The 72,089-nt window shown below is 40.0% G+C and overlaps 4 protein-coding genes across 6 annotated transcripts in view; 2 read left to right on the top strand and 2 right to left on the bottom strand.

Annotated features, from left to right (window-relative positions):
• Nucleotides 1-2,728, top strand: part of LOC5499672 (neurogenic locus Notch protein) — a 6,906-nt gene extending 4,178 nt beyond the window's left edge. The window contains exons 7-11 of one of the 2 annotated variants that reach the window (XM_048722979.1): nt 396-518; nt 822-944; nt 1,360-1,482; nt 1,829-1,951; nt 2,023-2,728. In XM_048722979.1, coding sequence (XP_048578936.1) covers nt 396-518; nt 822-944; nt 1,360-1,482; nt 1,829-1,951; nt 2,023-2,639 — 1,109 coding nt within the window. In that variant the 3' untranslated portion in view covers nt 2,640-2,728. The remainder of the gene's footprint in view (nt 1-395; nt 519-821; nt 945-1,359; nt 1,483-1,828; nt 1,952-2,022) is intronic. The other variant, XM_048722980.1, reaches the window with a different exon arrangement.
• Nucleotides 2,729-16,259: 13,531 nt separating this feature from the next.
• LOC5499900 (neurogenic locus notch homolog protein 2) lies at nt 16,260-26,159 on the top strand. The gene is made up of 5 exons (XM_001621395.3): nt 16,260-16,707; nt 24,064-24,323; nt 25,027-25,141; nt 25,631-25,750; nt 26,026-26,159. The coding sequence occupies exons 1-5, from the start codon at nt 16,260-16,262 to the stop codon at nt 26,157-26,159; spliced, it is 1,077 nt and encodes a 358-aa protein (XP_001621445.3).
• Nucleotides 26,160-30,622: 4,463 nt separating this feature from the next.
• On the bottom strand, nt 30,623-66,178 carry LOC5506091 (two pore channel protein 2). Of its 2 annotated transcripts, XM_048722977.1 has the most exons (27): nt 65,751-66,178; nt 65,549-65,607; nt 64,583-64,659; nt 63,229-63,294; nt 62,345-62,456; nt 61,651-61,767; nt 61,280-61,348; nt 56,549-56,586; nt 54,505-54,577; nt 52,474-52,500; nt 51,811-51,937; nt 51,454-51,519; nt 50,256-50,320; nt 49,572-49,669; nt 48,692-48,773; nt 47,535-47,741; nt 47,330-47,386; nt 46,791-46,832; nt 45,533-45,681; nt 44,646-44,748; nt 40,207-40,278; nt 35,654-35,739; nt 35,117-35,189; nt 34,127-34,209; nt 33,127-33,277; nt 32,423-32,579; nt 30,623-31,693 (listed from the first exon to the last, which is right to left on the bottom strand). In XM_048722977.1, the coding sequence occupies exons 1-26, from the start codon at nt 65,803-65,805 to the stop codon at nt 32,448-32,450; spliced, it is 2,286 nt and encodes a 761-aa protein (XP_048578934.1). In that variant the 5' UTR covers nt 65,806-66,178; the 3' UTR covers nt 30,623-31,693; nt 32,423-32,447. The 2 variants fall into 2 exon arrangements, with proteins under 2 accessions (XP_048578934.1, XP_048578933.1); XM_048722976.1 differs by having other exon boundaries at nt 30,623-32,579.
• LOC125560703 lies at nt 56,907-61,074 on the bottom strand. The gene has a single exon (XM_048722975.1). The coding sequence runs from the start codon at nt 59,928-59,930 to the stop codon at nt 57,141-57,143; it is 2,790 nt and encodes a 929-aa protein (XP_048578932.1). The 5' UTR covers nt 59,931-61,074; the 3' UTR covers nt 56,907-57,140.
• Nucleotides 66,179-72,089: the final 5,911 nt, after the last annotated feature.

The following is a 72,089-nucleotide window of genomic DNA, read 5'->3' as shown; positions in this document are numbered from 1 at the left end:
ACCCAAAATAGGGAGTAATGATTTTTTGCATGCTGGCGATTATTGTCTGTAATTTTGATGGTCATAGCCTGAGCCGTTCTTGAAAAACGGAGGAGCACCCCCCCCCGTGAAGTAAAAAATGAATCATTCGTATATTATCTCAAAATTGAGCTTCCGTGCAGTGAGTCTGACTGCACTATTCATACTTTGCTTAAAACAGTTTTTATCCACGACCACATGCGTCTTTGCAGTGGCATTTTTAACCATTGAATTTATCACGCCAATCATGAGGTTTTGTTTTTGGATATTCATTTGTCATTTTATTTCTAAAAACAGTAATAAAGGAAAGACTGACTCACTCCCTAACATTTCCCATGAAGATGTGTCGGGTGCTACCACTTATTGTATTTTCACAGATATTGACGAATGCGCGAAGGGTTTACACGGTTGCCATGCTAACGCTACATGTGATAATATCGCTGGCTCGTACACTTGCAAATGTAGCCATGGATTCACCGGTGATGGATTCAACTGCACGGGTAAAATATGTTTAAGTAATAATGAATCATTTAGGATATAATCTCAAAATTGAGGTCCGCGCAATTCGTCTGACTGCACTATACATATTTTGCTCTAAACATCTTTTAAGCACGACAACATGCGTCTTTGCAACAGTATTTTTAGCTGTAGAATTTATCACTTCAATTATGAGGTTATGTTTATGGATAATAGTTTGTCATTATATTACAATAAAATTAACAACAACAAAGGAAATATTGATTAACTTCCTAACTTTTCCCATGAAGATGTGTCGGGTACTACCACTTATTGTATTTTCACAGATATTGACGAATGCGCGAAGGGTTTACACGGTTGCCATGCTAACGCTACATGTGATAACATCGCTGGCTCGTACACTTGCAAATGTAGCCATGGATTCACCGGTGATGGATTCAACTGCACGGGTAAAATATGTTTAAGTAATAAGAATCATTAGGATATTATCTCAAAATTGAGGTTCGCGGAATGCATCTGGTCTGTGCAGTGGTATTTTTAACAATTGAATTTAGCACACGCCAATTATCAGGCCTGTAGCCAGAATTAAAAAAAAATACCTAGGCAAAGCTAGAAGCTGGATGATAAATCCAACAAAAGCAGGTGTTTTATCTCATACTTTTCACACTAAACATCAAAATTTTACCAAGGCGAGTGTCTCACTTGCCTCATTCTGGCTACGGCACTGATTATGAGGTTGTGTTTTTGGATTATAATTTGTCATTTTATTACAACAAAAAATTAACAACAATAAAGGAAAGACTGACTAAATTCCTAACATTTCCCATTAAGATGTGTCGGGTACTACTTATTGTATTTTCACAGATATTGACGAATGCGCTAGGGGTTTACACAGTTGCCATACCAACGCTACCTGTGATAACATCGCTGGCTCGTACACATGCAAATGCAGTCCTGGATTCACCGGTGATGGATTTAACTGCACGGGTAAAATATGCTTAAGTAAAAATAAATCATATTAGGATATTAACTCAAAATTGAGCTTGCGTCTGACCTGCACTATACACACTTTGCTCAAAACAGTTTTTAATCACGACGCCATTCATCAAATCACTTTTAGTGCTGCCAGAATCTTATATTGATAACCCAGAATATCAATAGAAACAGAAATATTGTGTAGACGTCTTTTTTAATTAACTGCGTTTCGTTGAGACCGTATTTGAACGCTTCATACCTTTGTACATAGACTCAGTTTATCTAAGATCCAAATCTTCCAGTTGATACCTCATCAGATGCTTATTACAAAACCTTACGTCATTCTGTCTGGTTTTAGATATTGATGAATGCGGTGGAGGGTCCCATGGTTGCCATAGAAACGCTCTCTGTATCAACACACCGGGTTCGTTCATCTGCAGGTGTAAAAATGGTTACCTTGAAAACGGATCAAACTGCATCGGTATGTCTACCTGCCTGTCTGCCTTTTCGTCTGTCTGTGTTAAGCCTGACTTCTGAACATTGTCATTTCAGCGGCCTCTTCGTGCAGCGCCATCAAAAGCGCCTCTCCCAAGTCCTCCAGCGGCACGTACACCATCGACCCTGACGGTCCGGGGGGTCAACCAGCGTTCAAAGTGTACTGCAACATGACTGCTAATGGAGGGGTGGGGGTGACGGTGATCAGTCATGATAGCGAGTCCCGTACCTATGTCCAGAATGGCCTCTCGCCTCCCGGATCATACTCCCGTCACGTTAGTTACTATAATGCAACCTGGGATCAACTGAAAAACCTCACAGATGTCTCCACCCACTGCGAGCAGTACATACAGTGGGATTGCTACGAGACGATGTTCATTGCACATGGTTACGCATGGTGGGTGTCACGTAACAATGCCAAGATGACGTACTGGGGAGGTGCTACTCCCGGGAGTAACAAGTGCGCATGTGGGATGACGTCATCGTGTGCTAGCCCGTCTAATGGATGTAACTGCGACAGCAATGACATGACATGGCGCAGTGACGGAGGTCTGCTGACGGACAAGACGGCTCTGCCCGTACGCGAGATGAGGTTCGGCGATTTTGACAGCTCATACGAGGAAGGATATCACACCCTTGGCAAGCTTAAGTGCTATGGGATATCGCAGGCTTAGAGAGCGGTGTAATCGGCTAATCTTGTGCTCATTACACAAACTAGCCTACTTGTAGGCTTTGATAGTTTTTCCGGCACGAAAACCACACGGCTGCCATCTTGATAAACGTGCTCCGCAGGGGGAGGGGGAGAAAAAATGCGCGGGGAAGGGGGAGGGGGAGAGGGGGAAAAGAACGCCTACAGGATGTCTCGCCTTTTTCGTTTATAAATTTCAAACTTCGTCCGTATAATGACGAAGCGAGTTGGCTTATGACCTCCCATCACTCATCACTCCATAGCTTTATCACATTCGCGCTTTCAGTGCTGATTAAACGTAGCGATCACCGAGGAAGCGATCCAAAAAGCTCTAAACATTCTTCGTTCAAAAGGCAAATCCGTTATTTTAAGACGAGCATAGCATTCATTTGCGAATTCAACCGAACCAAGTAGATATTACTTATATTGACCGAGCGCGAGGTCCGTACTAAGAAATCTCAGCCCGCAGGCTTTTTGTACAGACCGACGCCGCAGGCCGAAGACAAAGATGTGATGGCTGTGTTCCCGAAAGGGTTCTGTAGAAGCATGATTTTTACCGTTTCTGAGATTGAATCTCGAGAGAAACATCGCACAAACTCTCCCGTTTTAAGTAATATGCTCACTAAGAGCAGACTAGTGGTATTCTTGAAGATTTAGGAACAGCCGGCGTTTATCTACTGTTCGGCTACGGTTCGTTATTTCTATTCTTGTTTGTGAGTGCGACTTTTAATTCGAAATAAAACGTATGTGTTTTTCTAATAATCGTTCCGCGCGGCTTGCAGACCCGCTCCGTTAAGTTTGTTGCACAAAGCACAGAAACCCAAATCCCTCACCAACACCCGGCGAGGGATTTCTTGTCGTAATATTATTGTGTTCTTGCAGACTCTGTATAAGTTTTACCACGACGGCCTCGGCAAAGCGTACAACAGTCGTTTGCAAGTAATTCATCATTCTTAGGTGTTATTTTTACGTTTTAGGGGAGGTTTTAGCTACATCTTGCATTATTTACCTTTGTGCAGCGCTAAGATTTTAGCTCTATCTACGTGAGTTTGTTTTTTTTTGAATTCGAGAATCAAATCTGATAATCGACAACGATTATGTGACATGTTTTTTAGCTGTCAACTTTCTGTCACGTGTTATATTGGGGGCGTTGAACGAAAAAGGCGAGACATCCTGTAGGCGTTCTTTTCCCCCTCTCCCCCTCCCCCGCGCATTTTTTGTCCCCCTCCCCCTGCGGAGCGCGTTATCCAAGATGGCGGCCGTATGGTTTTTGTGCCGGAAAAACTATCAAAGCCTACAAGAAGGCTAGAGACAAACAACAAACTGAGTGTGATCGATAAGCACCCATGCGGCCAATTATGGATTTGTTAGCGACTACTTTAATCTTATTCACCATCTATTCTTCACCATTTTTTCTTTGTTAATGTTTATTTATTTGAGCTTGTTGGTTTGATACCAACCCAGTTTTGGCACCCAAACCTGAACATCTCTTTATCAGAGGCCGTTTTTTGTTTGGTTCATAGTTAGGTTTCATGTCAATGAGTTTTATTATATGCCAACAACCACTTCCGGTAGAATGGCGCACGCTGATTGGCTGTTGAGCGGTCCGGATCCTGCTGTAACGACCGCGGTCGTTACAAAAAAATTCCGGACTGACGACTCACTCGAGAAAATCAACAACAAGGTTGTTCTTTTTTCTACACGGTAATAGCAATTTGTTGTCGCTTTTGTGCAACGGTGAGTGTTAATATTTATATTCAGACAGTGAGTTTTATTATGTAAATGTAAGCTTACTTAATTTTTTTTCCTCAATATAATTTCAACTTTGTTTACCTTTACAGCTGCATCTGACAGTTTCGCTGATGTTCGCGATGAACATTCAGTGAAATCCAGTTCGTATTTCCACACAATGCTTTTAATAATCACAAAATGGAGAACTTCTAATAAAGACATCCTCTGAATTTTTACCAGCAATTTTGTGAGATAACTTAGTCCAAATTGATCGTCGCTTTCCACTCGAATTGATCTTTGATATTTTCTTTCACATGTATTCTCCACAGACAGTAAGATATATTCACTAAAATACTTCTCTTGAATAAAGATACATTATGCAGGTAAATTCCTCGAGTGATTTGCCTTTATTCCCCGTATAAAGAGAAGATTTGCTACCTTTTTTATCGCAAATAAAATTTCAGCAAACTTGAAATTGTCGCGCGCGTTGCGATCATTATGGCGGGAAATTGTCATAATACAGGGAGTTTGAAGACGATTTTCCGTAAAGCCAACTAATCTAAATAAAATAACATAAAAGAAATGATGTTTTCATGTGGAGGTCGGTTAAATCGGCGTAAAAAGAAATTTTCGATGTTCATTTTACAAATCGACTCGGGGATTTCGGTTATTTCGAGCTTTGGGGTTGAGCACTTGTGGCTTGTAAACCAGTCCTTCTTTCACTTCAGCCATATAATAAATAACTTATTAACCTCGCTTGCTCGGTTAATATAAGAAGTATCTACTTGGTTCGGTTGAATTCGCAAATGTTGCATGAGGTATCTCTAACGCATGCTTAAAAAATGACGAAGAATAGGGAGCCATATGCAAGGAGCACTGACTGTATGGGGTCGAAAATAAGAACTAGGCGAACGAACCGCTCTTAATGATTTGAGGCCTCATCCCGATAATGCAATATTTAGCGTTGGCCTTCTCTGTGCTCACCTTTTAAAAAGGATGATTAAAAACCAGGGTTATAATCAGGTATTTTAGAGGTCTTATTTATTGCATTTGTTACATTTAGTACTTTGTTCAACAATCAGAATCTTTATTGTAATGAAGCGTTACCAGTCTTGAAGTTGATTAACTGATTGATGTGATATATTTCTGCATGTCTTTAATGATTATAAACATTGTATACAGCATTAAATAAACGCTTTATGGGTTATTTTTTTGTTTGTGTTATTCGCCTATTCGCCAAGGAGAAACGTCTTAGAGAAATGATCACGACAATGTATTTTTTCTTAGAAATCTCTGTGTTTCGCTATACACCCGTCTTAAGATGGTGAAAATGTGAGCAATTCATTTAAATTTTATGCAAAGCTTACAACAGGGTCTGGATGGAGGGGGGGGGTCTGCATGTCGGTAGTCAGTTAAAATTTCCATAATTTGCCGGTAGTCGGTAAGGTATATCTGTCTTTGTCGGTAGTCGGTGAATCTAAGCTAGTATTCGCTTCTGTATTAGATTTCACGTACAAACAAGATTAAACATTATTTAGGATTGATTAGTATTTATATTATTGGTAATAAATTAAAATTATTGGTTAATAATTGACTGAAAAGTTTATGCAACGGGAAATACATACTGCAGATTCTGAAATGGCCGAATTTAAGTAGATTGACGATGGAAGTAAAGAGTAAAAATACCGGAAATAATAAAATGTGGGTAGTCGGCAAATATTTTTTTGTCGCCTGTCACCAGTTTTTTTTTCATGTTTTGTCGGTAGTCAGTTACTTTTAAAGCCGCGTTTGTCGCTAGTCGGTTAACCCCATCCAGACCCTGTTTCAAAGTTATAGTATTACACACTCTGTACTTACATGGAAAACGTGACAATGCATAAAGCCAAAATCATATGTTCAAAATGGTCTCAAGCGTTGGCAACAAAGCTAAAGAACGTTATTCCTTCAGTTCTTAAGAAAAAATCACGCAATAACTATTCAGCACTCGTATACACAGTCAGTCGCGTTCACAAGGGGGGTACGCAAGGTGCGCGCACCCCCCCCCCCCCCCCCCTTGGCGGCCAAAAAGTGGGTCATTTCTTATTAAGGAATCTTCAAATACTATGCTTTCTCCATTTGATAACTATGACTGCGCACTCCCTCTTGTCCAATCCTGGGTACGCGCCTGCACAGTCAATGATTGATGGAGAACCGTTGACTGGGTTCTCTTAAAAAGGGGATTTGTTGTTCATATTTATATTACTGTGTTTTACCAAAATTCCGAAACTGTTTCCATTCATCCTTTACTCTCTCATTGTTATCACTAGACGGGGCAAATAGATAACTTTCTTCTCTAAAACCCGCACGTGTGAGGGCGATGAAAAAGCAGGTGGTAATTTATAGTGTGCCGTTCTCTCGTATTGGTTTAGCAAATGTCACACCGCAAGCTTCCCTGGGTGCCAGAGCCTCTAGACTTCTCTCGTCCAGTGAGGCTCGGCCGAAATGCCGCGACATTTTGACTAAGGGTCACTGGAAGAGAAAGGTCTGGAGACTCTGTTACCCAGGGTACCCGTAAGTCGACGCAAGGGTTCGATTTTTAGAGCAGGCTGCTGCTTAAAGGCCTAGCATTCGTACAAAAGTCGGTAAAAAGGTAAGAGGTTTTTTTTATCTTGGAATTCAGCTATTTGTTTTCACCAAACAGCTAATAGGTCGATTATATTTTCAGTTGACAAAATCGATGAGTTTACAAAGGGGGGAAATCGACACGATACGTGACATGCATTGGAGCAAGTGGACGTAAAACTGAAATGAAAGTAGAACCGGAAAAGATAAGAAGCCGTTTTGACTGTGTATATCAGGAGCATCGTTACTTCATTGTTTAGCTAAACGGTTTTAAAAACTTTATTTATTTAAAGTGTTTCTGAAGCGAAAATCGTGTCAGGCTGTTCTTAGGCTTATTATAAAATTCAATCTTCGCTTAATATCATAAAAGAAAAATCAAAATAAAAGATTATGAGGAACATGATGCAATTATTCTTCAAATAGTGGAAAAAATGGTGCAGCATCGTTCAAATTTATGGAACATTTTTGAAATTTGGCACAGTGATAGAGAATCTCGCACTGAGCAATATGGATATGGACCCACCCCCAAAAATGTATACTTACAGTTTTATAGAGGTGGAATCTATTTCCCTTACCTCCTCAATAAAACCAGTACTTTTCATGCTACGGTCACGAAACTTATTCCAGTGATGGATATTAACACATGCTATTGTTTAATAAAAAATAAATAAACTACACTCCCTTGATAATTACAGTTTTAGGGGTGGAATAAACTATTTCCCTTAATCAGCATTAAAACCAATACTATTTATTCTACAACTTTCAAACTCCACATAATTGTAGTACTCTTCATTCGAGATATGGACCCACGCCCAGATGTGAGAAATTTTAACTTCAATCTTGTGTAGGGGGGCAATGGCATAATGGTTTTATTTAAAAAAAACATCCTACTGCTAATAGTATAGATACAAGAGAAGAAATGATTTGCATACTATACTATGAAAAGTTGAGGGCGAGGGTCGACATGATGGATTATATAGTCTTTTTTCACCCAGCATATGACAGCAAGCAAAGCTATGGTGAACTAGCAAGGTAAGGCTAGGTAACTCTCTATAGCCTTCTTTCTCCATCTAAGGTGTACCTTGGGGTGGACCGCTGTGGTCCCCTAATCTCTGAGATTTTGTATGAAAACATAAAAAAGGACATTGGATCTCCATGAAATCCTTATACTAGCCACCCTGGAAACACTTGATCCCCCTAGTTGTAGCCCTAAGTGGAAAAACAAACTTCTTTGTGTAGTCACCTGGGTAGATGCACATTCCAGTTCTAAATCTAAAGGTGAAATATAATAAATATAGTTTGATTTAGCAGCATGGCTATAGCTTAGAACAAGGGGGAGAAAACTCCCCCCCACCCCCGCCTGTTCAGCCAAATGGACATACATGAAAACATGTGCCCCCCCCAACACCACAAAATACTAGGAATCAATGATGCTTCATGACTATCATCCAAATACTATGAAAATCGAACTCAGTTTGAGTTGATATCGTTCGAGTTACCAGGGCTCCTATCTTTCAAATAAAAACAATGGAATTGCACGTTTTTCATAGGATGGCTGTATTGATATTAGATAATTTATGGTAGAAGACAAGGGTCTATTTGGTATCATCAGATTGTATGGTTTCTGTCAGTGCATGTACGTAAAAAGTCCTCTCTTTTGTACCCTACATAAATTTAACCCCAGAGTAACAACAGAACACACAACAATTTGTATTAATACTCTGCTTCTGACAGGATATAGAATAAAATCAAAACACTCCTAGGAATATTTAACCCCCTCGCTTCTAATTTCACAATGATTACGCTGGGCTTCATCAGTTCAATGAAGTCATGAATTTTTCGCCCTATCAGCATGATTTGCTATTTCAATGGCCCAGAGCGCTTCGAGGGGATTATTATTTTGGTGTGATCGGTTCCCACCTTGCCTAAATATGTTCGTGTAGGTTCCACTCTACAGCGGATTATTTCAATCGACCAAAGAACATTGTAAACAGCCCTTCAGCTCAGATTTATATAATTATCCAAACAATCTTTACCTAGAATTGATAGTCATGTAAGGACCTTCTACTAGAGATAATTCATAAAGCTTAATTGAATACGAATTATAAGAAGAACAACAAGTAAATGGCTTGAGAACGATGACGCGACTCCAACGAGCGCACGTGTAAGCGATCAAAACAGAACAAAACAAGACAAATAGCTTCCCATTTTCTCGACGACTTTGCCTTCTTGATAGGCTATTTCTCTATAAAAACCCTTTCACAGTTCGAACTCCACATTGCTTTTAGATTCGCTATCGGTTTTTTGTGCCTAGCTACAAGAATTTCAACTTTGCGTAACTCGTTGGCTCCGACGTAGCAGCTTGTTCAAAAGGTGCGAAAGGTGCAAAATTCTGATTTCCTCGACGATTTTTACACGAGATAAGTCTATTTGCACTGTGTCATTTTAGGGGTGGAAGGAACATTGACAAGTCAAAGTTGTTAGGCCGTGATTTTTGCAGCTTTTGTGGCCTCGGGAATCCGCAAAGTAAACTTCATACGGGATTGTCATGTGGCCATTACCGTCGCCTTCTTTTTGCGCGCTTTTTCTCTTCCCGCTGACCAAGCAACCGTGTGACGTCACAAGGCCTTCAAGATGTCGCACTTGATAGGACAAAAAACACCAACTTCACCCAATATTTTTATCCAATGGGTTTATGTGGGTCGAAAAAGCTTTGAAATGTTGTTTCTTTGATATTTGAGGTTTAAAAAAATTATACAAAAAGGCGATGTTTCCTTTCGCTTCAGAAACACTTTAAGTTTATTTTTGTTTAGAAAACTTGCTTGTCTTATTTAGCCATTTTGTCAAGTCTCAAAATCTTCCTTTGCGTTTAAACTCGTAAACTTTTAGATTTCTAGATTATTTGATGAATGTGATGACATTCCTAGCTATGTATTTTAGATATAGATGATTTAGAACCACCGACCCAGACCCAGACCAGCGACCCTGGCTCACCTATTTTCACTTCGAGTCCATCTAAGCCATGTGGGCCCCAAAGGAATCAAACGTCTCCGTCAAGAAGAAAGTTGAAGGTTTTATCCCTTAACTGTAATGGAATCAAAGGAGCTAATAAAAAGTCCGAGTTCCACTCATTGATAGACCTTCACGATCCCGACGTCATTCTAGGATGCGAGTCAAAAATTGCCCCCAGCGTTCCCACTTATTCTGTCTTTCCAGACAAGTATGTGGTATTCCGTAAAGATAGAACTGTTTCCGGCGGGGGAGTATTTATAGCTGTTCGAGAGGATCTTACGGCTGCGGAGGAACGAGGGCTCTCTCTTGATGGCTGTGAAGTTATTACCGCCTCGGTTCAACTTGTGAAGCGCAAGAAGCTCTTTATCTCTAGCTTTTACCGGCCACCGACCGACCGGGATGCCCTGGACTTGTTAGACGACTATCTGAGCAAACTGTACAGCAAGTGTCCACGATTCCCCAACATCATTCTAGGGGGGGACTTTAACTGTTCAGGTATTGACTGGTCAAGCGGTGAGGCGGTCTTTGCCCCCCCTGTTCACCCGTGGGATCGTGAACTCACTGCTCTAGCAGATAAATTCGGTCTGGTACAGCACGCCAAGGCTCCAACACGCTTCGACAGTTTTCTAGATCTAGTATTTTCATCATACCCTGGTTTAATCCAGGCATGTCATGTCACCTCCGGTCTAAGCGATCACGGCGCTGTCCTTTTTGAGATTGACTCATCGCCAAAGTATACCCCAAAGCCTCCTCGTAAAATTTACCAGTTCCACAAAGCCGACTTTGTAGGCCTAAGGTCTCATTTGTTATCTTTCGCGTCGGGCTACCTTACAGATTGTCAACACAGGTCCGTTGAAGAGAACTGGTCAGATGTCTCTAACTGCATCACAGACGTTATGGACAGATTTATACCCCACAAGATGACTAAAGGCAAACGTCACCTGCCGTGGATTAACCCATCCGTCAAACGTTTGATGAGGAAACGTGATAGGGCTTTCAAAAAGGCAAAACGTAGTGGCAAAGATAAAGACCTAAATTCATACCGGAATCTACGTAACAGCGCAAGTAAACGCATAAGAGAAGAGCATAACAGATACATCAATGAGGTGATGAACGGGATTGCGTCCGATTCTGTAACTTCTCGACCTCACGGGGTCAAAAGGGCGTGGTCCTACTTGAAACTCCTGCGGTCTGACTCTCTTGGAATACCAACCCTATTCTGGGACAACCATGTGTGCGCGTCAGACGTTGCGAAAGCGGAAGCACTAAGGGCACAATATGATAGCGTGTTTACACACGAAGATCTCACAAATGTTCCTGTTCTCGACGGCTCGCCTTTCCCGGACGTCACAGACATCATTTTCTCCGCGGCCGGTATACAAAAACAACTCCAACTTATTCAGACCGACAAGGCTTGCGGACCTGACTCTATCCCCGCGCGTCTCCTCAAAGAGGCCGCTTGTGAACTGGCGCCAATATTTGCCTCTCTCTTCCAGCAGTCGTACGACTCGGGAAAACTGCCATCTTCCTGGAAAGATGCGAACGTTGTTGCAATTTTCAAGAAGGGTCACAGAGCTGACCCAAAGAATTACAGACCGGTATCCCTAACCTCCCTCGTATGCAAGGTCATGGAGCATATAGTATGTAAACAACTCACAAGCCACCTCTCTGAACATAGCATTATCTCACACCACCAGCATGGTTTTCAGAAAGGTCTCTCCTGTACAACGCAGTTAGTCTCAGCGATTCATGACTGGGCCTCAGTGTTAAATGCTCATGGCCAAGTAGATGTCATCTTTTTGGATTTCGCCAAAGCATTTGACTCTGTTCCCCACGAACGTCTTCTTGCTAAGGCTCAGTTCTATGGTGTCAGAGGAAAAATGCTTATATGGCTTAGAAACTTTCTGATTGACCGTAGGCAACGAGTTGTTGTAAATGGTGCCTGTTCAAGCTGGTCAACTGTGCTGTCTGGAGTGCCGCAAGGCACTGTATTGGGACCAATATTATTTCTAATGTTCATCAATGACATGCCATCTGGTATCCAATCACAAGTGAAGCTTTTTGCTGATGACAGTGTACTCTATCGCCCCATCCATGACCATTCCGACTACGCAATCTTACAACAAGACCTGCATTACCTTGAGCAATGGGCCAAACGGTGGCAGATGTCATTCGCCCCTAAAAAATGCTACGTGATGTCGATCACTTTGAAGCGCTTCCCATTTCAAGGTTCCTACACATTATGTGGTTCTGTTCTGGAAGGTGTGCGGTTTCAAAAGTACTTAGGCATTTACATCACGCCCAGTCTTAACTGGTCCAAACAGTGTGACGAGATCAAGAAGAAAGCGAACAGGGTGCTAAACATTCTCCAGAGGAACTTATCATCATGTCCCGCTGAGGTCAAGGAGAAAGCCTACATTAGTCTTGTGCGTCCTGTAGCTGAATATGCCTCCCCAGCGTGGTCTCCACACACTCAAAAGGACATCAACTGTGTCGAGTCAATTCAACGCCGCGCTGCCCGCTTTGTCACAAACGATTATCGTAGAGATAGTAGTGTTTCAAACATGATTGCCCAACTAGGATGGCAATCGTTACAAAATCGTAGAGTGGTAAATGATATTTCGTTATTTTACAATGTTAATTTTCATCACGTAAACATTGACTGTCCCACTGACATTAAGCTGAGACACTTCAATTATGCTACTAGGACTAGTGCCCGTCATTGTTTCCAGTTTGACCATCCAACACCAGCAGTAAATTGTTACAAGTTTTCGTTGTAAGATCTGTTCCAGTTTGGAACTCACTGTCTCAATCATGCTTTAACAATATATCAACTGTAACACAATTTCGTGCGGCCTTGCCTAGCGAGCTAATCCTGCAATGATCGTATGCTTTATTTATTTGTTTTTAATGTGTTTTTTGTGTATCATTATTATTACTTGATTGTACTGTTTATTTATGTATTATTTATTATTATTTATTTATTTATTCCGTTGTTGTAGTCAGCTTTTTTTTTTTTTTTTTTTTTTTTTTCTCATTGCCGGATTAGCTTGCTAGGGGCAATTATCCTAATTAAAGATTAAAGATTAAAGAACCCTAATAACCATATTGTAAATTAGACTACTTTTAAAATAACGATATTTTTTTGCGATTTCCTGAACTAAGTGTACATATTTTTTGTTCTAACGAAACTACTTAAAGTTCTTAAAACCTTTCATTAATATAAATCTAGCCAAAACAAAGCATAGATAAACTTCAATCAAATTCTAAAAAGGGAATTGAATTTGATTGAAATTTGAATTTTCTAAAGATCTTTGAAAATTTTCCTGGCCGCACGAAAGGAGATTGTATCGAGTGAATAATTCCAAGTTTTGGCGGGAAAATCTGAAACAACTAATTTTCCTTAAATCCGTTAAAATTCTGAGACGGCAATACCACAAAATATTGGCGAATTGTTTTCTATTGCAATGCTACCCACAATTAAGCGTAGAATAATTTAAAGTCGAGAATTGTATGCGAAATAACGAAAATATCGTTTTGTTGTAGGTTTCAAAAACAGCGCGCGCTCGTGAAAATGTCGCCATACTTGATTGCGAATGCAGCGCGCGCACACAATGCAAAAACAATTCACTAAAACCAATCTAAAAACAATCTGCTAAATTTTGCAGATTTGTTTCCTGAAGTTAAATAATCATTAGATATAAAGATGACGGTTATAAAGTTGTAACCACACAACGTTCTTCAGCAATAACTAAGACATGAAGACGGGAACCGGTTTAGCGCGCGCATTATGTTTTCTCATATAATTTGGTTGACATCTCGATCTACGTCACAAATGAATGGACCCGGGCCTTTTAGTTCAAGGCCTTTTTTCCGAAGGTTGACCAAAATATCTCAATATTACAGATTTGAGTTATTCGCGCGAACGCGTGTTTTATAGGGTCCATACGAACCACGTGTGGTGTTTAGGGTGCTTAGGGGGAATACTCCCCACGGCTCTGGTCACCTAATTCCTGTATAACTACCTTCACGTGGTGCACCTGTCTTAGACAAAATGTTATACCAGGGACCGAACCAGGGACGGTATATTCCCTTCTGGGCAGATGGAGCCTGTTAGCCTTGGTAGGCAATCCATCTAGGGATTTGCTCACCCGAATCACCGAGAAAAGACTGCTATGGCGGATCAGGTAGAAAATGCCCACTTTGGGTTTAATGGCTGGGAAGGCGTTGCAGCAAGGCACCGTGGAATGCTTAGGGCGTGACAGAGCACTAAAGACGTCACGGCCATCACACTGCGGCCAAGGAAGTCACCAGCCGTGACGACTCTTCGTACCACTGGATTCTGGCTTCTGCGGCAGAGAGAGTGGGATTGCCCCTGTGCTACGGCTTTTCCACTATAATATCTTTCTCGCACAGGTTTCGTTGTACTTTCATCTTATTATCTTTCTTCATCTTACTTCTTCAATAAGCCCTACGGCGATGGGTGATTGGCGAAAGCAACAGGTGGAGGTGAACACTGGGAGTTGTAGTCAAAAACCTGCACGTAGGCGGCCATGGACAGATGGCAGCTCTTTCTCTGTACCCAGGGCAGCAGACAAGTTTGGCAGCATCCATGACGACTGAGCAGCCCTCTTCAGGACAGCACTGCTCACCCTAGTAAGGGAGGGACCTAGAAAAGGTGGTCTAAACATTGCCTGCCCTACTGCATCTGGCCAGCAAGCCGCGGCTGGCAGATCATCCATCTATGCGGTCGAAGCGATAGAAGAAAAAATAAACTACTCTTAGGAGCATGGAATGTCCGTACCCCTATGGACGGAGGAATCATAACAAGACCCCAAAGGAGAACGGCTCTAGTCGCCAAAGAACTAGCACGCTACAACATCGACATCGCAGCTTTGAGCGAGGCCCGCCTCGCCGATGAAGGTTCTCTTACGGAACAGACCAGCGGTTACACTTTCTTTTGGAAAGGGAAGGCCGCACACGAAGACAGGATCCACGGGGTTGGACTGGCTATTAGGACAAGTCTACTGAAAGAACTTCCAGACTTACCTACAGGTGTCAACGAAAGGCTGACGAAGTTACGTCTACCTCTCTGTTACAAGCGCTATACCAGCGGAGGTGTACAAGGCCCTTAGCGATGAGGCCCTGCACGCTTTTCACAGCGTCCTGATCAGCATCTGGGACGAGGAAGTAATGCCTGCCGACCTACGTGATGCATCAATAGTCGCCCTGTCACAGGGGTATATCCCTTCTCACGATCGCCGGAAAAATCCTCGCCCGCATCATGCTGAACAGGCTGATTCCATCCGTTGCAGAGAAAAATCTCCCTGAGTCACAGTGCGGCTTCCGCCCTGGTAGATGCACAGTTGACATGGTATTTGCAGTAAGACAGATCCAGGAGAAGTGCCTTGAGCAGAATATGAACCTTTACGCAGTCTTCATCGACCTCACCAAAGCTTTCGACACCGTCAACCGCGAAGCATTGTGGATTATCCTCAGTAAGCTTGGATGCCCTGCAAAGTTTACAACCTTGATTAGGCTGTTCCACGACGACATGACGGGTGAAGTCCTGTCCGATGGTGAGCCCTCTGAGAGCTTCAGTATCTCCAACGGTGTGAAACAAGGCTGTGTGCTTGTTCCAGTGTTGTTTAATCTCTTCTTCACCAAGGTACTGCTTCACGCTGTGCGAGACCTTGACCTTGGTGTCTACATCAGGTACCGGCTGGACGGCTCACTGTTTGACCTGCGACGTCTTACGGCAAAGACAAAGACCATGGAAAGGCTAATACTTGATGCCCTGTTCGCCGACGACTGCGCGCTGATGGCTCACCAGGAGAATCATCTACAGACTATCGTGGACAAGTTCTCTGAAGCATCAAAGTTGTTCGGCCTGACAATCAGTCTCAGTAAGACGGAAGTTCTCTTTCAACCCGCACCAGACAGTATCCCCCAGCAGCCATGTATAACCATCGATGGCACATAGCTGAAGAATGTCGACTCATTCGTGTACCTGGGCAGCACCATCTCCAACGACAACACACTGTACAAAGAGATTGCGGCCAGGATCCAGAAAGCGAGCCATGCATTGGGCAAACTCCTTACCAAAGTCTTACAACATCAGGACATTCGCCTGTCAACAAAGCTGAAGGTTTATAATGCTATCGTCCTCCCGTCACTACTATACGGCTGCGAGACTTGGACCCTGTACCGTAGCCATATCAAGAAGCTGGAACAATTCCACACACGCTCTCTGCGGGCAATCATGCGCATACGCTGGCAGGACCGCATTACAAACCCCGAAGTCCTAGACAGAGCTGACACCACAAGCATTGATGCCAAGATACTCCAAGCCCAGCTTCGTTGGTCTGGCCACGTCATTCGCATGGAGGAGTCAAGAATTCCACGGCAGGTGTTTTACAGTGAGCTAGGGTCTGGTTACCGCAAGAAGGGTCGCCCAAAGAAGAGGTACAAAGACAACCTCAAATCCAACCTCAAATGGACAAGTCTCCTGCCTCGACAGCTCGAGGCGGCGGCGTCCAATAGAACCTGCTGGCGTGCCCTCACAAGTAATGCGGTGCAGTCCTTTGAGGGTGACCGTCGTAGTCGCCTTACGGCTGCACGTGACCGGCGTCACCGAGCTGCTTCTGCCTCTGTCCCGACAACTGGCGTCCCATGCCCCATCTGCAACCGCATCTGTGCATCGGACTTTGGTCTGCGTAGCCACATGCGTGTCCACAAATAAGATGAGATTCAACGTATCGTCTTTCTCGGCTCGAGAGACAACCATGATGAATGAACCACGTACCATTTGGAAGATGAAAATATAAAGAATTGACAAAGTCTATCAACTCTGAAAGGTTTATGGACTTTAAGTGGTTTACATAACCCAGTGACCCCATGGAATACAGTTCAGCTTATCAGAGTAGGTGCTTATCACCATTACTCTATCTTGTTCTCTTTACTTCACTTTGGCTAGTGCTCTTTTTTGTACAAGTTTATGGAAACCGCTGTAAAAATGATATATATGATAGAGTTGTAAGCATTGACCTGTTATTTTGAATACTTGATAATAAACAATGACCAACTCTTAAAGGTACTAAGCTGTCCATAGCTGCAAATGAGAGAATATAAAGGCACGCTCTCAGACCCTGCACCCTGAGGTTAAGCTTTGCCTGCAGAAGAGGTAACCACTCCATGCTTTTAGATCCACCGGGTTGCATTTGTTGGTGTCCAAAGACAGCCCATTGTGTTAGAAAACACCATCAAAACATTCCAGGGATTAGCCAGAATTTGCTGGGGGTTCAAGGACCTGGAGATTCCAAATATAGGGGGTCTATTTAAGCAACTGGAAATTCCGAGGGTGAGGGGTCAAAACGCCATGGAAACACAGGAAATTCCAAGTGGAAGGGTCCTGTTAAGGTTGCAAAATTTTGTTTTTGAAATTCCAGGGAAGGGGGTATTGAAGACACCTGGAATTTCCAGTAGTTAAGGAGCACTGAAAATTCCATGGGAGGTGTTTCCTCAAAGGTAATTCCTTGACTTGTGCGTATGGAAAAATATTGCGACAAGTCAATGTTTGCAAGCTTATAATAACCTCTGGTAACTCTACAATGAAGCCCGGGTACATGCTCTAAAAGCATCTAGTTAAATATTAATAAAATCCTTATTGTTGGAAAATCACTCCTTGGGAACTTTCTAGAACATTTCTAGAACATTCCGTGGCATGATGTGTAAGCAGCTCGATCGCTGAGATCCTCACGGGTTTATTCGACCTGGTTCAACTGCTCTTGTGTAAAAGGCACCACTGCTGATTAAAAAAAATATTTGAAAAATCAAAACGTCTTCATCTCCGTTTAGATTTCCATTACTTATCATGTCCTATCTTATTCCCAGTGTCTGAAAATGTGCAGCTTGTACCCTTTCTTGCATTTGAAGTAACAGGCAGGCATTTTCGAGATACTGGGAAATCTAAAACCGAAACAAGTAGATAATATTGACGCGGAAGCCCTGCGGTGAGCAGACAAAACAAATATGTTTTTAAAACTGCTAGGAGTTTCATTACATAGAAAGATACGTACTACCAATCGTCATGAAAGAAAGTTATTACAACTTTATTAAAACTAATCAAAATTTACCCTTGCATTCTTATAATATTGATATCTATGGTTACAATTTCAATAGAATTTCACGAAAGCAAAAGATTGTTGACGAAATTTGAGTACACCTGTCTGAAAACTGTTTATGTCAGTTTGTAGTGAAGTTGCGGCTACCAGTTCTCTAGATGAAGTGAGCCCAAGATGACAAAAATAAACTCAGAGAAATTAGAGATGATAAGTTTGCATCGTTCGATATATGCTCTGGGGACAATTTATATCGTACTAACTGCAATCGGTGAGTTTGAATTCTTTTTTTAATAATCATGTTTAAAGACTAAATTGACATGTTATAACCAAAAAAATAATATTTATTTGAGTTAATCCTAACTCTTGAATCGAATGATTTGAGATACTCTTATGATGATGTTAATGCATCATATGCTAGTGCTATGTTCAAATACCTCAACGCTCTTCAAAATCAACTCACAAAATAAGTAAAACCTGAAAATGCAGTGTATTCAGTGCTTCTAGAAAAAAAACATAAGAAATGTACTATTTCTTCAGATATTATTTTCTAACTGCAAAATGAAGGTCTAAACAAGTTTTCATGTCTTCTTAGTTATTGCTGAAGAACGTTGTGTGGTTACAACTTTTACCGTCATCTTTATATCTCCACCTGGTAGACAAATGATTATTTAACTTAAGGAAACAAATCTGCCAAATTAAGCAGATATTTTTTAGTCTTTGAATTGTTTTTGCATTGTGCGCACGCGCTGCATTCGCAATCAAGTATGGCGACATTCTAACGAGCGCGCGCTGTTTTTGAAACCTACAACAAAGCTTACAACAAAGCGATATTTTCTTTTTTCGCATACAATTCTCGACTTTAAACTATTTGTGGGTAGCATTGCAATAAAAATTGTGGGTAGCATTGCAATAGAAAACAATTCGCCAATATTTTGTGGTATTGCTTTCTCTGGATTTTAACACATTGACCCCTGAACCGGCCTGTACCGGCTTTGGGAAGTACCCACAACCCAAAAAATTCATAAATTCAAAATAAACACAACAAGATGAAGATACTCAGGCATCAGTCTAAGGGATAAATGGTCTTGCAGATATGCATCCAACCAAGGTGCTGGCATCTACTCTTAAGCCAAATAATAGCACAGGTTCTTTGACAAATCTCAAATCGAACAAGGAGAGAAAAGCAGAATCACCCCTCTCAATAAAACGCTCAAAATACCACACAAGGGAGAGAGATCAGCAAACACAGCTCAAGACACAAATAGATACCTTTATTCTGATCCTCCAGGTACATTTCCTTGGCCTCAAAACACAATGCCCATTCCTTGAAGGATTGTACAACCACGAAAATATGTTTACGTATTGCAAAGCATTCTGGGAGATACAGGGGAAAATTCACGAGGGGAGGGCCAGTCAACACTCCTCTCCCCAAAGTCAGATGGTTTTTATAAGTCTTTTCACCCCGAAGCCAAACGAATCAATTCCAGGTCATACAGACCCAGAATAGCAGTGTAAAAATTTTGCAATCAATTTGGTTTCAGAAAAGACACCATTTAGGAGAGCTGTGGTGATTCATTAGAAAATTATTTTCTCATCCGGGCAAAGCCAAACAAGAAAAAATCATCATGAATCCACCTTTGCTTGCAAATATCCATAAGCAAGGCACTCAATTATGCCCCAAAAGACTTCATGATGTCCTGAGACACTCTCCTAATATGCTCATAGCTGTATTTTTGATGAAAAATACAAGCAACCATCAACTTGTGCTGGCTTCAGCACATCGACGAGGGATTAAAAGTGGGGACCGCAAAGCACTGCTGGAAAGCTTGGATACCGCTGACTAGGTGCAGCTGTGTTTGACTTTGACGGGCTGTATAAAACTCAGAATAGGGGGGGAGGTATCTGTTTTCAGTCTGTTTTTGGTAAATTCAGCTCCAAAAAAGCCAGGAGTCAATGGGTTAATCAACCACCCCTAGATTTTAATCAAAATAACTAGACCTTTTTAGACTTGTGCTGTGACATACACCAGTGGATTGGATCACATATATGCCATTTCTAGCAAGTGAATATCTTTAACCTAGAAAATAGAATTTTTTTTACTTGGACATGACTGGACTCATTGATAGGGATGATATGCATAGCTTTTTTAGAAAAAAATGCCCAAGAAAACATCAGATTCAGGCAAGGTTTTGTGATAAGATTACTTTGACGGTGAATATACAGGAAAAGTACCAAAAGTGGGTTGACACTGCTGCTTTGAATTTATAAAGGCAAATATTTTTATAGAATTTGGGCTCCCTGTGGTTTCCCTAATGGTTTTAACATAAGAATTATCTGTTAGAATATCAGCCATAACTTAAAGGAGGCTTGTTTGTATATCAAGCAGAATTTGCCTACACTGTTGTATGCACCTAAGCTTGCAAAAAATGCATTGTTCTCAGGCAGTGAGGCAAGCATGATTTTTAGGGTGTGTTGGTAAACACATTGACCCCTGAACCGGCCTGTACCGGCTTTGGGAAGTACCCACAACCCAAAAAATTCATAAATTCAAAATAAACACAACAAGATGAAGATACTCAGGCATCAGTCTAAGGGATAAATGGTCTTGCAGATATGCATCCAACCAAGGTGCTGGCATCTACTCTTAAGCCAAATAATAGCACAGGTTCTTTGACAAATCTCAAATCGAAACAAGGAGAGAAAAGCAGAATCACCCCTCTCAATAAAACGCTCAAAATACCACACAAGGGAGAGAGATCAGCAAACACAGCTCAAGACACAAATAGATACCTTTATTCTGATCCTCCAGGTACATTTCCTTGGCCTCAAAACACAATGCCCATTCCTTGAAGGATTGTACAACCACGAAAATATGTTTACGTATTGCAAAGCATTCTGGGAGATACAGGGGAAAATTCACGAGGGGAGGGCCAGTCAACACTCCTCTCCCCAAAGTCAGATGGTTTTTATAAGTCTTTTCACCCCGAAGCCAAACGAATCAATTCCAGGTCATACAGACCCAGAATAGCAGTGTAAACAATTTTGCAATCAATTTGGTTTCAGAAAAGACACCATTTAGGAGAGCTGTGGTGATTCATTAGAAAATTATTTTCTCATCCGGGCAAAGCCAAACAAGAAAAAATCATCATGAATCCACCTTTGCTTGCAAATATCCATAAGCAAGGCACTCAATTATGCCCCAAAAGACTTCATGATGTCCTGAGACACTCTCCTAATATGCTCATAGCTGTATTTTTGATGAAAAATACAAGCAACCATCAACTTGTGCTGGCTTCAGCACATCGACGAGGGATTAAAAGTGGGGACCGCAAAGCACTGCTGGAAAGCTTGGATACCGCTGACTAGGTGCAGCTGTGTTTGACTTTGACGGGCTGTATAAAACTCAGAATAGGGGGGGAGGTATCTGTTTTCAGTCTGTTTTTGGTAAATTCAGCTCCAAAAAAGCCAGGAGTCAATGGGTTAACGGATTTAAGGAAAATACGTTGTTTTAAGTTTTCCCAAAAAAACTTGGAATTATTCACTCGATTCAATCTCCTTTTGCGCGACCAGGAAAATTTTCAAAGATCGGTAGAAAATTCAAATTTCAAACAAATTAAATTCCCTTTTCAGAATTTTAAAGTTGATCTATGCTTTGTTTTAGCTAGATTGATATAGGTGAAAGGTTTTAAGAACAACTTCTCATCATCAAATACAATACACCTATTTCAAGGGCGGAAGAAACATAGCTTCTTAGGCTAAATTGGCTGAAATCTACCTTGTTTTTGACGCGGTCGACTAAGAAAATATTATTTTTTTAGTCGATATTATTTTTTTTTTACTCGGGCAAGTTTCGGCTAGAGCGTCGGGCACGTTTCGGCTAGAGCGTCGGGGACAGCTCGCGCACCACTACGTAGTAGCTCATATTACGCAACGTAACTTCACCGGGTTTTCTAATAGAAAACGGAGAGCGCGTCGCAAACAAGGCACGTTTCAGCCAATTTAGCCTAACAAACTATGTTCCTACCGCCCTTGTTATTTCAGGTTGCACTCTCTTGAATCCAAATGTCATAAAGCCCTATACAAACGGCGCACCAGCATTGCTGGCGAGACGCTGGCGAGACGTTGGCCCAGCAATGTTGGCGCAGTTTGAACATCGTGTTGGGAGGTTCTGGCGAGATTTTGATTGAGCTCAATTTTTTGGCCAGAACTTCGGCAGCATTTCTTTTGTCTCGTGGTCATTCTAACTAAGCACCCGCCAGCATTATTAGGCCAGCGTGCAAACTGCCCCAACACATGGCCAGTTTGTGGGTAATAAGTTGTTCACGCTTGACTGGCGTTTGATGCATGACGGGACAAAAGGCAACACAAGGTTCCGGTATTTTATTTGTGTTTAGCAAAGACAATCCACGATTCCCCTGGATTCCGGTTGAATTTGGGTCTATTTCGTATCATGACGTTTTAGCGGTCAATTTTCATTACTCCAAATGACAAGAGGACGATGAAAAACAACGAAAAAAAAAATAGAAAATAGCACGTAGGATTGTGTTCTGTATGATACATTTCAGTCATATATCGTTTTTACGACCAAAAAAATTGCGGTATGTTTTCTCTCTTTGAACAGCATTATTTGCTATTTGTCGCTATTGAGAAGATGCAAATGAGCCCAGCATTGTTGGGTTTGTGTGCAAATAGCGTCAGCAAAGCTCTGATATGCTTAAATGATCACTAGACGAAGTAAATTCCTTACGAAGTGCTAGCCAAAAGTTTGAACTCAATCAAAGTTTCGCCAACACTCGCCAGCTTTCGCCAGCACCTCCCAACACGGTGGTCAAACTGCGCCAACATTGCGTCTGGCCAGAAATGCTAGCGCAGTTTGCACGGGGCTTAACCCACTATGGCTCATGGGTATCGTAGTAGTGGCCAAATCTTGATCTCTGAAATAAATGAATAAACTAAATAAAATAAATTTGTAAAGCTAATCGGCAAATAACCCACCTCGCAGCTTGAATGAATTACGAGAGCATACAGCGTGCACGGTTTGGGGCATAAAGGCACCTCGGGTTGCCGTCATACGAGTCATGGGTGACCACGGAATACAACTTAAATCGAAATTGTTGTTTTTATGTTGTTGGAGGGAAATCAGCGACAAACCCTCGGAGCAAAGGCACTACAAAGAGATCCTCTGCCAACTGCGACACTAATGCTCCCCATGAAAATGTTTAAGGTTGCATAAATAAGAATGCCTTTGTAAACCTGGTTTATATTGACTTTTATTCACCTAATAATTGGATACTCATTATGCACTGCGGGCTACGACACATGGGTTCTAAGAGTGCATCGTTACCAAAGAGTGCGTCGTTACCATAGAAAGATATTCTAATTCTTTTACTTCTTATCTTTATTGCTATTTTGTTATCTTGAGCCGGTTACGGTGTTCACTCGTTTTCTCTATTGTTCTCTTTCGAGATTACAGTTGTTGTAAGCGATTCTTTCTTAACTTCATAATCGAAATTGGGATGTATGATTGTTTTGTGTGTAAGAATAGACATCATTCATTTCAAAATACCAAAAAAATCCAAAGAGAAGGACTATAAAATAAAGGGGCTCTCTAAACTGAAATAATAAAAAAACCCGAAACAACATAACATTAGGATTACTTCGCCCAAGTGTAATATTTTCAATACATTACATTTGCTCGATGTGTGACGTCAAACCCTAATAATATAAGAAAGTATAGTTTGTTCAATTAAAATTTTTTTTAATAAACCTGGATGGTCAAGACTTTGATTTAAGTGATTACCGAAATATTACTAAAATCACACTTCCGTAACCGTGCCCCTTTAACAAGATTGTGACCACTTGTACAAATCGCTCAACAAAGTTCTACAAAAATCAGGCTAAGCATATTATAATAATATTAATATTATATGCTATCTGTTTCAGTCGTCACTGATGGTTGCAAAAAGATGATATGGGAAAGAGTACATCTCAACAAAACCCTAGTCAACCACGATATCAGGAGCGTCACTGCTGAATCAGAAACTCAGTGTCGTATTAAGTGCTGGTTCACTGATGGGTGCCTTTCCTACAGCTATGGACCAATCAGCGGAGGCCCCAAAATATGTAACCTGAGTAACTCAGACCACAAGATGCACCCACGTGACCTGGTAGACAAGCCTGATTTTCGGTATCGATCTGCAGAGGTGAGATGCCAATTATTCATCATTCTTTTTACCTTGAAAACTGTCGTTGTACTTGTCTCTCGCTCAATTCGTTATCCGGAAACCAGATACCGTATTTACCCTGCTACAGTACTGGAAGTAATGCAACCGAATTTTGCCGAAATTCGCCAAACATTCCGCGATAACATCTGAAAACATCTGTAATTCGCAGCCAGGGTAACCATATTTAGAAGTGTTAGCCTTTAAATTTTTATTTTTTAGTTTTTGTTCAGTTACATATCGATCTTTTTATACTCTCTTCTCTAGCTATAATATATTTATTCAGTAAGATCCAAATTTGAAATAGAATCCTGTTCTTTCTCGGCAACGGCTGGCTCGCCATCTTGATTTTGACGAGTTATATAGTGCTTAGCGATTTAATCCCAGCGCTTCAAAGGCATTCGGAAACCCATACCACTGGATTAAATGGAACCACGATTCGCCGTAATTAACCAATTATTAAAATCTAACCATTATATGAATATTTCTAATCCCAAGGTATTCTCTGTCAAAATGGAAGTCTCTTTAAGAATGAAGGGTGGTCTTAAATGGCTGTGTCACATGGTCTTAGAAGAAGGTCATATCAGTCGGGCTGTTTTCATACATTAGATGAGAAGCTTCAATAACTGTTCTTGTTTCTAAGAAATTCAAGTTTCTAAGAATCTTGGTCCTCTTCCTTCCCCAGAATTCCTGCAATTGCACCGAGGAGTACATTTGTAGAGTGAACTTTGAGAACAACACTCATCGCTGTGAATGTCCGAAAGAATCATCCTCAGGCACATGCGCAAATCCCGCCCGTGGTAAGACAGCCAAATCAATCCCAATTGGCGCAAAGGGTTGAGTGGAGGGGATCAGTAAGATGGTCACGTGACGTCATTGATGACGTCAATAAAGTGAAACTACCCTGATGCCGAAACATCGTATCACAACTAAACTTATGTGTCATGTAGATGTCAAGGGTGGGAGAAGGGGGTATAACAACGTGGTCGCGTAATTTGCGAAATCGTCGACGTCGTCAAAAACAGAAATATAATAAAATTTAATATTTCTTTAATTATTAAGCGATTAATGCTTCTATGCAATGCCTAAATATTACATATATTATGTGCTATTGGTTCACGTGTTGACTGCAATACTCTACCAACACTCTAACTGCTTTTTGTCTTTGCTTTAGCAACAAAGTCTTGAATAGGTACCCCGGTCGGAGTCGAAAACAAAACTATTATACCCGCTAGCAGTTTCTCCGCAAATTATTTAGTATTGATAAATGGTATTCTATTTATTCGTAGTGAAACCGTGTGGTTCAAGTCCTTGCAAAAACAATTCAACCTGCACTAACAAGGACGAAAACTCTGGCTACGACTGCACTTGTTCTACTGGGTTTACAGGAAGTGACTGTGAAACTCAAGGTAACAAAATATTAATCAATTAAAACAAAACAAAAATGCTTTGACTTTTGATCGGTACTTTTCTATTTCTTCAAAGTTATAACGTCTGATTCAAGTCATTGCAAAAACGGCGCAACTTGCGTTAATAAGGAAGAAAACGCTGGTTGCTGCACTTTGTTCGACCGGGTTTACGGAAAAAGATTGTGAAAATAAAGAAAAATTTTTCTGAACAAAATAAACAGGAAAACAGATGCAAATCCTTTAGTATTGATGAATGGTGTTCTATTCTTTCGTAGTAAAACCATGTGATTCAATTCCTTGCAAAAACAATGCAACCTGCATTAACAAGGACGACAACTCTGGCTACAACTGCACTTGTTCTGCTGGGTTTACGAGAAGTGACTGTGAAACTCAAGGTAACAAAATATAAATCAAATAGAGCGAAAAAAAAGGTTTTTTTTATTGGTGCTTTACGCTATTTCTTCAAAGTTATAACGGGTGATTCAAGTCACTGCAAAAAGGCGCAACTAGCGTTAATAAGAAAGAAAACTCTGGTTACAACTGCACTTTATTCGGCCGGGCTTACGGAAAATGATTGTGAAACTCAAGGAAATTGTTATTAACTAGATAAATAAAGAAAAAAAAAATCAATTTCTTTAGTATTGATGAATGGTATTCTACTCCTTCTTAGTAATAAAACCGTATTCAAGTCCCTGCCAAAACAATGCAACCTGCATTAACGACAAAGACAACTCTGGCTACAACTGCACTTGTTCTGCTGGGTTTACGGGAAGTGACTGTGAAACTCAAGGTAATAAAATATTAATCAATTAAAACGAACAAACTGCTTTACCGTTTTTTTTTATTAAAGCAATCTATATATATATATATATATATATATATATATATATATATATATATATATATAGTGTTGGTTTGAGAAAAATACAAACTACATAGGTTTCCCTACAGGTCTGTTTCGTGGTTGCCCACTCATCACTCATCATGAGTGGGCAACCACGAAACAGACCTGTAGGGAAACCTATGTAGTTTGTATTTTTCTCAAACCAACACTATACACCGCTCTACTTTCGAGTATTGAGCACTTTCTATGAAAGCCTTCAACCATCATTTTATATATATATATATATATATATATATATATATATATATATATATATATATATATATATATATATATATATATATATATCTGATAACTATTAGCAAAAAATGTCAAATGTCAAAAAAGTCAATGTTGTACATGGGTAAGGGCTGGGTTGGACTGTACTTGTGTAAAGCGTTTAGCTGTTTATAAACAAAAAACCAACACTCTAACTGCTTTTTATCTTTGCTTTAGTGACGTTCTGTATAGATACCCCGGTCGGAGTTGAGAACAGATCTATTATACCCGATAGCAGTTTCTCTGCGACATCCGTATACAACACTAAATATCTGGAATATTATGGCCGGTTAAACGGAGATAGCTGCTGGGTACCGAGAATTAACTTCGCCGAATACCTTCAGATCGACTTGCTCTCTGTATACCAGATTTGCGCCATAGCTACACAGGGATGTTTAAATTCATACACTACAGCATACAAGCTATCTCTCTCTCTGGGAAATGATTCCTGGAGTGGCTACAAGGAGCATGGTGTTGAAAAGGTAGATCGCATTACCCAAAGCACATCACTTAAAACCAGAAAATTAATTAGGCCTAGAATAGAACGGCGTTTGCCCTAGGCTCCAGCATCCCTCCCAGCGTCTTCCACAGTAGAAATTCGTTCTATTCGAAGTAGAGTTCTGCATCCCTTTTCATCCATTTTCACAACTCAAACCCAGGTAACTAGCGAACTACACGCTATACCGAACCGTTTAATTCTATCCTACTCAGTTAGACTCCAACTTCCCTTTTTATTACCCCGTTAAACTTCTAACTTCATTTTTTATTATTCTATTTATTTTTGAGTTAGCTCTACCGACAGATTTCAATAGACTCCAATAACAAGAACCGCCGAAAAACTGGACTGATCTTGGTTTCTCTTTAGTGTTTGAGTTACCGAGTCTCTACTATATATTTACTTCATGTCGAATCAATTAAAATACCCAAATAGTCGTCTGAAATATATCCGAAGTATATAAAAAAGGCATCGTTTTTTTTTTCAGAACTTGGAGTCTGCTTTAAGGATCTTTTTTCTATCGCCCTAGAACGAATTATTAATATAGTTGCCATCGCCATGGTGATCTTTTTCTTTCTTTTTACAGGTGTTTGATGGGAACGTGAACAGTTATGAGATAAAAAAAAAAACAATTTCGCGAGTCATTCAAACGCAAGGCTAATCAGGTCTATTCCTATTGACTTTATGATCCATATCACCCTCAGGGTGGAGGTGTACGGTGTGAAATAGCGTACGGTCCCCTCAACTTCTACAAGGAACGACTGATATTATTATGAATTGTAGCAGGGACTCATGAGCCTTTTTTTTTGTTTTAAAAACATTTTTATTGTTTTTCAATATTATACAATTATATTATACAATATTATTAGTATTACAATATTATTATTATACAATATTAATAATATTATACAATATAACATATATACTTACTGAAAAAAGAAAGGACAATAACATAAAACATGAAACAAGACAAATGAGGCCCCTGAGTGCAGCCATAGGCTGAATTCCTCTGGACTTTATTACACGGATTTACAATACACATTATTTTGCATTGCTCATTGGTAACGTATAAATGGCCTTATCCTTGTCTATGAAAGCCATGTAAATGCTTTTATTATCCGGCTGTGATTGTACGCACGCTCTGATTGGCTAAACCCCAGGCGAGATTTCCCGTACAGACCTAGAGGTCCCTCTGAATCCGTACGGACCGGCAAATTTTTCTGTTTTGGAAAACAAAAAAATCACGCGATTCATTTGAAAAAAGCAACCCAACAAACAAACTATAAAGTCCCCAAAGCTAGAAGGCAGTCCCTCAAGCTAGAAGAATGAATTCAGATTCAGAACATTCTGAAAGCGAATTTTATTAACCTGAAGATGAAAACATGGTGCAACAACAATTGCAATGGCAACAAGAAAAGCCGAAGTATCAGCGATTTTTTCAGGAATTCGCCATGTCTCTGGATGCACTTTCAACATCTTTAACGCTCCAGTAATATATAACCAGAACAATCCAATGAAACGTCGCAGAATGATCATTGAGAGCAATGACGAGGACTAAGACATTTCCTAAAGAATGTTGTCTTTTTTAGTCAAAAAGGTGCGAAAAAGCACGATTCGTACGTTTTCCGAACTCTTGAGAGACTTTTGTGCTATGAAGTTTCTTGCTTACTTTGTGAAAAGTTTCTTGCTTGCTTTGTAAAATCCAAACATTGTAAGGTAATTTGAAAAAAGTATATGCTCGTTCTAGAGGCAAGAAAAGATGATAATGTTTTTTCAATAAAACCGAGCAGTTTTTTATCCATCGTTTGTGATGTTTAGTTCAATCTCAGCGGGGAATTCCTCGGCCCTAAACTAGATCCGCGCGCTGTTTCAGAGCACTTCCGCCGTAAACCGGAAAATACTTTTTAAACGCACACTTTCTCTCCTTTTTATGCAAAAAGCCGGATAATAAAAACTTTATTAACCTCGTTAGCTCGGTCTGTACGGGAAATCTCAGACTTCCCGTACAGACCTCGCGCTCGGTTAATAAGTCTTTAATAGGCATATAAACACGAATTTTCTATAGTTTTTTTTTACAATGCGAGCGACGCAAAATCCATACATCAAGGGCTATTTAAAGGGGTGGGGGGGTCACATGCTTTTTGCTTTTTAATCATTTTATAATCATGTTCATAATTATCACAATAGGTCAAAAAGCACTGCTACAGTCGGATTTGATTTTGTCGGCGGGGCAACCCTACAAAACTCTACAAAACCCTACAAAACTCAAATAATGTTATTTTTGGTTTGAGTGCATTTTAGTCCATGGCGGAAAAACATGACTTGACGCTTAAAATAAGATCGTATCGAAAAATATCGGCAATTACTATTGGGGAGTAATAGTAAACAAACCATGAAGTGCGACTTTTCTGAATTGCGCAAGGATAATCAAGGAAAAAAATATTTCGGGCTAACGTTATTTGCACGCCTAATATAGACCGGATGGGAGAAGTCGGAGGGCTTTCAAGGCAATCCAACAAGAAAGAAAATGGCTAAAATCTTCTAAAGCAAACTAGCTTGGAAGCTTGGTGACTTTTCTAAAACACGAACGCGCACTATAAAGATTGGTTCTAACTAGAACGTAAGCGCAAGCGTAAACGGAAGCGCAACACCATTGAAGTTAACACACTCAACAACCTTTTCTTGTATCAAATCGAAAAATACTGAGGATAGGTTTTGAAGTGATAAATATTTCAAATTCGTTGTTTTACGCGCACGCGCACCTAAATGACGCCATTTCAAATGAGCGCGCGCTGTGTTTTTTGAATTTTACTTTTCAATTCAAACGAGCGCGCGCTGTGTTTGATTTCTCAATGACAATTTTTGTCGAATATGTCTTTAAGTTTCTTTAAAATCATCTGAGGACATTGTAATTTGGGTAAGTCGATGACACTCCAGGTTACCATAGTAACCGGTTCTTTATAAAAAAAATTGATCATGATTTTCGAAAACAATTTCACTGATATTTTGGAAAGGGTAGGTACATTTTGCTCTCTTTAAAACTTTGGCAAAAATACCACAAAATTTATTAGATGGCCTTTTTTACATTCATCCATATCTAACCAGTTTGCAAAGTTATATATACAAGCATCCCGCTACTTTTTTACTGTTAAAATTATGTTCAATTCTTGTGTATTTAAATTCTTTACAAAGATAAAAAACAACACTTCCAATATAATTTAATATCAACGTTTTTATTGCTTTTTTTTTTCTTTACAAAACCTTGAGAGTGTAGATTCTGATGTATCTGGATGACACAAGATGATTAGTGACTGATATCTGAGATTTATTCAGAACTTGAAATAATAGTTTAGACTACTAAGTCATATTTATGACGCCATTTTGTATTCTGACACACCCAAAATAGGGCCTGGCGATTCCTTGCAGCGAGATGATAATTGTCTGGAAATTGCAATGCAAACCAATAGTTCGAGATATATTTAGACCCCACCCTCAAAGATTTCCAGACAAAAAACAAAAAGTTTAGATAGGGATATAACTAAAAAGTAAAATCACGTGGCTTATTTTAAAAATTGAAATGTTCAGTTTACTTTCATGTGGAACGCCATCGAGTGTATATTAGAAAGTCATTCGTTTATTTTTCTATCTATTTAAAAAAGGACCCGCACTATAAAAGGGCCTGGACCAGGTCCACGAAAGGCTCAGTTGTCAGTAAATTGCTACGCGGTGGGGAGCTTCGGGGTTCAGTCAAGCGTGTCTTGTTTGCCCACGAGAAGCGAAACCCAAACACAACTTTTGAAGCGCTTATCTTCTCGTTTGCTCGGTTTATTTTCTCTTGGCTAAAACAATGAATAACCCACCAAAAGAGCAGGAATATGCAGTAAAATGTTACGGCGTGTTGTCATCTTGAAGTTTGAATTTTATTCATTCGAAAAGAGGCGGAGCTAAGCTCTTTTATAATGGTGCGGGTCCTTGTTTAAGATGTCTATTCTATAGAATATTTGTTTCATAAAACAAACTAAACTATAATTATTATCGTTTCCTCAATATTACAAAAAATTGTTCTAGATACGTTTGTGAATTCTTTTCTACATTTCTTCTGTTTTATAATTCATAACAAAAAATATATAATAATTAAAACACTGTATTTTAAAACTTCTCTGTATCAAAATGTATACATACTGTACAACACTTAACATAAAAACCAGGAGGTTTGTTGGAAAATTGCTTCAAACAGAGGATATCGTTTTTGGCAATAAAGATCTCCTTGCGATCCCTTTGATTCCTAGAAATTCATTCAGTAGATTAGGATCGCATAATGTCGCATTATATGTCATAACGACCTTATTTTCACGCTGTCTTCTAGAAATTATTTTAAAAAACCCTTGTGAAGATATCGGCATTGAAATCATTTTTTTTTAGTACAAATGTAGCATAATGTCGCAAAGATCGTATCTGTCAGAAAGATAACCTTAAGATAATTTTGTTTTCTAGAAACTATTTTAAAAACACCCTTGTGAAGATATGGGCATTCAAATCAAAATTTATTCAGCCCAAATGTAGCATAATGTCGCAAAGATCGCATCTGTCAGAAAGGTAACCTTACGATCATTTTGTTTTCTAGAAACTATTTTAGAAACACCCCTGTGAAGATATCGGCATTCAAATCAAAATTTATTCAGTCCAAATGTAGCATGTCGCAAAGATCGCATCTGTCAGAAAGATCACGATCATGCAATAATTAAAAAGTAAACATCTAATAACAAATGTCTGTCTTTTTTATGTGGTCCACCATTAGACACAAGAAACACAATACCCTTGCTGGTTGATGTACAAAATGGTGACTTAACAAAAACGGTCAGATAAAACATTTGAGGTTTATTATCATCGAATATTCCATTTCTAGTCCCTTGTCCTAAAGAAAACCCAAAGAAACCCAAGGTGTGCGTCATGTCACCCCGTTGCTACCGTTATCGACAAGTCGTAATCATGTGGGATGTCGAAGATAGCATACCATCCGCGCATGCGTAGATCTATTGTCATAACGTGCCGTATGACGGGTGAAAGCGAAGATATTCATGACTGTTTAGCTCGGCTATCAGCTCCGCTTCGTGGGGCTCGACCAGACTTGAACGAAACAGCTGGTGGAATCGAAGATCCTGAGACTCGGACTGAAATATAGAAAAAGTAATAAGCCGTGTCGCAGGTAATGGGGCCTTGTGGTACGAAAGTACGAAAGCGCTTTCGCTTGAAACTGTCTACAGCAGTTTGAAAACACATTGAACTGTTTGCTTGCTTTCAAAAGTCTTAAAGCTACTAACCTGAGTAAAATCGGTTGAAATACAGTAAATGGTAAAAGCAAGTGTCAAAAGACTGTTTTAAAGAAACGTCATATCAACAAAGCCATTGCTACTGTGGTGTCATTATCTCCATACAGAGTCAAAACAACATGCAAATATATAGCTTGAGTATGAGGCGTTTTTAGGGAACGAAAGTCCGTGACATTCGGACCAGAAAATCCATCCACAAGACATAAAGAAAGTGCGAGCGCAGCAAAAAAAGAAACAATAAATAAATATTTTGAGCTAAAGGGATCCAGAATACTAGATGTCCTGTTGCTAGCGCGTACCTTTTTAGACCTCCTAAGTTTAATATTTAATAGCGTCGTACTCAATACAGCATGTTCAAACTAAACATGATTGATAAAATGTGTCTTACCTGTAAAGATCCCGGGAGTGTGTGCTTGTGAAGACGCGCTTGTTGCTGCTCCCACTGGCTGACAAACGCCTCGAGGATGAGCGCGACGAATAGGTTGATGATCATAATGACGGAAACCAGGTACCAGGCCAGGAAATAGAGCTGCGCCCATCTGTAATGATATGCGATATGATCATGATAATCATCATCATGATCATCATCATGATAATCATCATCATGATCATCATAATCATCATCAACAACATCGACAGCAACCCCTTCATTATCACCTTTATCGTCATCATCAACTTCACATTGTTATAATCATCATTACTGCCATCATCACTGCCATCAGCACCGATATCATCATCATCGCCATTATCATCACATCATCATCATCATCATCATCATCATCACATCATTATAATTATCAACCGACATCATCCCCATCTTTATCACCATCATCGCCATCGTCGTCATCGCATCATTATAATTATCATTACTATTGTTGCGCGAGTTAAATAGCAAGCGCAAAGCCGTCATAGTAAAGTTGTCAAGCGCAAAGCCGTCATAGTAAAGTTGTGGTCGCCATTGACATTTCGTTGTTTTGAAAAGACAATAAAATATCAACAGCCGACTCGCTTTCTTACTTTGCATACGGCATACGATAAACTTCAAGGATCGCGACTATCGTAATCATAGTCACTGTCATCATCACCGACTCATCACCATCATTATCGCCATCGCCATCATCATCATCATCACCGACATCAACCCCATCATTACCATTAGCGCCATCATCATCGCATCATCATCACCGTCATCATCATCACATCATTATAATTATCAACCGACATCATCCCCATTACTATCATCATTACCACCATCGCCATCATCATATTCACATCATCATAATCATAATTATCATCACCGAGATCATCCTCTCCATTATCATAACAATTATCGTCGACGTTGTCATTATTTTTGGTTATCAACCAAACTTTATTCCGTAGATACTTACGGATTGACTAGCTTCTCGTAGGCTTTGAGGAAAACGTGCCAGTTGTTAACAATCATAATATCCCACAGATTTACAAGTGCAGCCTAAAAAAAAATATCAAGTGTATAATAAACACATAACATATAGCCCCTTAAAGAAAAAGCATTATTGATCCATGCAGGGAGCAACCATATAGACACATTCCATGTATTTTTTTAACAACGCAAGATTTTACCTATGTTAGCGTATTTCGAGAGTTTTCACCTTGGTACATTTGTGCCAAATTTGACGTTTTGAGTTCTTTTTTTTTTTGGAGGGCCGGGGTGGAAGGTTGGGGGTGGGGAGGGGGGGGATGTGCTCCAAAAGTGCGAATTTGGTTTTGCGGGTCAAGTTCAAAGTAATCATTTGACAAGCCTTTGGACACTTAGGGAACTGAGATCATTATAACGGTATACAGTGGTATCTCCAGTTCTTCCTGTTAAGGCCACCATTGTATTAAACATTGGTAAGTAGGTCGTGCCACATTATAATAACGGCCACATTTGTAATAAGGTCGTGCAAAATTTGTAATACGGTCGTTATTACAAATGTGGCACGAACTAACTTCTAACGTGGCCGTTATCACAAATGTGGCATGATATGTTTATAAATGTGGCATGAACACATTATAACTTAGATGGTCGTTACTGCATATGCGGGGTGATCTTATTTCAAGTGTGGCAGGTTATTAAAAGTATGACCGTTACTGCATATGTGGGGTGATCTTATTTCCCGTTTGGCAGGATATTATAAATATGGCCGTTATTGCATATGTGACGCGATCTAATTTCAAGTTTTGCAGGTTATTACGGATATGGCCGTTACTGCATATGTGGAGCGACCTAATTTCAATTGTGTCAGGTTATTACAAAAATAACCGTTATTGCATATGAGAGCGACCTAATTTCGAGTGTGGCAGGTTATTATACATGTGGGCCTCAACACTCCACCTTTCTGACCCGTTCGACTTACCGCAAAGTCATCGAAATTGTTTGCAAAATATTGAAATTTGTCAAAGTCCAGTTCGGTACAGGGATCAGAGGTTCTGAAAATGGAAAAAAAAAGAAAAATTCTGGGTCATCACCAATCGCATTCACAAGTTATACATTCATCACCATTAGCCACATGATAAAAACAACGAGAACATCATTAAAAGTAGCAACAGCAATTGCAACAACACTATTTCATACAGCAACAACGCACTACGATATCATGATTGTTATTCATTATCATCATCATCATAATCATCGCCATCGTCATTATCGGGAATATAAATTAAATGTGCACATCACTCAGGGGTAACTAACGCGTTCGTATGTGCACATCACTCAGGGGTAACTTACGCGTTCGTATGTGCACATCACTCAGGGGTAACTTACGCGTTCGTGTGTGCACATCACTCAGGGGTAACTTACGCGTTCGAATGTGCACATCACTCAGGAGTAACTTACGCGTTCGTATGTGCACAGCACTCAGGGGTAACTTACTCATCACTCAGGGGTAACTTACGCGTTCGTATGTGCACATCGCTTAAGTGGGTTCGTCACTCCTTCAAATAGCATCATCCCAAATATGGCAAATATATAGTATATGGCCTAAAAGAGTAAAAGAAGAAGCATACTTTAAATATAATAAAGACGAGGACAAATAACAAACCAATAAGAAAGCGGATACAAGCACGTACGAATTGGTCTTATTGGTACTGTATCTACTTGTATCTACTCTATCAACATGACGACTGAAGAGTTATGTCATTAACCTCAAAAAGGAATCCAATAAATGTCATAATTAATTGTTTGGTCAGCAGTATGATTACATCTTGATCTGGTATTTACAATCCCAGAGACTACCTATTCCATATTCCAGGGAATGATCGTTTTAGATTCATGAACTGGAGACTAGAGCGGAAAATGTTTAATGTTCTTCTAGAAATACAATTCTTTCTAATTTGTCATCTGAACAGATGTTCTACATACAGAAAAAAAAGAACAAGTGAACTGATTATCTGATTCTTAAATTTAAAAGAAAATATAACCCAAGGGTGCTATCCGAAAATTAACTTTAAGCATCCGAGCTTCGTAAACCCGGTATATCTTATTTTTTGGATAACATCAAAATTACACAAAACCTAATTGTGCTCTGTCTTAGAAACAATAGGACTAATCCATTCATTGTAGCGGTTTCAGATCACACGCATTAAGTCATAGAATATTTAGAAGCACCTTTTTTTCCGGGACAGAGAAAGCATCACTTTACGGGTAACATTGGCAACTAGATGATTGGGCGATCATCAATGATTGATGACACTGTGCTTCCGCAGACGATTAGCTGTTGTCATTTGCGGTAATACTGGGGAAAGCACAAATAGAATTCGGGGCCCCAACTTATACTTATTTGATCCCTTGGAAGTTGTGTTTTGGTAGAGGTAAAGCTAAGCGAACAGGGCCTGTGGGTTTCACAAGATCAAAGAAGGCAAGGACAAGCACAACTAATAAGGTTGGACCATTTTTATCAGAATAATTTACTTGGATTTTACAATGGATTGCTAGAATTTTAGAAAGCTAATAGAAGTTACTGTGTTACTATAACACAGAATATTTCATAATCTGAAAAAGAGACAATGCGTCCTACGATAATTATATTCTCTATGTTTAACCAGCTGGATGTTGGACGTCAAAGTGTCCGTTTTGTTTTTAAATTAATAACTACTTACTAACCGAGAGTGAGGTCATGCCGGCAAATATCTCAATCCGAAGTTTGATATTTCCCGGCATGACCGAACGGTTAAGGCCAGTAAGTTGTTTAATATGTGGCTTAAAAAAATGACAAGAAAACAAATCAACGTTCGCTTTCGCGCAAATATCGATTAGTTTATCGATCGATTTTAAAAAGGCGGCAAAACAAAAAACACTCGCGTTATATATATATCACGTGTTTTTCAGAGTCGAAATCAACGATGAACGGTGCTCCGATGACCATTCTTTTTTTTTACATCTGAATAAGTATAAGCTTAATTGAAGGCCGACTTTTCGGGCTGTTTTCCTCCTATTTGCAGCTTTTGCGGTATGTTTGTAAAACCGTGGGCTAGACAAATTGTAACTCCCCCCCCCCCCCCTCAAATCCAAGCCCGAAAATCGTGACACCACCTAACCAGAGGCTAAAAAAATGCATGAATCTTTAACTTCGCAAATTTAAGAGTGACACAAAGATAAACAATAAATACCGGTGTCGCTAGAAAACAACTACGTCGTCAACAGTTTTAACAAAAACATTTGAGTCTAGGTTTTGCAAAATATTTGTAAGTATTCGTTTAGAACGGTTAGCTTTGTCTGTCAACCATGAGAGAGATTCTCAAAATTCATTTATATATAGACAAGATTGGTACGTGAACAATATGAAACTAAAAATACAATAGTAGGAAATATTGTAAACTGAATAAAATTAACATTTAAATAATGACTCTCTTGCTCAGTATTATATTAAAACCAGACTTAAATTCGGCGCCGAAAAAAAAGTGACCCCCCTTTAATGACAGCGACAAAAAATGTTGCCCCCCCCCCCCTAGTAATAAATGACCGCTCCCTTAGTTGATGCAAATATTGCATTTTCAAATAAAGTAACATGTAGTGTCTTAAAAAGAAACTCTTTTGGGTCTTTGCATCCCTTATTATTTATTAATTTGTTTGTTTATCCGATGTAAATACTATCGGTGGCGCTTGCCACCGATGTGATGTCCTTCAATATTTTTCTTCTTCGTCAAAATTTCCCTCTTCAATCTCGTCACCTCCGACACGGAGTACTTCTTTTCTCCAATTATCAACTTCAAGACCTGCTTGTTTTTTAGCAAAATTCGTGCAACCGAACATAACAACACAAGAGAAGCTCACAAAAAATGCCGTTCGAATATGGAAAAAGACGGCCCACCAACCAACCATGTCTGTCTCTTCTGGATAATTTCCTTCTTGAATGTCCGCTGTCGCTCATTTTGCAGTTTGAAGGTGGAAAAAAAAATACCAAAAACAAAAACAGAAGAGTTTATAAACAATTACAAAGGAGTGGGTGATGCAAATGGAGTCTTAGATTGGTTCTTACAAGCGGGTAATAGTTTAGGCTGATTGTATTATCTGAATAACCTTGCAGGTCTATCAGCACGCGGAGTTTGGCAGCGTTTTCAGGCCCGCAGAGACAATGGACATCGACTGTGCCACAGCCTCGCTGCAAGGACTTGTTCTCATCTCTCTGGAGCGCCTGTGCGCGATACTTGCTCCATTCAAACATCGCGCCCTCTCCACACAGGCCTATAACGTTGCCGTGGCAGCCCCATGGGGCGTGGCCATCATTGCTGTGGCTTTCCATGCCATCTCACGATTCTATTTCTTCTACACGTCCACCGTTCTGACCTTCCTATCACTGTTTGTAATCTGTGTCTCGTATGGTCTGATGTTTTACTATGTGAAGCACCAGGCGAAACAAGCTGGCAGCGCTCGCCAGGAAGTCAAACAGCGGCGTGAGCGCGATCTGGCCAAGACACTATTTTTCGTCACGGCCCTGTCTGTCCTGGCCTGGGTACCCAACGCCGTCTGGACAGCTGACAAAGGGGATCATTCCATTCTGGACAAAATCGCCTTCTGCGGAAGGTTCGCCAACTCTTTTATCAACCCAATCGTGTACTTATTCCAAATGAAGGATTTCAGAGAGGGTTTGCTCAAAATTTGCCGACGTACGGATCTAGATGGTCGATCCAACTCGTCCCAACAATCTGCGATTACTGGACGCATACATCAAGCACAAGAGACACGTCGCCACCGGTTGCAGCTAGGCAAGTCAAAATCATCACCAGTGTCAACACCGAAAACGTCATCTTCTGTTCCAGAGAACAAAGGTGTTAACTGTACTTCAAATGTAGGAGGTCAAAACGCCATTTTGATTGTCCGAGATTGAGCATCCCGAAATGTAAAACCGGAGACGAAATATTCATTTCAGGTTCCAGTTCACTTAGTCAGCAAGTGAATATGGGTCTGGATTACGGGAGTGAGGTAAGCATTTCCGGTACAGATAGGCCGACCAGTCAAGTGGAGGATACCAAACTGTGAGGGCACTATGAGCAGCTCTTATTAAAGCCGCATTGTCACCAGTTTACTTCCGGTCGATTACGTAACAATATCCGATAATTTTTCACGGAAAACGCGAAAAATATTTCAAAATATAGAAAGCAGTGTGTCTTTTGAAAGTTTCTTTGAGGATGTGACTGCTAATTTAGAGCGGATGGCCTGTTAAATATTTCGGATTCGAATAGATTTTTTTGTCTTTTAACGGTTGAGGTTTCTGTCGGACCTCTGGAAGTAAACTGGTGACAATGCGGCTTTAAGAGTTAAAAGACGCGCTAGTATAATAGTATAAAAAGCTGTATATGAATAGTGGAATATTTATCGTTTACATAGAGTGTGGTTTGAATAAACTACCCAGCTAGCTGAGCTTTCTCCCTGTTTGTTTCTATCAGTTCACTTATTCGTGTCGCGTCTTTGTTCTTTCGCCTTCAAGGGGCAGCGTAATGGTACTGCGCATGTCTGGAGTCAGTGTTTATTGTACGTCATGTGCACATGTCTGGAGTCAGTGTTTATTGTACGTCATGTGCGCATGTCTGGAGTCAGTGTTTATTGTACGTCATGTGCGCATGTCTGGAGTCAGTGTTTATTGTACGTCATGTGCGCATGTCTGGAGTCAGTGTTTATTGTAGGCTTTTAATTGTCTACAAAAAGTTGAACTTTAAGCTGTCAATGCCTTGTTAAAAAAATATGCAATATTCTATTGGAAAATATTGTTTATTGACAGTTTGGGGTCATTTCCTTTGAAACTAAGTCTCCACATGTACCAAAGGCTGATAAGTCATTATTAGAATTTGAATAAAATATATTGTGTACGGGCCGGATAGCTATTGCAAAGCTCTTACCATAACACTGCCCTTTTAACTGTCAAAATCGCCATAAGTACTTACAGCTATCGAACCGTTAAAAGGTATGAGAAGTATAACAATCAAGGTCAGAATCTCCATGACTACTCACAGCTATGATGCCAATGAAAGGTATGAGATTGCGAACCAGGTTCAACAAAGTCTCGGCAACAAGGGACAACGCCTGCAACACGATGAAATAATAACAACTGTTATTATTTGTATTATATGTATATATTTGTACAATATATTATATGTACAGCTGAGGGGGGTGGAGAAGGGGTAGTGAGTGCCACCTCAAAAGGACCGGGGGCTGTTATGGGCGGGCGGGTGGGGGTTGCAGGCTTTACTACAAATAGATGGGGGCGAGAGCCCTTCTACAGCCGATAAGAGGAAGGGGAGTGGGGTTAGTTATAGCTGGAGTAGGGGTAGGGCAGGTGATAGCTGCCTTAAAAGGATAGTTGGAGGGGGTAAGGCTAGTGATAGCTACCCTAAAAGAATAGCTGGAGTAGGGGTAGGGCTAGTGATAGCTACCCTCAAAGGATAGCTGGATGGGGGTAAGGCTAGTGATAGCTACCCTCAAAGGATAGCTGGATGGGGGTAAGGCTAGTGATAGCTGCCTTAAAAGGATAGCTAGATGGGGGTAGGGCTAGTGTTAGCTGCCTTAAAAGGATAGATGGATGGGGGTAAGGCTAGTGATAGCTACCCTAAAAGGATAGCTGAATGGGGGTAGGGCTAGTGATAGCTGCCTTAAAAGGATAGCTGGATGGGGGTAAGGCTAGTGATAGCTACCCTCAAAGGATAGCTGGATGGGGATAAGGCTAGTGATAGCTGCCTTAAAAGGATAGCTGGATGGGGGTAAGGCTAGTGATAGCTGCCTTAAAAGGATAGCTGGATGGGGGTAAAGCTAGTGATAGCTGCCTTAAAAGGATAGCTGGATGGGGGTAAGGCTAGTGATAGCTACCCAAAAAGGATAGCTGGATGGGGGTAGGGATAGTGATAGCTACCCTAAAAGGATAGCTGGATGGGGGTAGGGCTAGTGATAGCTGCCTTAAAAGGATAGCTGGATGGGGGTAAGGCTAGTGATAGCTACCCTAAAAGGATAGCTGAATGGGGGTAGGGCTAGTGATAGCTGCCTTAAAAGGATAGCTGGATGGGGGTAAGGCTAGTGATAGCTGCCTTTAAAGGATAGCTGGATGGGGGTAAGTCTACTGATAGCTGCCTTTAAAGGATAGCTGGATGGGGGTAAGGCTAGTGATAGCTGCCTTAAAAGGATAGCTGGATGAGGGTAGGGCTAGTGATAGCTACCCTAAAAAGATAGCTGAGTAGGGGTAGGGCTAGTGATATCTAGGGGCTTTCCTACAGCCGGGAAGATGAGTGGGTAGTTAATGGGGTAGTGGTAACGGTGGTTGGTGCCAACATGAAAAGGGGAAGGAACATTTCTCTTAAAAGAAGAATAGACTGCTTTTGGGATTAGGTGATGGGGGTTAACCCAAAGTGATGGGGGATGGACCAGGGTTATCTCCCCTTACTACCACCTGATATCTCTTACTTCTGTACTGTTCTTGTGAGAAAGCAGGGGCTTCGGACGGGGAGGGGTAAGGGTGGCGCTTCTGAGCCGCTTTTTTTTTACCATGAATGTGCGGTTTTTACATATACCTAAATAGTGTTACAAGTGTTACATGTATAAATCGATTGCTTGATGTAAGACGATTTTTTTACCACGAATGCGCTAATCGAGCATACTTTACGAAGTCCTCATTAGCAACCTAGCGAAAAACAACTGACGAAGGTCTCTTCATTAAGAGTCCGAAACCGGTCTTGTAAACGCTATAACCGCCCGCCGATTTTTCATCAAACGATGACTTCGGAAGGCACCTTAGACGAGATGAGCGAGCCCTCTCTCAGAAAAAGCCAGATTTAGCCTAAGTGCACTTTGAATTCTACGAGTTACAGTGGCGATTCTCGGCAGCCTCAAATCTTCCTGTTTGATTTTATGAAATCTATTAAAACAGGAGTGAGCTGTACTGCAGATATGTCCTAAATAACTCTAAGAAACTTTACATGCACAAAGAAAGCGCTTATGTCAGGTCGAGCAACGCTCCCATAGACGTGAAACATTAAAGAACGACAAATTCCACCACAAAGACATATAATATGTCACCTAAGGTTTTTGTCACCTCATAAACCACGTCTAGCGTATATCGTCCTCCGTAGATCCATTTCTGCGGCATATAACGCTCAAGCAAAAGTGTAATCTCAAAGACACTACGCACTTTATTTACTTCATCAGAAGTCTATAAAAGGGCAAAAGATTCATTGATTTAAAGATCTTTGATGTCCATAGCTTACTGAAACTTTTCAGTACACGCATTCTCTCCTCTTGCCACCCTTTTAGTTATAAGAAGGGTTTGTGTCTAGGGAGATGGCCTAGGTCCGTTGAGAACAAATTCCTCACTTGCCACCCTCTAAGCCGAAATCTGCAACTTATTCTAGATACGGTTACGCGATTTCACAACATACATAACGGCGAGTGTTGAATTCACGGACAGGCAAAATGCGTTTTGAGGCAAACATGGCATCTAATAAACGAATCTAAACATTTTGTCATGAGGTTCCACCCGGCTAAACAGAATCTTTTGAAGATTCTTATAAAAAACTGGCAACTTATCACGGATCTCAGCCTCATACGGCTAGAATCTTTAATGAACCTATAGTCTCTTATAGAAAGGAGAAACCGCTTATAGACTTTTAAGTCAGAGCCACAATCTCCCATAAAGGACTAGGTATCAAAGCAGATTTATTTACAATTGTGGCGGGTGTGGCTGTTGGCAATATTACACAACAGCCCTTCTACAGCCGATAAGAGGAAGGGGAGTGGGGTTAGTTATAGCTGGAGTAGGGGTAGGGCAGGTGATAGCTGCCTTAAAAGGATAGTTGGAGGGGGTAAGGCTAGTGATAGCTACCCTAAAAGAATAGCTGGAGTAGGGGTAGGGCTAGTGATAGCTACCCTCAAAGGATAGCTGGATGGGGGTAAGGCTAGTGATAGCTACCCTAAAAGGATAGCTGGATGGGGGTAAGGCTAGTGATAGCTGCCTTAAAAGGATAGCTAGATGGGGGTAGGGCTAGTGTTAGCTGCCTTAAAAGGATAGATGGATGGGGGTAAGGCTAGTGATAGCTACCCTAAAAGGATAGCTGAATGGGGGTAGGGCTAGAGATAGCTGCCTTAAAAGGATAGCTGGATGGGGGTAAGGCTAGTGATAGCTACCCTCAAAGGATAGCTGGATGGGGATAAGGCTAGTGATAGCTACCCTAAAAGGATAGCTGGATGGGGGTAAGGCTAGTGATAGCTGCCTTAAAAGGATAGCTGGATGGGGGTAGGGCTAGTGATAGCTGCCTTAAAAGGATAGCTGGATGGGGGTAAGGCTAGTGATAGCTGCCTTAAAAGGATAGCTGGATGGGGGTAAAGCTAGTGATAGCTGCCTTAAAAGGATAGCTGGATGGGGGTAAGGCTAGTGATAGCTGCCCAAAAAGGATAGCTGGATGGGGGTAGGGATAGTGATAGCTACCCTAAAAGGATAGCTGGATGGGGGTAGGGCTAGTGATAGCTGCCTTAAAAGGATAGCTGGATGGGGGTAAGGCTAGTGATAGCTACCCTAAAAGGATAGCTGAATGGGGGTAGGGCTAGTGATAGCTGCCTTAAAAGGATAGCTGGATGGGGGTAAGGCTAGTGATAGCTGCCTTTAAAGGATAGCTGGATGGGGGTAAGTCTACTGATAGCTGCCTTTAAAGGATAGCTGGATGGGGGTAAGGCTAGTGATAGCTGCCTTAAAAGGATAGCTGGATGAGGGTAGGGCTAGTGATAGCTACCCTAAAAAGATAGCTGAGTAGGGGTAGGGCTAGTGATATCTAGGGGCTTTCCTACAGCCGGGAAGATGAGTGGGTAGTTAATGGGGTAGTGGTAACGGTGGTTGGTGCCAACATGAAAAGGGGAAGGAACATTTCTCTTAAAAGAAGAATAGACTGCTTTTGGGATTAGGTGATGGGGGTTAACCCAAAGTGATGGGGGATGGACCAGGGTTATCTCCCCTTACTACCACCTGATATCTCTTACTTCTGTACTGTTCTTGTGAGAAAGCAGGGGCTTCGGACGGGGAGGGGTAAGGGTGGCGCTTCTGAGCAGCTTTTTTTTTAGCATGAATGTGCGGTTTTTACATATACCTAAATAGTGTTACAAGTGTTACATGTATAAATCGATTGCTTGATGTAAGACGATTTTTTTACCACGAATGTGCGGTTTTTACATATACCTAAATAATGTTACAAGTGTTACAGGTATAAATCGATTGCTTGATGTAAGACGATTTTTTTTTACCATGAATGTGCGGTTTTTACATGTACCTAAATAGTGTTACAAGTGTTACAGGTATCAATCCATTGCTGGGAAAAAAAAGACGAGTTAAACCCTCTTCCAAATCACTTTCTCCCCACCCCCATATTTGGGACCATTCGCCCGCCCCCCTGGAAAGGCTTGGATTTTCAGGAGCTTACCGATATGTTAGGCACTACTCTGAGCAGCCTGAAGATGATAAGCATGTTGATGATGCGCACCATGTTGGGTAGGGAGAAGATGTAGTCCGCATCTGTAGTTGTCCTAAAGAGAGTCGGAAAGTTGAGATATTGGTGGGTTTTTTTGTTTGTTTTATATTGACAGACTATTGTCAACCGGCTTCGGTCAACAGGCTTCGTTACAAGTCTACATGTAAAGATGGGTACCACCGCGTCTAAGCCTGAAGTTATACGGTGGCTAATATATGCAGCTAGGCACTACAGTGGTTTTTACCCATGCTTACATGCGGGGTTGACGACAACGTTTTGTCAAACGACTGTATACTAATCAGCTTTAATCTAGGAATAAAGAATTGTGTCATTTTCCCTCTGCCCTCCAGAGGAACATACATGATCTTCTGCAACTTGCATTTAATGCTGAAAAAAATGCTTCTACCAATGTTAAATGGGGGAACAGGAGGGATGTGTTACTATGCAAAGTGTCCAACTTTATTTTGTTGCGGATTGTAGTTTAAATGTCGAGCGCTTTTTTTATTTTTTTTTTCGTCAGATACAAAAACAATATGCTATATTTTTCGTTCAGTGTGTATTAAACTAACACGTTGAAAAAAAAAATAAAAAATAAAAACTGCCAGGAACTAAGCATCTCTGGCGCTCAGAATTCTAAGAAAGTACTTGTTATACCTCATCATGGAAAATACCCGAGTAGCCGTGTTATTGAGCTAGAATAATGAATATACTGTAATATAAAACTAGTAGTCTACTCAGCAAGGTAATTATTTGTTTTTTAGGCATCTTTTAAAAGTACTGGATGAAAACCTAAACGGTAATTAGTTAAGTCAGCTAATAAGAGGGTTGATTGTACGTACGGCATTTTTGCGGCATAATTGAATGGTGACCCAAACAAAGAAAGGTGTATAATCTCGATGACGACCAGTAGTACAGTCACCCCTCCACAGTAGAGATTACCCTTGAATGACACATATCTCTGCCAGCCCAGCGCCCACAGCTTAATACTCTGCAGAAGAAAAAGATAAGGCTTCAATCAAAAAGACAACCCCAAGGCGGTACATGGGTGTAACTAAAAACGCGAGCTTGATTTATATAGCGCCATTTCCTGAAGCTCAGAGGCGCTTCACATTTAAAATTCCTATTTCGTATTTATTAAGAATGACCCATCTTGGAACTGAGGAACACAAGCTTCTAGTAAGCTCACATACGTTTAACTAGTCAAATTCAGGGCCGAGAAACAGAAAGAAACTATCCATGCCTAGACCGGGAATCGAACCCGGCAGATGTGAGTATCCCCATATCCTGAAACGCTAACACACTGGGCCAACCATATGAATATGGGAGGAAGGAGTCCAAGAGAGCTCATGACCACACTCTATGACTCGAATTGTTGAGGTTCCGCAGGCATTTCGCGTGCGACTAAATTGCGCTCTCTAAATCACCCTTACAACATCTTGGAACAAAGCTCCTTTACCACCCACTCAGAGTTGTTGAGGTTCTGCAGGCATTTCTCATGCGACTAAATTGCGCTCTCCAAATCACCATTACAACATATTGGAACAAAGCTCCTCTACCTCCCACTCGGGTTGTAGACGCGCCGCAGGCATTTCTCATGCGACTAAATTGCGCTCTCTAAATCAGCCTTTCAACAAAGCTTCTGTACTACCCGCTCGAGCTGTAGAGATGTCGCAGGCATCATGCGACTAAATTGTGCTCTCTAAATCTGCCTTTCAACAAAGCTCCTGTACCACCCGCTCGAGTTGTAGAGATGTCGCAGGCATCATGCGGCTAAATTGTGCACTCTAAATCAGCCTTTAGACATCTTGGAACAAGCTTCTGCACTACCGGTCCATATTTGATGTTCCAGCCAATCATTTTTTTTATATAATCTTCTTTTGCTTAAGGAGGTCATTTCACCAGACGGTATTTTGCACCCCACTTTAACTTTATATTGTAAAACAGCTGCTGGGAACATACAAACTTCTTTTAACTCCCCGTTGGACCTTTAACCCTGAGATGACTCGTTCCCGTTATCGTGTTACCCAGTGCCAAAGACGAGTATTCTCGTTTTTAATATATGCACATACAAACTTTTGGGGAACTCAGCTTACGTACCTGCTCTGCACAGTAGTATATGACGAAAAACAGGTTTGCAGCCTGAGGAGGGAAAAGCAATTTGTTAAGTGCCTACTTATAAGGAGAAAATCACCCCCTGAGGTAACCCCAGCGCGAGGGTAAACCTTCTCAATTCCATGTCACATCTCTGTTCACAAGTCAGGAAAGTTTAGCCTTTGCTTGCAATTTTGCAACGGGCTGTGTGCAGACATTTTTTACTGCGATTTCGAGTAATCTGCGAGCACAACATATACATGTCAAACAACAAAATACATTTTGCCTTCCTTCAGTCAAAAGCCTTAGACCACTTCTATTTTATTTATTGGCCTAAAATTTGGCTTCCAATCACTGCAATGCGAGTGTTTTAACAAAAATTGGGAGCAAAATTATTTGAAGGACATTCAAAATTACTAAAACAACATTTGTATGCGTTATTTACAAATTTAGAGAGGCTTTATCAAATCATCCGACTCTCGCACTTGGTATTTTGCTAGGATGACAAAATTGCGGCTGAGCGAGACTCTTTAAGGGAGACTTACTGCAAGTGCCGAGTGGCTTGATTTCAGAGAAAGGTCGTACTCGAGGTCAAGCTCAATCTGTGAAAACAAATCATTAACAATGGAAACAACAACCAGAAAATGTACATTAGTTAGTTTGAATAACGAAAAGCAATATAGAAGTTGGCAGTATAGCAGACACTAGTCATGATTGATTTACTATAGTCACTTAATTATTGGTACTCACCGAAACGAAGACGACATTGACAGCAGAGATGAAATCCCCAAAGTAATCAAACCAATGGTGGGCGACAACCACCTGTAGTTTCCTCAGCAACGGATTCGTGACGTAACTCATAGCGGGTCTGTTGCGCCTGCGCGGCTTCTCGATTGCCTCAAACCAGCTCTGGAACTCCTCCACCGTCACGTGACCACTTGGTAAGTCATCCAGCCCCTGTAATAAATAGGGACCTGTGTTAACTGGTTACTAATGACGAATGACTATTTCTGTCGATTTGGAAAAAAATGGAAATGAAAATGGAAATGAAGCAAATATGAAGCGCTGAAGGCAGGAGAAGCATCACAAGAAGAAAATGAACAAACGTCCAATTTCTTCTGCTTTTGCATCTGCATACAGTACGTTGACAACGTTCCAGGATAAGCTGACAAACACAAGCATTTAAAATTACACAATTTTCTGTAAGTTTATGTGGATATTTTAAAATCACACCGTTCTAGAAAGATTAAGGGGTAAGGGAGATGATTGAGTTGACTGTTGATGGCCGAGCGGGCTATTGACTTATAATAATAAAGTCGAAAAATTTTTTTAGAGAAATAATTAATTTAGTCAAATTACACTAGTAAATTAATAAGAATAAAAAAAAACATGTATGCTATGGTTATTTGCCATTTTGTGCTTTCAAATCTGGCCTTGGTCGCTACTTGTAGGTCAGCCAAAAAGAATGCAATATGCAGATTGCAGTGCTGTCTCTCCATGACGTTATGGCGTTACCTCTCAGAAATGGTATGTATTACTCGATAGTTACACAGTAGATATCAATAGTGGTTTTGCTGGGTGTTCACCCACCACGTCATAAAGTTATTCGGTAGGACTCGATAGAAGTACGCAGCTGCTTTGTCTCCTATTATCTTTGTTCTACAAAGGAGTTCTTTTATCTCTATTCTTCTCGTTCTTTGTATCAAGGTGCGGATATTGTTCATTTGCCCAATCAAATTGCAGCTTGTAAGAGCTGCGTACTGACCCCTCGAAAGCGGTTCGGTTCGGTTCAGTGTCGACCCTCGATTACGGCCTTACCTCTTAGAAATTGTGTGTATTACTCGATAGCTATTCGGAAGCACTCGATAGTGGTTCGGCTCAGTGTCGACTCTCCATCATGGCCTTACCTCTCTAAGTAGCTGTTGGTTGCGGCGTTTCACGTGAACTTTTTCCAACACCCTGTAGAGGCTGTTGCTGCTTACACTGTCCCTGTTAACAATAAAGGTTGAGGAAAAAGTCTTACAATAACAACGAGCTATCCGAGGATACAATGACCTTGTGAGGGTTAGTTTGTACGCAAGACCCCATGACCCCTAACCCTTAATCAGGGGCATATCTAGCTTTTTGCCAAGGCGGGGGGGGGGAGGGCGTGGTTGACAAAAAAAATCGTCATTATTTTATTATTCATTATTATTATTATTATTATTATTATTATTATTATTATTATTATTATTATTATTATTATTATTATTATTATTATTATTATTATTATTATTATTATTATTTTTATTTTTATTATTATTATTATTATTATTATTATTATTATTATTATTATTATTATTATTATTATTATTATTATTATTATTATTATTATTATTATTATTATTATTATTATTATTATTATTATTATTACTATTATTATTAGTATTATTAGTATTATTAGTATTATTAGTATTATTATTCTTATTCTTATTCTTATTCTTCTTCTTCTTCTTCTTCTTCTTCTTCTTCTTCTTATTATTATTATTATTATTATTATTATTATTATTATTATTATTATTATTATTATTATTATTATTATTATTATTATTATTATTATTATTGTTATTATTATTATTATTATTATTATTATGTTTATTTTTTAAGATTACGATGATGAACATGATCATACGAAGATAGCGGCAGTGAATGGCGATAACAACGATATCTATGAGGACCCCAAGAAAATAATGATAGCAATACTTGCACTAGCAATGATAAAATCCTTTCTTAGCATAATGCACTCACGCGCTGACGTTTTCTTTCGATTCTGACAGACGGTTAAGTACTTCAAATGCAGCTCGCACGGCGAGTCTCCTGCGGAATAAACTTGACTGCAGAGACGTCTACAAAGAGAAATATGTTATCCATTCAATTTGGGCGCAAGTGGTACTCATAATTATTGTGTTCTTCAATTTCCCTCTTCCGCATAACTGGCTTCACCGATGTGTGGTTTTCATGCTGTTTGTGGTTATCAACCATCATCTCTTCCATGTGGGAGATTTGGGTAGAAAAAGTTTCTAGATGGATCCAGTGACCTATAACCAGAGCTAAAGATGATCATTTGGTCAATGCATTACTACTCTGGACCCAAACCTGCGTTTTTTTTTTTTTTTCAGGCTTGCACCTGCTACTTCTTTAACCACAAAAGAGTTAGCCGGCTCTCCTTTCCCTTTCTCTCGCCACAGGAATCTCAAATCTCCGGAGGGCCGTCTAGCAGGCTACATAAGAGTGATCAACATAAATCCTTCCTATAGCAGGATACAGTAGCTAGTATCGGCCATTACCAATAAGTATTGGTCGTTTTGTAAATTTTGTTATAGTCAGATACCAGCCTCGCTAATGTCAAATGTAAACACTTACAGGGTACAGAACAACCGAATCAAGCACGAAAAACGCGAAAATTAACTCCCTTACAATTTAGACGCTCACCATTAAGTATCCTCTGAACTGATTGTAGATCACTGCAGTTAGCATGTTAAGAAAGCAATAAAGTCCTACAGAAAACGAAACAAGGGCACAAAAGTTATTCAAGTAACACGAATGTCTATAGGTAGACCACCACGGCCACTATGAAGTACCGAAATATAAAAGTAAGAGAGCTATGGCTTTTCTTGAAGAGCCCTAATTAGCTACACCTTTGTTACCGTTTTTGCCAAGGTTGGGAGACAAATAACGCGCACCATAAAAGGGACTTGCCTTAGGCAAGCTGTCATTCGTCCTTTGACGAATGCCAGCTTGAAGTACCGAAATATAAAGGTAAGAGAGAAGTACCGAAATATAAAGGTTAGAGAGCTAGGGCTTTTCTTGAAGAGCCCTAATAAGCTACACCTTCGTTACCGTTTTTAGTCAAGGTTGGGAGACAAATTTCGTAATATCCATTTAAACACGAACGCGCACTATAAAAGGGACTTGCCTTAGGCAAGCTGTCATTCGTCATTTGACTTCTCTCACGCACGCATTAGATAGGTTTGGAAGGGATGAATTTTGATTTTTTTTTAACAATCTCTTGTACTTAACAGTTGTCGTAGTGTGTCGTACGACTTTACTTTTTGCTGTTTTCTTCTGGCAGTTTTAGAGGTCCTCACTCAATGAAGTCTAGCTTTGAATGGCGACAACCTGCGCGAGAACTTGCGAAAATGGAGGCGGAGCTATATAGCGCGCGTTCGTGTTTAAATACAAAGCCTTATACATTATTTAACAACTTCGATCGAAAATAACGTAATTACTTTCACAAATCAGCCGACGGAAATGGGTGATTTCTCGCACTTGGTATTTTGCTAGAATGAAAAATGGCGACTGCCTTCATGGTTCTGTCTGTTGTACTGTATCTTAACAGTTTTCACAGTTGGGCTAGTGCGCTTAGTAGTTTGATGTGCTTTTGTTTGTGAGTACAATCACTGCAGATGGTAACTACAGAGGCAACACCTTCCAACCCCCCCCCCCCCCCCCCCTGTGTTTGATGTGTGTTTGTATGAATGCACTAGGACTAGGACCACGGAGTCAGCGTTTTCATTTCCACTGTGAGTGCTCAACAAGTACTGCACAATTCCTAATTGTACCAGAGTTCAAGCGACGTCCGTAGGAGAATTTAGTGCCACAAGTGAAATTACGTTTCAGTGTTCCTTACCAATGCCGCTGTAGACAATAAAATAAATTGCGTAGAATCTGTTTTTCATATAAGCGGGCATCATGACTAGAAGAAAAAAAAATCAGGAGATAAATACATGTCACAAAAGATTGTTTTCGCTTGTATCCAGTCTCTTTCCTCATTTGCCAGACAGAAAAACACCTTAGGGCCTTTTTCCAGATCATTGAGTTTGAACGCGAAAGCAAGGCTTCTTAAGGTCGGAGTTTGTTATCAGTGTTCTTGCAATATTTGCAGCCTTTTTCAAAAAAAAGTGTTAAGCTACAGGTCTTATTGTATCACCAACCAATAGGGTACTTGCTAAGAGATCAAGATCTATTCATGTCTGCGCATGCTCACCATCCGGGTTATTCGCTGTGGTCAGCAGCACAAAAAGGCTTCGCATTGACGTCTGTAGATTTGGGAAGAACTTTGCTCCCTCGCATATTGAACCACTCTCGGTGTTTGACTCCCGACATTCTGAAAGCTGTAATGACATTTGTAAGCATAATATAAGATATGGGTTTGCCTTTAAATATAATATCGTAAATAAATAATCATCAAAACACTTTTCAATACATACAGAGCTGTAGAAAGCTTCAAAAGATGGGGGGGGGGGGCACGACACAGAAACATTAAGGAAATATTGGTGAAACAGTCACGCCCCTTTTTCCTTATAATTTTTAAAATATTTGGGGGTAGCGGGCACTTTCTATGCTACGGCCCTGCATGGGATAAATAAAACATTTGCTCTGTCAGCCGCCATTTTGTTATCGTAGCGAAATAATGAAAGGTAGAAACTCTAGTAAAATTGTAATAATGCGATATAAAACTTTGCTGTTAGATTACTATAAAATCGCATAATTTGTATACCAATATTGAAAAGAAAACAAAAACAAATATATGGCTGACATGGGTATTTTAAGCTGACGGAGGTTTGATCTATGAGATAGAAAGAATAAGATCGATGCTTGATCTAGATTAGAGATTAGAGCTGGGTACTTGGAATTAGAGGACACTTACCACATCTGTTTGATTCCTTGACGTCCACTTAAATAAAGATAAAAAAAAGTTTGTATCCACTGAAACTCATCAGTAGCGGATGTAGAGTTTAGGGGGTTTAACCCCCCCCCCCCCCCCCTTGGGCTACAAGGAAGCATGTTATTGACGTCCACTTAAACTAGGTCAGAAACGAAAACTTTATTTTGCTAAAACATAAGTCTAGAGGTTACGTAGCAAACCTGGATAAAAATGGCGCTTCATTTTTTTTCGTTTTTGGATTTTTTTTTAATTTTCGTCGAAAGAAAATGTCTCGCAGACTGGGGCCGAATTTGGACCGTTGGGAGGCCTGTGGTGACTTCACAGCCATGGTACGGCGCGAAATTTTAGTGTTAAATCATATAGGAGATCCGAAATCAATGCCCCAGAACTCAGTCGAATAATAGCGTCGTCGATCGAAAGTACCAGGCCATGAGGCTTAGAGCTCACAGACCCCAGTGACAATCAAGAGTTCAACAGAAGAAGACAACAAGGAGTTGAGATGGTTTTTGAGGAAGGTGGATGCGAGTTTCCGCCATATCACTATCAGAGCGCAAGGCGAACCGATCGTTGAAGGCTCATCTTGGTGAAAGGGAGACACAGCCAAAGTTTTCATAACACTATAAAACACTGTGAAAATACAGAAATGTGAATTCAGTCTTCTATGATGAACTCCAGCCGTAAGGAAGTTGATTCTGAACTTGTAAAAGGCGAAAGCCTGTTTTGTTCCCTGTATTTCCTATTTTATTTCCAATCAAATCAGATTAAAGCTTGGCATACTAAATAAAATAGGCAAATCCTGTTTCATGTGAGTATTAATAGATTAGTGACACATTAAATTATTTGTAATCGATTTTACGGCCAACTTTTATTCAACCAACGCGCTCGATTGCTATTGACTTTTCCCGCTTGAAATCTTCTCAAATTTCATTCTTCAATTTTTGTCATTTTCTCGATATTATTATAAAAGTAATAAAATAACTTGTTCAACTCTTTAGATTCCGGTTCCAGCCATTGGATATTTGATCCTTTCTTGTTGATCTCATTGGATTTTGTTGTTGAACTATTCATTGCCTCGATCGGAGAAAGTCGAAGTCAGATGAAAATAAACTATCAGTGAAATCCTACCAGATAGAAATCCGAGGTGGCGTTATAATAACTATCGGTGTGAGTGCTGTGCTGTGTGGTATAGTGGTTGTTGGAGCAGCCCATGGCTGCGCAAGTACTGCCCGGTTTTTTTTGACGAGTTTGCAGTCATTTAAAAACGAAGTTGCTTTCGTTTTAAAACAATTTTGAGAAGCTGTACCAAGGTTGTGACGTCATAAGCCCGGCTTTAACCGAGCAAAACGCGAGACAGTTTGCAATGGCAAAACAACAACTTCGCGCGTGTTTTGTAAAAAAAATTAAAAACCTTGGACGGGCTTTTTTGGGTCCTAAAAGCGTACTTATTAGCAACATTACAGTGCACTAACACGAGAATGACATGGGTCTATCTGCTGTGACCACTTGACCTCGGCTTTTTTTTCTCGTGGTCAAACTAGTCAGGCACAGCTTGCTGGCTCTGATTGTATACGATTACAGCAATGTTGGCGCAATTTGCATAATTTATAGCTGTGATTCGGGAAGGAAATAATACCATACAATTACCAAACATGGTAGCCATGTGCAAGGGCTGTTCGCACATCGCCCCTATTTTGACCCAGCACAATCTTGAAGTTGATGGCAAGGAGCTGTAAGTTCCGTGTAAACAGCGCCACAAGACATAGAAAATACTGCAAGCTACATCACCATGACTCAAAACATGGTGTTTAACCAGCGCAAGCATTGCTTGTCTCAGAAGCTTTTTGCCAGCAATAGTTGCGCTGTTCAAGGGCGGATCCAGGAATTCCAATAGGGGGACAGTAGCGAGGTTTCCAAGAAAGAGGAAGCCTGATTCATTGTCATTCCGTCTATTTCCTTATGTTTAACTCAGGCCACCCCTAGAGCCACCCCTGATGTTTGTATTGACTTACTTACAGATTCTCTTGGAAAGAGGAGCATCCCAAATGAAGTAAAGAAAACGATGTGAAGAAACAGCAGAAACAGGACGCTAAAAATAAAGGATCATCGGTAAACATGGCTTACAATTCCTGAAGCTGTGTGATACAATGATAGAGGACGCAGACTTCTAATCTGTTAGTTAATTATAGGTACTTTAGTTTAAAAGTATTAGTCAGTCAGCTAATTATTCATTTGAACCAAAAAAACGAGCTATGTATAAGAAAACTAAATCAGAAATGCTGTAATTTAATTTGTGTTTAAATCAATGCAAGTGTTATTTGCATGAAAGTTTTTCTTCTTATACAGAACACCAATATTTAGTGGCAGAGGAGGTTTCTAACAAGAAAGACACACCCAAAACCTAGGGATACCTGTGTCACTGATATCACTCACCTAAAACCTAAAGTGATACCTGTGTCACTGATACTGCTCACCTAAAATCTAGGAATACCTGTGTCACTAATATTGGTCACACATAACATAGGGATACCTGTGTCACTGATATCGGTCAACCAAAACCTAGGGATACGTGTATCGCTTATATCGGCTATCTCGTAACCAGAGCCTTTTTTATTTCTCGAAGTAGTCCCGATCTCCAAAAGATTTTGCAAAGCTAGCCGCAAAAAAAAATTTATGCGCCAATAATAGAAACAAGAACAAATCTAAATGTCTAAAACATATCATGAATGGGGCTACCAAATCCCGATAAATAAAAGTTAGTAATTTGAATTTTTCGGTGTCGAATTGTGGAAAATACAAGAAATTGGTATGTGGTTCGTATGGACCCTATAAAAAGCGCGTCAAATCAAAATCTCAAATCTGTATCTCAACCTGGTAATCAAATGATTTTAATTAACTCCAGGAAACAAATCTGCAAAATTTAGCAGATAATTCTTTTTTTTTTGCATTGTGCACGTGCGCTGCATTCGTAATCAAGAATGGCGGCATTCTCACGAGCGCGCGCGCGCTGTTTTTGAAACCTACAACGAAATGATATTTTTTCTCATAATTTGCTGCTATCTTCGCTTCATTCTGCGTAGCATTGCAATAGAAAACACTTCGCAAATATTTTGTGGCATTGCCGTCTCTGAATTTTAAAGGTTTTAAGGAAAATCATTGTTCTAGATTTTCCCGCCAATTTTGGAATTATTCACTCACTTTCGCGCGGCCAGGAAAATTTTAAGGTATTCCCTTGAAATAGTTCTACAACCCAGATTTTTTTTTAACTTGACATTTCAATTAAATTAAATTCTCTTTTCAGAATTTGAAAGATTATGTATGCTTTCTTTTGGCTAGTTTATTATAAGTGAAAGGTTTTAAGAACTTTATAGAAAATCTAATAGCTTCAGCGAGACTGAGGCTATTTTTCGCACTGTTTACACGGTGTCGGTGGAACCGGATGAATTTCACATTTGGTCAGCGGTTTCTCCAAACATCAGCTACTCTATACAATGTTTTCCCACCAAAGAGAAACCCTGCAAGGTCTTACCCAAAACATTTTTGTTTTGTTTTTTTTGTTTCTTCTTTTACACTGCGATGTTTTTTCGGTGTTGTTGCATTAAAACTGCCTGCAAAATCCGTCGTTTATTGGCCTGATAAGCCACATTCTCTGCAACAACCGACACGATAATGTTGCTCATCATTGCAACAACATTTGGTAGCATTTCAAGCAGTATTGGTATCATTTTGAGATGAAAATAACGGACTCCACCGAGGTTGTTCATCTACTGAGCAGCCAGGCAGCTATGCAACCGCGCCAAAAAATCATCGGTAGCGTACGAAAATTCGTCCTGCTGTGGTGTTTACACGGTTCAAGGCGACCGCGACCTGACCGAGACCGAGTCAGCCATTTTCCGAGCATGCGCTGTGATCACCTTGCTGCAAGATTTTAGCAGCAGCGATGTGGAGATCCCAGAACCCTTCGTTTGGCGACGCATGCGCGGGAGAGATTGTTACATCGGTCACCCAAAACTTAGGGATACATTGTTACAGATGCATTTTCCCAAAAATTATTGCTTACCTCATAATCTCTGGCAGAGTCCTTTTTATTGCCCTTAACTGAAGATAAAGACATTACTGTAGTTAGATATTATTAATGATGAACATAGAAGACTTGCAACGTTTGGTGGAGGGGAGATCTGAACTGGTAAATAAATACAATATGGGGTCCATAGCAAATGAAAGTATAAAAGGCAAAATATAAAGGTAGGGGGGGGGGGTTCAGCTTTGCTACATGACTTACTATTAGCCAGCTCACATAATCGGATGCGAATATTTTGTTGAACTGTTGTTAAAGCTTTTTTCAATGAAACAAATATACTGAAGGTTCATAGGTTTCGATAAACTTTGATCAGTAGCACAGTCACCTATCCATTTTGTGTTACACTAGGTTAAAAAACCAAAATGCTTTAATTTCCCTATTCAAAGGTTCTACAGGCTAATTATGAAGTATGTTTTGACAAACAGTTGAAATTATTTCATATTTTACATTATTTCATGATTTTTGTGATTTTTTGTGTTTTACCCACAATGCTTTGTGGGTGTGGCTCCCACTACAATATCACACAGAATACAGTACAAGTAACACTAAATACTTTAAAATGTCACTTTTCTCAAAGAATGGCAAGGATGGCTTCATTTTCCTTCAATGGAAGCTTGTAAATAAGTTTCTTGCCTCTTTTCTTAGTGGGGAGGTCACCACAAATATGGCGGACAGTGGCCGCATAAACAACTGCAATCCGTTTTTCGTTTAAGGTGAAAGTCATGTCATGAATATTATCACGGAGATAAAAATGCCCTTTCAAGACAGACTCTCCTCTCAGTGCAGTGTTGTGGTAATCATCAGTGTAGTCATGTTCTAGCTCCTCAACACCTGCTGACGTGACTTTGAGGAGATAGAAATCGTACATTCTATCACCTTCAGCCTCAATGGCAACAGTGCTGCCGCACGCAGCCAGATCTGCCATGTGTGATGCTGTATCATGTTCAAGAGCAGGCTGCTCTGTGGCTTGACGAGTGATAGCAACTGAACCATCTCTAGGGATAGTCACTTCTTTCCACTCATCAAGCCATGCCTTATTGGTACATGAATCTTCATCTTTCACAATGCAGCTCACACAGTAGCATGTCCGATGCCGTACTAGGACCTTCTCTTGCTGGGGAAGTGTCTTGACACAGTGCCATTTTCTTATGCCCTTTGCTTCCTTGAACTTTCGCCCATCACGGTTCCTGGAGACTGCACCCTCTCCTTTTGCAGGAACATAAAAGAAAACACGGCGCGTCAGCTGGGTAGCCGTTCTACGAGCAGCATAGCTAGTTGCTGCTGGCTCTGTAAAGTTTGCAACCAGATAAGCATACATGTCCTTTGCAGAATTGATTTTAGCTTTTCTGCGTAGGACGGCTTGGCTGGTTTTCTGCTTTACATGAGAGCCAGCAGCATCTTGCTCTCCTTTAGCATGGGAGGTTTCGAAAAAGCTTCTTTGGATGGGATATCCAAAATCTGCCAGAGAACATGACAAATCTCCAATGCAGTGTCGTGACTTATATTGTGCTGCGCACCCATCTGTAAATTCATGCAAGAGCTCAATGCTATAGCCCACATCGTTGACCAGGTAATCATGAATAAGCTCTTGGGCTTTGTGCACACTGTCATGGTCTTGCGTCGGATCATCGGAAACCACAAACAAGTGCTCTTTGATCAAGTGTGGCTCAGCCTCTGTGCTTGTGATCCCGTCTTTACTTTCAACAGCATGGCGATGTAAGATGGTAACATGTAGAGAAGCCTTGGTTACGTCAAAGAACTCTGATTGGATCTCATCTTGCTGGCGACACGCATACCCCTCAGAATAGTCGTGAATGCACACGACATGGCCAAGTGGCAAGTGTTCCAAAAGATTATCAAGTTGCTCACGTTGCCATTTAGCCATGAATGAATGCAGGGGATAGGCTTCCAAAAGCTTTTTGAAATATTTAAACATTTCTGAGGGTGGTGTTTCTTTGGGGACCAAGGCTATCTTCTTTTTCTCTTGACCATTGGCAAGGAATTTTCCAGTGGGTAGGTACTCGTACCTAGACCAACAAACACTTCCTTCATTGCTAGACTCCTCTGGAAGTAGTTTTATTTTCTCCACAGAGCATCTGTTGCAATCTCGCTCCAAGCACTCGATTTTATGGTGCTCTATCCCATCTTCCTTTGAGCATAAGGTTGCATCAGCCGCTTCTGTCAACGTTTTGAAAATGGGCGACTCTTCGCTCTCGTTTCCCGTCGTCTTGACCACACCCTTTCGAAACTTCATACATGCGTCGAAAAGAATTTTCGTTTCGACATGTTTTCTGCAAAGGCAAGATTTTCTGTCCCTTTCTCTTGCTTGTTTTACAAAGTAAGGTTTTAACATCTCGAATTTGCGTTGCGCTACTTTTACTTCAGGGTGAAGCTTCGCAAATTCCTGGAAAGCCTCCGTTTGGCTCGTTTCGAGAACATGCTTGGGGTGGGTTAAATACTGTTTTTTGCCAACTCTGTTTTTCACAAAGTCACTTTTGTCTCCTGTAGGACGACTAGCCGAACTGGCCCAGAAGCAGTAAATTTTTTCAACGTCTTCTTCTGGGAGCGCATCTCGTCGTGTTTTTCTTTTTACATAAAGCCAGCTTTCTCCTTCTCCCTTTAAAATCTCCTCCCTTGTTTTGATGGCTTTACTGATGCTCTTTTCGTTAAGGCCGACTAACTTTCCTAGGGACTTTTTTGCTCTCGACTTTTTTATATTATCTCCAAAAGCAAGTGATTTAAGTGCTTTGTAGGCAGCGCGTTTTTCGTTCGATCCCGAACGTTTGACGTGTTTCAAACCTTCAGAGATGTCCGACGCGAGGGCTTTCAACGTGTTACTTTCTTTTTCTTCTTCTGGAGTTTTCACTACCCCTTGCCTGGAAAGTGTTTTTCTTGTTCTCGGGCTGTTTATCAAAGTTTCTAGTACTTCGGCTTTTTTCTCGGGAGTTTGCGGAAGTTTATCTTTGGCCTTGTCAGTAACACGTTTTTTGGACTTGCGGTTCTTGAATCTCTCCCCAGTGTTCTGCAAAATTTCTTTCTCCTGTCCTTGTTCTTCCTTATTTTTCTGGCGGTATCTACGGACCCTTTCCCTTGTCTTTTCTCTTGCTATTTGTCTTTTTCTTTCAAGTTCTTCTCTGGCGGTAGCTCGTTGTTCTTTGCGTCTCTTCTTTGACGCAGCTTTCTTTATTTCCGTTCTTGTTCGTGACTTGCCTTTTGTCTCCTCTCGTCTCGCTTTTCGCCGCTCGATTACTTGAGCTATTTTCTTGTTGCGATTTTTCTCGTAGTAATCTTTGTCTTTTGCCCTTTTTATTTCTTTTTTCTTGAGTGCTGCAGCTTGCTTACGTGAAACAGGATTTTCCATATGAATATTCAAAGGTTAGCTTGTGTATTGTGTTGCCGAATGACCGACTACACGTGCTACGCACTCTCTGTGCAATACCCGCGGGCGTTTATTTTTAACTTATGACGCACAAAACCCCTGCATTTTGTGCTGGGACCCCCATAAATCTATTGTTCTAGGCATGTGATCTCGTGGAAGTCTTCGAGGACGAGGAAAGAAGCAAGCAGAGACAATATTTTGAAACATTTTAGCAGTTTTTCTTCGCGTTTTCTTCCAGCTGTAACGCTCGTTACGCTTTGTGAGCACTGTAATAATGCACAAAAGTGTTTCCGAATCATTGAAATTTGATTTTCTCGCTCAAAACTATTGCAATTCGGCTGAAATCTTTAGGGATGTCGGCTAAACACAAGCCCAAAGCGGGGATGTCGTAGTGAGTACCGTTTGATAAAAGTACTATTACTAAATTTTGTGTTTTGTGATTGCGATGGTGTAAAATTAAACTCATTTTCAATGTAACAGAAAGTGTTTCCGAATTATTGGTTGTCTTTTTTTCGCAAAAACTATTTGGTGGATTGTCTGAAAACTTCGCTTACAAGGAGTTTATTTGTTGCCCATCATAAAATTAAAATTTAGTTTATCACATTTGTTTTAATAGTACCTAAAATCGGTCATTATTTGTGGAGCAGGTTTGTTAATAACACGAGCGTTACATGCTGTTTAGACGCATCATCGATATTTTGTAAATCTTAATATCTGCAAATACAATAAATGAATTTGTTTAAAATTACTTGTATATGTTTGTTATATTATTATCCTTATTTATGTCGGTTCAATTTAGCAGATTTTTTAAAAGCCTTTAAGAAAATTTAACTAAAATGTTATTTTGTGATGCGGTGTTAGACCGGAAATGTAACGCGTTACATTCTAAATTTGCTGTGTTTATTAAATTTCTAGATTTTTGTCAAGAAATGTCTACTCAGAAATATAATATTTTTTCCTTGGTCTTGTAAATTGGTTATTGGACTACAATTATAAAAAGTTTCATGTGAAAAGCATAAGAACTGAGAGAGATATATACTATTTTGTGCGACAGTTTGTTGTTTTTGCTAAAATGGTGCCATGATTGTGCTACTGATCTTTCAATATCAGGTTTTTAAGCACGCAAGATCATCTCCATAAGATTCACCCACTATACAAGAAAGCAACCATTATATAATAATGTGACTATTATCACATATTATTGTTAAGAAAATAAATGGGAATCTTGCAAGTTTTTGCATGCTTTCCATTATCACATAGAATAGAGACTTATGATCATTTTTTATAGAAACAGTGTTCTCTGAGAATCAGGCCTAGGTTACTAGGCTTACCAGCTTTTTCATCAGAGAGGAGTTCTGCAGGAGAAAGAATGGTCTAAGAATCCGCCGAATTCGAACAACCTTCAAAGAACAAACAAGGGAAAGAGACATTGTCAGTTTGGATAATAAGGGGAGTATTTTATTGGTAATTTGCGATCCCTGGGATTCAGGATTAAGCCTGTTCTTAAAAGGTGCAAAATTAAAACTATAAGGGGAACCAAAAAAAAATTGCAGTATTGGTGTACTATGATGAACAGTATTTAACAAAATAAGATATAATGGTCTAAGCTGAGCAATGACATGTATCATTTAGTAGGAAGGCTTAAATGAAAAGGAAAAGGAAGGACCAAAGGACCAATAGACAATTACCCTTTGTTCCATACCTCACCACAGTTGTAGCTTAAGCTGACGAAAACATCCGCAAAGGAAATGCCAAGAACAAGCATATAGGAAAGCAGCCAGCGATTCTTGAAGAATTGACGTTTGCCAATTACATGGGTCTAAAATAAAAAAAAGAGGTTTTAAGGCAAGCATTTATATCTCAAGAACCTTATAACATTGATCAACAAGTAACTAAAATAAACTACCATAGCAGACCTAAAATAAAAAGTGGGGTGGGGGTACAAAGAAAACAGGGAGAGCCATGCATCTAATAGTCATTTCCTACAATATACAATACATACAGCAGATATACCATTTAATGATCTTTTTCAGCTCTCAATTAATCATACAGAAATAAGTACCAAGACAAAGAATCCAACAACCCATCTGCAAATTAACCTATTTCAATATTTTCTAATTCAATACCATCTAATTGCGTAAATAACAAAAGAAATATTTTTTTATGTATATGAATAGTTTGAAATTTCTCCAAATAATTTGTCTACCAATATAAGATGTAACAATAAGAAAGCTACAGCTGACAAGGTCATTTTAACTAAACATTTAAGTAACATTAAGTAAAAATAGCTAGGACTTGCAGGGAGGGGTGCGCAGGCATATGCCATACACATCAATACAACTTTGGTGTAAACCAGGGCTATTGTCCGATATAATCACTTAGTTCATTTTTATTACCTTGATTACCACATCAAACACAAAACAGGAAAGACATAAAAGCTCAATGGTTTCAAGGATGCCACATGGGACTTCGGGTCGTGGAGACATATATCTTGGATCAGACGATACCCTGTGCAGCATTCAAAATGTACTGTTAGTATAAGCATTTATTGCATTTCCTTAAATGTAAGTGGATAAGGGGGCAGGAAGTTGATAAGGAAAGAAAAAGGGAGGATTGTGTGGAGACTTATCTTGGAAAAGACAATACCAAGTGCAAAATTTCAAATTTACTTTTAAGTATTTATTGGATGTTTACAGGGAACTTTAGGAAGTGGAGGAGGAAAGTAAAAGGGACAATTGGAAACATGTAGACTATGGCAGCAATAGGCCTATAGCACATAATCATAACAGAGAGGCATTTTGATCATACTGCATACCTGTAAACCTCAAAAAATCTCAAGTCTTGAGATTTTTTGGGGGGAGGGGTGGTATATCCTTTCAGGCGTTTGCAGTACAGAAAGTTTCTTGACCCAAATCCACTTATGGATCTCACAAGGGTGTTAGATAAATTGCACTATGCAAGGAAATTATTGTTTAAAAAAATAGGAAAATTTATTTTCTAGAGAATATATTTTTTTTCTGATGCGATCACTAAAAAGTGGGAAATTTGGTGCTCCACACGGGCGAGCGGGAGAAGATGTCCAAAATCATAAGACTCCCACCTAATGGAGAGTTGATAGGTACTGTATGATGCTGTATGCCTATGAAGTTATCACACAGGAGTTTCAACATATGGGGATATATCATACAAACCATGGATCAATAATAAATAATGTGTTCACATGTACAAACTGTACGTCAGTTATCATATTTAGGAGTGTATGTGAAGTAATTTAACTCACGTTAAGGAAGATGGTGTTTCCAAAAATGCAAGCATCAAATCAACAAAAATGACCAATATCAAGCCCCTGGAAACACAAGACGTTATTAAAATAATTATGAATTGCTTTAATTTTCAATACATTAAACACCCACGTACTTGACCTCTAAAGGGCCGTCTACACAGGCAATTTTACTTGACGAGTTTAACTGACAATTCTAGTTGTTCATTTAGACATGCTGTCCATACGAGCAATTTTTACTTGATAAGTTTAACTGACAATTCTAGTTGTTCATTTAGACATGCTGTCCATACGAGCAATTTTTACTTGATAAGTTTAACTGACAATTCTAGCCGTTCATTTAGACATGCTGACATACTTGACCTCTAAAGGGCCGTCTACACAGGCAATTTTACTTGACGAGTTTAACTGACAATTCTAGTTGTTCATTTAGACATGCTGTCCACTCGAGCAATTTTTACTTGACAAGTTTTTCATGCAATGAGCTGGTAATGCCTATAGACAGTGGCAATACCAAAAAAATAACAAAGCCTGCCATCACAATATGGTGCCTCCGACAAAGAGACAGACCATGGCAATTACAGCAACAATAGCTTTATTAATAGTCCACAAGCATTAGAAAAAGGGGCCTATGAACTGCTTTCATCGGAAAAACTTGTCAAGTAAAACTTGTTGATGGTCTTCACAATCAACTTGGTAAGTAAAACATTGGTAAGTAAAACTTTTCAAGAAAATGCAAACATTCCAGTTTTTCAAGTCAAGTAAAAACGTGTCAACTTTTCTCCCCACACTTTAGCAACTTTTTCTTAAAATTGTAATGTTATAAAATTTTGCCCTGTGTAGACGGCCCTTAAGAAAAACAAACATTTGGTCCTAGTGAGTGTGCATTCCTGTTAACAAGGTTGGCAGGAGGGGGGGGGGGGGGGGGGGGGGTTGAACTCCCAAAAAAATAAACAGGAGTGATTGTCTGCAAAACTAGTCATAAATTCAAGGCACTTTGTGCAGTCAACAGCAATATTTACGAGTAAGTACGCAGCTGCTTGGTCTCCTGTTATCTTTGTTCTACAACGGAATTCTTTTGTCTCTATTCTTCTCGTTCTTTGTGTCAAGGTGCGGATATTGTTCATTTGCCCAATCAAATTGCAGCTTGTAAGAGCTGCATACTGACCCATATTAACCCCTAAGGGATAAGTACATTTAAAAAGATGTGGATAAGTACATTTTAAAAGATGTGGATAATTTTTTTAAACTAAGAAAAGTACAAAAAAAAAACACATCTCAAAGAAAATCTCTGAGAAGCAACCCACATAGTTTTTATACAAACAAAAGTATGCTGAAATAATATTTCATTTACCATCTGACAGGAGCGCTGTAATAAAATCGGTAGATTCGTAATGATCGCCTGTCAATCTTGTGATGTATTGACCTGTACTGATGACAGGAAAACAATAAAGAAAATAAACAAAATGAAAAAAATTAGAATAGTAATTTGTTTAAATTTAACAAATTTCATGCAAAAAATTATTGTATCAGGGCGGTAGCAGGTTTGAAATATTGGGGGGGGAGGGGGGGGGGCACAATACAAAAACATTGAGATAATATTTGGGGGGCACAGCTGGTCCCCTACTGGTCATTTCCTTATAATTTTTCAAAACATTGGGGGAGGGGGGGCATGTACCTCCAGTGCCCCACCCCCTGCTACGGCCCTGTTGTATTAAGGGAGATCAGACACTTCAAAGTTCAAAATATATTTTTTTTAAATCTGCTAGATTTTGTCGGCTTTGTGGATTTTGGTGGGAATAAAAAAGCCTGCATACTAAAAATATGAGAAGGGGATACAGGAAAAAAAGACCCGGCAAAGACCAGAAAACAGCCGGCTATCGCCGGAAGCCGGCCGCTATTTTGGACCCTGCACTTTCATGGGGCATGTAGAGAAAAGGATGGGAAATTGAGCCCTCTTCACTTAAAAGACCTCTTAAAATGTGCTGCTTCTTAATGCCCCCCACCCCTCCCCAAAGATAGGGGATCAAAAACTTAACTACCCCCCTCCCCCCATATCACATCTCCCCAAATAGCCATCTTCCCACTCTTTCCTGGAGTGACCTGATCAAACATGTCTTCATTATTGATAAAACTCCCTAAAAATGCGGCTGGCGATTCTCTGTGAGCATACTGACCGAACAATTCATAAAACATATCTTTCAGACAGAGTCAGTAGGCAGTTAAAAATGTATTTGACAAGCAAATTCAGGAAATAGCAGGAACAGTCACGCGTATTAGCCAAATCTGATTCTATTTTGACTAATTTTACAAAACTTACGCTGATGGCATCTTCGAGAAAAACGGCAGCTTGATCTAATGCCAATTCCTCTTTTGTACCTTAAAAGTAAAGAAATTTTATACTTTCTAACTTGTGTTATTCTTGTAGCGAGCGAGTTTGATAGTCATGTGATCGCACCATTCTATGAAAGAGAATTAACATCTCAAAAGACAACTGAGGGATTGATAGCGAAACGACTTACCTATTGGTGAAAATATCGGTTCAGTCTCCATCGGTTCCACACTACTGCTGTTCATTTATGGAAAGAAACTTTCGTTTCGTAAACATCGACATAAGAAAGAGACTGGGGTCACAGTCAAAATGAGCACAGGATGACCGAAAAAAATAAACACAGGGTGACCATATGTAAATGAATTGTGATGCATTATACATCCGAATCTTTTACTATAGTTTACCGTATTTCTTAAGAGTTTATATTCTAAAATGTACCTAAATTGAAGTGGAAGGAAAAAAAAGTTAAGCCATAAAAAGTACTGACAAGTTATAAAAAAGACAGTGCCAATTGCCCGAGGATCGAACCTCCCAGATCAAATAAACAAGAAAAAAATAGACCATACTTCCAGACATACGCTGAAACGCCGTATGGCAGCATAAAGCTTTACGGCTAGGCTGGAGATTTCGGCCCCAGCACCGCTATCTAGAGAACTGTGCAACACAAAGGAACCTGAGGTACCCGCGCATAAATGGGGAGGCAATAACCAGGATTCCAGGCCTGTCTTAGTCGGTTAGCCACGAACAGCTCGCTGAGAGTTACTGCAAAATATCGGGGTCTTTTTAACGCTTGTCGCTCTTGGGAATCGGCGTGTTGCTATAGTAGTGTGGTAATTTCATCATTATGCATTACAACACGCTGTGCTATTGCTTCATTTCAGCCTTTTGTTTTCCTGTGCTCAGACGACGCCTTGCATATTATTCGTGCTCAGATACAAAATAAATAAGCTGAGCTATAATGAAATGTGCGCGATCTAAAAAGACTTGTGTGCTTATTTCAGACAAAAAGTTGAATGTTTAAGCATTTATATGCTAGGGAGTGGCATACAATAAAAGATTTGTTCCAATATTTGTTTTCTTTATAGTGCATCATATTGCGCAGGGTGAGGGGCGGGGGGGGGGGGGCGGTGCTTGCCCTTATTGCCATATCGGAATATTTTAGCGAAGATGACAGGCTAATCTAAAATTAAAAAAAAAAGATAGATGATAGCTCCTCGTACAGGCTCGTATATGCGTTGTTTAAAATTTGAAAAAAAAAATATGTGATTTGTGAACATTGTGATGTCAGAAATGGAATGGTCCATGATACTGTGGTGTCAGGATTGGGATAGTCCACGACATTGTGGTGTCAGAAGTGGGATAATCCACGACATTGTGGTGTCAGAAATGGGATAGTCCACGACATTGTGGAGCCAGAAGTCGGATAGTCAACGAAATTGTATGGTTAGAAATGGGAAAGTCCATGAAAATGTGATGCCAGCAATGGGAAAATCCACGACATTGTGATGTCAGAAATGGGATAATCCATGAAATTGAGGTGTCAGAAATGGGAAAGTTCACAAAATTGTGGAGCCAGAAGTGGGATATTCCACGACATTGTGGTGCCAGAAATGGGATAGTCCATGAAATTGAGGTGTCAGAAATGGGAAAGTTCACAAAATTGTGGAGCCAGAAGTGGGAACTTCCATGACAATAAGGTATAGTATGACACGAGGGGAACTTATAAATTCCCCGAGATGCCATGCGATAACTTTGTAATACCATGATTACCAAGGAAATAAACTCGCAACTACGAGTAATATATTAAGGTTGGATGAGCGAACAAGGTTCAATGGATTAGGGCATTGCATACACAATGTTTTTTTATCCCTCTAGAGACCACCACATTTTCACGAACAATTCTCAAATCGAGCTGCTTTACATAGTTGCTCTACATATCTACAGTCTTTGACGTCATTAGCACGCATGCGTACAGCAATCAAAATAATCCCACATGGATCTAGTCTAACGTTGTTTAGGTATCACGAGATCAAATACTCTGGTAGGTGTGGCGCTTGTGATGGCTAGTCCCTCGTCGCGGTAGAGTCCTACGTTGATGTTAAGGTCTTGGAGTTGGGAGAGGAGGAAGTTGCCTACAAGTTCGCATGTTTCAGCGCCGCCGTAGCTTCCCATTGTCACGTCGAATGTCGAGTTGCTTTTTTGTGCTAGGGTGTTTGGTTGTGAACTAGGATAAAGCTCTTGGCGTGGGTTATGATGTTTTTTTTTCTTCAGCGGTGATGCAGTCGTAGTCAGCGGCGAAGTCGAGGGCTTTGTTTAGGAGTTCTTGGCTGATGGATGGGTAGAATTCCACTATGTCGAAACATATAAAGTTGGATGCTGTCTTGTTTTTTGTTGATGTGAACCAGTCGATTACGGCTTCAGACTCTTTTAATAAGACTTCTTCAAGTCTGCCCTGAAGAAGTCTTATTAAAGACGAAAATTTGGCAATGTCGATTTCCAGTTTTTGGTGTATTGAGATTAGAAATTAGATATACTTGATGAGCATCAAGATGATATACATATTGTTCAGGGTGTATAAAACTTGTCTGTTGAGACAAACCCTGTAAGATTTGTACAGGGCACAACAAATAATGGTTAGTGTTGGTCTTGGCATATTCCTTTGAGGCCACTCAATGAGAAATTGCATTTGTTTTTTATGCATCACATCCAAGCCTCATATCCTTAATTCAGTTCACAATGACATTTAGGAGAGTTTAAACGAATTCACATTAGGACTAGTAATATTAGCTGCTAGAACTTCCCCAAACAGGTGCATAGCCAGGATTTTTAGTGTTAGGGGGGGGGGGGTCTATCAATTAAGTGTAAACAATTTCTCTTGGGTAAGGCTTCCTAGCTCGCAGTGTTTCTCAAGTTTATCTCAATCTCAAGGGTCTTTTCTCTCACGGAAAACTCTTATCACAATTCTCACGGGAAAATCTTATCACAATTCACTATTCTGAGTTCCTAACCCATTGGACAAAATGTCATTACCAGTCATGTCTGTCTGGAAGGATACCTCTGTTCCATGGAGGAAGCCCATGCTCTGTCAAAGTGAGTGGATTTCAATGTATGAGTAAAATACAAAAACGTGATCATTTCGGTATATAAAAGGGAAATAATGTAAACAACCTTTTCTTTCTTCATCGACCTCATGTTCAACGCTCGGATATGTTTGTAATCTCATTCTGACTGCTATAACAATTCGTTGCGGGCTTCAAACTTGCTGTACTGACATTCTATCGGAAAAAGCAAAATAAAGGAAAACTTAAACAAAGTATTAAAATGTCTATAGTTTTAATTTTTCATGAAAAAGTATATTTTTCGCTAAATCCCCCCATACATTCCTTTACACTGACAGTGGCCTTGGGCTAAGTGTGACAAAATGGGAATATAAATATTTACAGCGTAATTACACATTTCAGAATTACTTACAACATCAAAGACGACATTGGGATGGTTTTCATACCTTTCAAAAACTAATTACTGGAAACTCTCGCGATTTTCGACTCGGCTCCTTTTCATTTGGAGAGACGAATCCGCGGAACCATGAAAAAACCTTCCTCTTTTTGGATAGATTGATTTGTTCACTCGAAAACAGCGAATATATCAGACATTTCAACAGGTGCACGGTACTTGTACGAAATGTAAACAACCGTCTTCGCGTGTCTGTTTTGACCACCACTTCAACTTTGGCATATCTAATGAGGCGGATGTGACGTCATTTGCAGCCCGAGAATATAATACTTACAATAGGCTTGATTTTGGCCTCTGGGGGTTGAAGGGCCCGTAGATAGCCGCCTCGTTCGGTGCAGTCAAAAGGTAATATTATTCTTATGACAACACTTTCATATAATTACTATTCTTACGATAGCAAACTCCTGAATTTCTGAGGAGAATAAACTGAATAAAGGGCAATGCAGACAGGGTGTGTGACTGTGTGGCGTTACTTTTAAAATTAGGATAGGATATATAGGAACTAGGATACTTTGTCAGCGATTTCTTTATAAAATAAACAAAAATAAACAGTCCCCAATTTCTGTTGAATATTTAACAAAGCGATAAAATATTTCTTACCTTAATCCGAAATGTCTCCTGTGCCTTCCGAGTTAACGAAATCCTTTTTAATTGCCTCTTGTTATATTTCTATTTCTATTGTTTAAAAAGCCTAGCGATCGTTGTTTTCAAGTCTCGAAACATTTGAACGGTACTGTGCAACCAGAGCCTCTTTAGTGTTCGTGACAAGCCCGAGCCCTCTCCGAACCTAACTTCTTATTTTATATAGAACCTAAATACGAAGAAGAAAAAGAACAAGTAGATAAAGTCTCATTTTGTAGCAAACTTCCAATACCTTCGCAAAGTTGATTATATTTTTTTAGACGCACGGTGACGGCTAAATGTCAAATCATTTGACAGAAAAGAAACCTGATTGGCTGGTAGGGGATTCCAAAAAACGATGTTAGCCGTGATTGGCCCACTTCTTTACGGGTAGTGATATGGTTTCCTCAAGTGATGAAAATTCACTACAACTCGACACAACTTGAAAATGGCGAGGTTAAATCGGAAAAAAGCACCACGGGTTTATCGGGACTTTTGAGAAACGACCCCCTGACCCGATTTTACAGGCCGCCATATTGAAAATAGAGCCATGCCTTAGCGTTTCTAGAACATCACAGGTGTCCCGTGCGGTTGCTCCAGGCTCTTTTCAAGTTGAATATATCATATTTCATATTTCTAAAGAAAGTATAAGTTATAATCGATAATGCAGATGCAAAACTCCGCCCTTTTCAAAGCAAGGCACTCTCGCTAAAACAGAAATTTAGATTAAGTTCACACTTACATTTGTTCAGAACGTGTTCCACCTACGAGGGTGACTATATCGCTGCGATTACGGAAAAGTTTGACCAATCAGAGTCCTTTATCTTGGCGGAAGTATTGGTTAGACGTGCCAGCTCATCTAACACACGATTGTCTCAATTGAAATGCTCCAATCAAGGCAAAGATTATTATACCAAAGCGAGCGCTTTTCGCAAGCTACCCTAAAGCTCTGTTTTAAACCTGGGTTTTAGAAAGTGGGACGTGTTGGAACTCTAACGATTCGTAGCCTTGAAAGCCACAACTCAAATGGCGCATACATGTACTTTGTACTAGCTAGTTGTGCCAACAAATTTTTTGAATAATTTCAAAAAGACATTGTCAGTCTGGAACTGTCAACAGTTTTGGGAAAATCGATGGACTCCTTACAGAACACTCTGTAGCATAATTGATGCGTTGATTTCCCGACATATTACGATTGATTTGTGAGAAAATCTGTGGGAGAAGTTCCTTCATGAAAAACAACTGAATCAAGGAAGGTTGTAATTTGTAGCTAACGGCTGTCTTCATTTTGTGAATTGCTTTGGTGAACACTGGACTTAGAAAGCAAAGAGAGAAATTCATTCTGCTGTGATCTTTTCAAATAACAAGTGCAGATGATCTCTTTCAAAAGCATCAGTGAGTCAACAATCTGACCAATTGACCATCAAAGACAAACAAAATATAGACAATTTAGCGGTTTATTTGTCTGAATGCTTTAACCCTAGCGGGTTATTGAAAGGCAGGTGGCTGGGTTGCTGGATCGATCGTTCGATTTGAAGGGAATTGACTACTATTATCGAGAAAAATAACCCCTAATCCCAAGGACGTTATTAAGGTGCGGAGGTCCCTTAATCATGATTCTTCCGTTGTTTTTTTTATCTAGTTTAATATACCCACGAAAAGCAAGATAAAGGCACCCGAGAAGCGTTTAGAATTTTAAGGGACTCATCGAAATCAGTTTTAAAAGTTTCACCTTTTTGCACGGAAGAATAAAGCAACAAGAAAAAAGGCTGGGTCACTTTCATTGAAAAACACTTTGAGGTAAAAAAAATTTCAACCAACCTAAAACCAAATATGTAAGCATCCCAAAGCTATACTTTCTAGTTACATCGAATCTTGCAAGAATATCTTCGGGCAGGAAAGGGCAATTTTACTGGAAAAGCACTGGCGAAACAACAAAGCGTTTCAATCCAAGAAGACATCGATACTCACCGTTCATGATTGTGGAGTCTAATCAAATTGAAGAGTAGTATTGATAAGAAAAGTAAAGCTCTCAGATAGACAGTACTTTGAGCAAGTAGGAATCAGCCAAGAATGTCTAATACATCAAGTACTATCGCAGCGACGGGCACGCCAAGCCAGAGCTACAGTGCCGAGGACATGAAAGTGTATTGGATTATACTGGGTTTGATAGCACTTATAGCCGTACTAGGGAATGCCATGGCTATATATCTTATTTCGACGAAGAAGAAATACCCTGAGAATGGACAGGGTAACAACATAACTCGCGGACTTATGACGGATTAGTAAAGGAAGAAGGATTCATGGAAATACTTCTCAAGTACGTAAAAAAACATCTGCTTTTTTGTCACGGACAGATCTTTTTATTTATTTTATTTTATTTTTTTGTAGAAAA

The sequence above is a fragment of the Nematostella vectensis genome, chromosome 15, assembly GCF_932526225.1.
Source record: "Nematostella vectensis chromosome 15, jaNemVect1.1, whole genome shotgun sequence".
Lineage (NCBI taxonomy): Eukaryota > Metazoa > Cnidaria > Anthozoa > Actiniaria > Edwardsiidae > Nematostella > Nematostella vectensis.
Note: the sequence above shows the minus strand (reverse complement) of the source record. Positions and strands in the feature narration are given on the sequence as shown.

Excerpts from the sequence above, each read along its gene's own strand:
- LOC5506091 (XM_048722976.1), bottom strand. The coding sequence starts at position 65,805 with ATGAACAGCAGTAGTGTGGAACCGATGGAGACTGAACCGATATTTTCA. Across the intron at positions 61,768-62,344 it reads TGTTTGATGTGGTAATCAAG|ACCCATGTAATTGGCAAACG; the intron begins GTAATAAAAATG and ends TTTTTATTTTAG. Across the intron at positions 61,349-61,650 it reads TAAGCTACAACTGTGGTGAG|GTTGTTCGAATTCGGCGGAT; the intron begins GTATGGAACAAA and ends TGTTCTTTGAAG.
- LOC5499900 (XM_001621395.3), top strand. The coding sequence starts at position 16,260 with ATGCGCATACGCTGGCAGGACCGCATTACAAACCCCGAAGTCCTAGAC. Across the intron at positions 16,708-24,063 it reads CATCTGTGCATCGGACTTTG|TCGTCACTGATGGTTGCAAA; the intron begins GTCTGCGTAGCC and ends TATCTGTTTCAG. Across the intron at positions 25,751-26,025 it reads AAGTGACTGTGAAACTCAAG|TAAAACCATGTGATTCAATT; the intron begins GTAACAAAATAT and ends ATTCTTTCGTAG.
- LOC125560703 (XM_048722975.1), bottom strand. The coding sequence starts at position 59,930 with ATGGAAAATCCTGTTTCACGTAAGCAAGCTGCAGCACTCAAGAAAAAA.